Genomic DNA, 72,089 nt, shown 5'->3' on the forward strand with positions numbered 1-72,089 from the left:
GGAGGGGAGAGCAGGCCCGTGTTGAACCAGAATTTTTGTCTGCAATTCTCAGGTAGGTTCTATCCTACTCCCAATCCCCAGTCTACTAAATGGAGTGTAGGTTCTGAGGGTAGAATGCTGGGAAATAGGGCAAAAGCTGACTCTAAAAGGCTTTTTTTTTTTGGGGGGGGGGGGTGCGGTAAGGAGGCTTGATGGGAAGGAGGGAGATAGGAGAGAGGAAAGGAGAGAAGTAAGAGAATCAATGTCAGGCAGAAGGAAGGACTCCCATTTCTAGAGGGCTGCACTGTAACACATGGAACAGGTTGTTCCTGAAATTTTGTAATTTAACTAGCTGCCGGAGGGAAGGGCCTGGAAAAGGAAGGATCCAAGTAATCCAGGAGAGCTGAATAGAATACCGAGCCTGGACAGAATATCAGCCCTGGAGTCAGGAGGACCCGAATGCAAATCCAACCTCAGACACTGAACACTTAGCTGTGTGACCCTCAGCAAATTATTTAACCCCAAACCAAATACCCATACTCCCCCCCCCAAAAAAAGCTCTTTTTTTTTTCTGAGCACCCTCCTCTGTCTGTTTAGTTCTGCTTTTCCTAGAGTCCCCTTAAGGCCATAGTCCTCCAGAAGACCTTCCCAAAACGTCAAGCCCAAGAAATGGGAGCCTAGGAGAGATGGATATAAACAAGCTCAAAAACAGAGGCTGTGACTACTTGAAGAAAATACTAGATTTTACTCTTTAGGGACTGGAAGCATAATTTGGGGGGAAAAATATTAGGTATCAGTTGTATGCAAGGAACGTTGTTCAATCATATGTCCAATTCTTCATGACCCCATTTGAGGTTTTCGTGGCAAAGAAATTGAAGTAGTTTTCCATTTCCCTCTCCAGCTCATTTGACAAAGGAGGAAACTGAGGCAAACAGGGTGAAGGGATTTGCCCAAGGTCATACAACTAGGGTCTGAGACCAGATTTGAACTCATAAAGTTGAGTCTAGTTGTCTATCTTAAACTGCCTTAAACTGCCCTAAATAGATTACACTCTACTAGGGTTTACAAAGATTACATAGGGAACTATGAGTAAAGGAAGAAGTCAAGTTCACACACATTTAAATCCTTAGTATGAATAAGGACATGTGATATCACAAAGAGATATCTTGACTCAACATGAATTGGATTTAGATGAGGCAGAGCTGCCTCACTCTCTCTTCCAATCATCAAAATCCAGTAGTAAGACAAGTCAAGATGGCTGAAAGATAGTGGGTTGATTACTATGACATCTTTGCTGTCTGACCACCTGACCCCACAGAATCTGCTTTAACTTTCTTCATGGCCATTGGAATAAATTGTTCTCTGCCCATTTCACCCAGGAAGTCTTTACATGCCTGAGGTAGACACCCCACTCACTGACAGATTGAATCCTGTTCCATCAGGCTGTTTCAGTCCCTCTGCTGAGGTTTTACCAGAGTGTTGCCATTGTGCGGACTCTTAGAGGTACAGATGAGAATTGAGTGAAAGTGGACACCAAAGGTGAATGAGCAGCCCAGAAAAATGTGCAAGGCACTGGGGATGCAAAGATAGGAACGACATATTCCGTGCCCTCAGGGAGCTTACATTTTGTTGTTTGAGGCAGCCAGGTGGCTCAGTGGATAGAGAGCTGGGCTTGGAGTCAATCAAATCTGGTCTCAGTCATTAACTAGCTTCATGGTGCTGAACAAGTCAACTATTTGCTTTAATCCTTTGGAGAAGGAAATGGCAAATCACTAAATACCCTTGCCAAGAAAACCCCATGGACAGTATGGTCCACTGAGTCATAAAGAACTGAACACAACTAAACAATAATACAACTGTCTTTGGGGACCTTATATTCTAGGGAAAGTAGTAGTGACACTTTTCCAGAGATAAATACAATAAAAGGCATAGATTATTGGGGGCAGCTCTACCACTGAACTACAAATCCATCTCTCTTCCCTGAATCTCAGCTTCCTCCATGTTTCAGTAAGAAACAGATTAGATGAACTACTAGACTTAGAGAAGGTCTTTAAGCTCTTGAACTGAGCTCAAATGAAGTGTCTTAAAAAACAGTATGGTAGGAAGCAACTAGCTGGTGTAGTGGATAGAGCACCAGCCCTGAAGTCAGGAGGATCTGAGTTCAAATGTGATCTCAGACACTTACTATTTCCTAGCTGTGCGACCCTGGGAACCCTGAGCAGTCATCTAACCCCAATTGCCTCAGCACATACACAAACACACACACACACACACACACACACACACACACACACACACACAAAAACCAGCATGGTGGAGTGGAGAGGGCACTACTTCTGGAGTCAGAGGAATAGGCTTTATATCCTTGCTTTGCTACTTATTTCCTGTGTGACCCTCTTAGGCAGTGAAATCCATTTGAGAGCCTCTGTTTCCCTCATCTGAAAACTGAGAATGTTGGACTAGAGCAGGGGTAGGGAATGTTCAGCCATATAAGGCCCTCAAAATCATTTGCTAAGGCAACAGTAGGAAATGATGAGCTGAAAGTTAGGTACAACAATCTCTCACTGCTTGAGTTCATAATTTTGTATGGTCTTTGACTGCTGATATAAATATTCAAATGGCCGTTGGCAGAAAAAAAGTTCCCCAACCCTGGATCAGAGGGTCTTTAAGGTACTTTCCAAGTTGAAATCTGTAAATCTATTATCTCAAGTTCTTCTCAGTTCTGACATTCTCTGTTTTATGGCTAATGAAGAAATGTTTTGTGTCTCATAATGTGGTTAATGGATATTGTTATTTCCAGCCTTCAGGTTGGGGAGGCAAATTAAATTAAAATTAATTTAATTTAATTAAAAAATTTTAAATCGTATGTTCTAAAGATCCTTCTATCTCTAATATTCTGTGTTCTGAGGTTATTCTCAGCTCTGACCGCTTATGTTCCAGGGAACCTTTCCATCCCAGCACTAGCATAATGTCTGGCACACAATAGATGCTTAATGTTTATTGATTGACATTCTGTGTTCATATAGCCCTCCCAAATGTGTTCTAAGGGCCCTCTCAGCTCTGACATTCTATGCTCTAGAATGCTTATGCTCTAAAGCAAAAATGTTAAATAAGCAGTCCTCAGTTTAGCCCACAACATTCTCAAGGACTGCCCAGATCAGATTAAAATGTAATTGGGAAATAATTAACAAAAACAAGTAAAAATATAATAAAATATGGAAATTACATTTTAAAACTAAGCCAATATATGGCCCCCAAGGATACTTACATACAGATTAGTGAACCCCATTGTTATATATTTGACTCCACTGATCTAAGGGCCATCGTGATCTGAAATTCTGAGATCTAAGGTATCCCCATTTCTGACATCTTGGGTTCTAAGGGCCATCCCAACTCTGACATTCTGTGTTCTAAGGGCTCCTCCAGCTCTGACATTTTAGGTTCTAAAGGTTCTCTCAACTGACATTCTAGGTTTTAAGCTCTGGCAACCCCAGCTCTACAAATACCACTGTGGAGCCAAATCATCCCTCTCCTGTCCAGCCAGTCCTGAGGTAGAAATTTTAACTCAGAAAGAAAATAACTTTCCCCCAAACTACACAATCTCAGTGGCCAAACCAAGTTAAAAACTTCTGCCTCCCGGTTAAGGGTTCATTCTCCGTTCTACTGCCCCTATCTCTGACTGACTGAGTTAAATAAACAATCAGAAGGTCAGAAACAGATTAAGCCAGTGGCAGTGCCCTCTCTGGTCTCCAGGGACAACAGCGACTGACTGGTCAAAACGGTGGCCTCCTCTCTTTGATCTCTGGCCTCTGGCCTTCGTCGATGGGACAGTCTAAAGTGCCAGACACTGACCTTTGCCCTCACAACGTAGGCTCTGCCTAAATATGGTAAGGCAGGAGGGAAGAAAGAAAGTGGGAGACAATGAATAGACAATGAGAATAAAAAGGTGAGATCCATGGGCCCCACAGAAATACTGACCTTCTCCGACTGTCCTTTCCCCCATTAACTCTAAGGATTATTAGGATTTAGGGCTGGGAAGGACCTTAGGATTCAATCCTTTTATTCAAGGGGAAAACTGAGGAAAGGGGAAGGAAATGAGAGGAAATTTAGAATTCTGAATGGCAATCCCCTCTTCTTTCCACTATACTAAATCGGCACCTCCACGGCCCAGAGGTGGATGGGAAGTGTTTTGTCCAAAAAATAACACAATTGCAACTCAAACTCAGATCTCATTTTAATTCTGATGTTCTTTTCACTATTGATTGCCCACCCTACTCTCTCAATCTGACCCTACTGCCAAAAGATCTAAACTCCCCATGGAGCCTAGAATTTGAAACCTCAAGCGCCTCTCCAAACTGAACCCATTAGCTATCTAATGTGCTCGCTCTCTCCCAGCTCCCAGAACAGACCTCGACCCTGCCCTGGAGGTGTACAGGCCACGTGGATTCCTGCCTGGGGCATGTTCCTTCAGTCCAGGCCCCGCCTCTCGGTTTGCCCAAGTCCCAGCTCTTCCAGGGAGCCCCAGGCTTTGGACACTCCTCTGTTCTCTATAACAATCTGTATAGTCTATAAGCACTTATCTCTGAAATCTGCCAAACTCGGATTTATTGAAAGTCAGGTGGCAGGAAGACATCTGAGTCTCTCCTCTCACAGGACCGAGGAAATTATCTTTTTAAAGATCCTTTTATCTCCACCTGTTGGCTCGTTTTTCATTGGGGATCTACGAGTCAGGGACAGATATGCTTCAGCTCTGCCTTTTCCCTGCCCGTCTGGAAACCCAGCACACAGTAGGGCTCCACAAGGGATCGGCTCTTTTCCGTTCAATTTAACACAACTTTTATTTTATACCTGCTACCGTGTGCACTGTGTTATTGGACCGAGGCCGGCAGAAACCTGGGATTGGGGCGGGCACAAGCCAAATGTCAGGATCACGCACCTGCCAAAAATGGGGACGTGGTGGGGGTGGGGAGAGGGAGTGACACACAGACCAAACAGCGGTTCTGTGTCGGGTTTGTAAACAACGGAGGCAGACAGTAGTTTGCTGGCTTCAGACACTCATTCCAAAGTTCAAAGAACGATAAGAAAAGGAAGATAGGAGAGATCGGGCCTGCGCCAAACGGGCTGTCAATGTGAGGGTGTGCGCGCGGAGGCACCTAACCTTGTGAATGTATGGGCAGGAGCGGGGAAGCACGAGAGGGGCAGCTCGAAAGGGGCCGGGAGCTTGGGTCTGGAGAGGCGCTGCACAGGTGGGAGGGCGATGTGGCATATTGCGCTTTGTCTGTGGACCGGGACTCAGGAGCTGAGGGGCCCGCCGGTGGGCCCCCGTTATTTCTTTTGGTGTATGTAGGGATGGAGGAGAGGGGATCCCTTGTGGAGGGTAAGGGGATAGAGGTGATTTCGGGGAGGCCGGGTAGGTGGAGGAGGGGTAAGGCAGGCTCCAGGCTCCCGGAAGCTGCGGGAGGAGCCCTGGAAGCCGGAGAGGGCGGGCAAAGAATGGGGGGCCTCCGGGCAAGGCTCTCTGCCAGCATCCCGCCCAGCGATGTGAGTGGAGGCGGCCCCGGGGCCGGGCCGGACGGGGAGGGACTGGGCGGGACGGGGCGGGGCCGAAGCTAGTCTACAGCGAAGCTCTGGCCCCGAGCTCCCGGAGGCTCGAGCGCCACCTCCTACGGACCCCGGGCCGGCTCCCCCTCCCTTTCCCCCGCCCCCCCTTCCTCCTCCAGCACCTGCTCCCGCTGCCTCAGCTTCGCGTGCCTCCCCCGCTCCCAGCCACCGCCCGAGCCTCGCAGGGCTCTCCGAGGGGCCATCCCCTATTACCATTCCAACGCCCCCCCTTCCAAGCTCCATCACACCCTGAACCCCATCTAGGTTCTTTCTTACCCCATCAGCCCGTCGCGACCCTCCACCCCCATCCGGCTCCCACCATCCTACCCAATCCCGACGCCCCCGCCCGCTCCCTGCGCCCCCGCCTTCCCTGACTACCCCCCTCTCAGCTCCTCTGAGCCTCCTCCTCTGTCATCCAGGGCCCTGCCACCTCCAGAGTCCCCTCTAGGTCTCCCTCTTCCTCATTGGGTCCAAGATTCGGTTACCCAGAACCCCCAGCCCCATCGCGAGTTCCTAGCCCTTCCCCCTGCCTTCCAGTAACACCGATTCTCCCTCCCTCCCCTCTCTTTTCTCCAAGCTCCCCCCGTCCTCAGGCCAGGTCCCGCCCTAGCCCCTCCTTCCCTGTCTTGGAACAGAGTCCTGACTGCCGGGGGCGGGAGGGGAGGGGAGGCGCGTGTCCGATGACCCGTCCCGTCGCTGCCTAGGCTAGGGAGCATCCAGGGCAGCCACGTCTGCCTCGGCTGTAGGGACTCGGAAACCACCACCTAAGCCCGGCTGCCTAGGGAGCGTCTGTCCCAACAGCTGTCTGTCTGTCTGTGCCGCAGCTGCAGGTAAGCACTGCCTCCCCACTCCCTCTACCCCCGCCCGCCGGGATTACCAACCCCCATCCTTCGTGACTGTTCCCCACCCACTCAGTCGGACCTGTCCCTCTCCAGCCTCAGCCCCACGTGCCTCCAGTAGGCCCTTGCTGCCTAGCCACAGAGGGTCTCAAAGGGCCCTTAACGGCCTCTCCTCACCACGGCACAAACACACAAACACACACACCCTGTTCGCCCTTCTTGTGGCTCCCGGATGACTCTCATTCCCATCATATAACCCCTCGTCCTGAGCCTCGTACACATTCCCAACACATCCCCATACACACACACACTCCCCTATCACTGCGCCGATATCAAATTCACCCCCACGTAAATTGTTCACACGCTTCCCTCTCAGCCTTGCACACATGTCAGGTATCCCACAGAACTCCAGTATCCTCAGCTTTTACACACACACATACATACACACACACTCCCCGTGTCACTCAGCACTATGTGCTTCTCAAGCACACACACTCCCCGGAAAAATAATTGGCCTGAGTTTGATCCCAGTTCACAAACCTAACCTGAATCTGGCAAAATTCCTGGAGAATTTCCCACTTGTAGAAGGAATCAGGGAGGGGCATGGGACTCGGCTCCCCACCTAGCCTCTGAGGCAGGAGCTTGTTCAATCGGACAGACCTGAAGCCGATGTCTGCCGACCAGGTGGGAGCTGCTGCTACTTTTGGGGGAAGGGGTTTGAGGAGGCCTGGGGAAAGCACCCAGGCTGGACCGGTTCTTGCACCCTTTTTATAGGACTTATGTAAATTTAAAGGGGGGTTGGGGGTGGCTACACTTAGGGTTGCTAGAGCACTGCTCACACCGAGCTCTCCTTTCACCAGGCCTGGGCTTGAGTTCCTGGCAGGAGAAATCTCAGGCAGTGCTGGGCTGTGACTCATCTTACATCTCATTCAGGCCCATAGAAGTGAGTCTAGTCAGTTGATGCCTTCAAGTCCATCCAGAATCCCTCCTCCCACCTCAACCTCTCTATCCCCAGTGACTCAGGCAAGACTTTCCTGGGTACTCCCATTCCTTTACATGATAATTATAACCAGACTGATTTCTCTAAGGATTACAAAGCACTTTCCTCTCAACAACCCTAAGAGACAAGTCATACAAGTATTCCTGTTTTATAGATGATGTAACCAAGGCTCAGAAACTGATATTTCCTGGGTCATACAGCTATCAAGTGAATGTTAGAGCCAGAATTTAACACAGGTCTCCTATAGTTCCAATGAGTTGTCCATCTTCATACCTAAATGAGAAGATGAAACCTGGTACAGCTGCAGGAATCTCCCATCTCAAGCCCTAGCCTTCTTCCTTGATCTCAAAGAGGAGCCTACTTTCTCAGATTTTCCTAAAACACTTTGCCCACATCTCTTCTTCATTCCCATCACACTCTATCTTTATAGAATCATAGATTCACAGCTGGAATGAATTTTAGTTGTCATCTTCATTCTACAGTGAGGAAACTGGCCCAGAAGGACAGTCAGCTTGTCCAAAGTCACAAGAATCAGGATTTTAACCCAGGCCTTCTGACTGTAAAGCCAATACTTCTCCCACTGTACTGAAGTCAGTGAAGTCAGTGAAGTCAGTGAAATAACAAGATTCCAAGAGGTATTTCAGAATGTCATGGAATGCAGTGACTAGCCAAAGCTAGCAAACCTGGAGATATACAACAAAAATTGGTCAACAGCCCAATTAAGAGGAGCTATTCGTTAGAAAAGAGTCAAAAATTGTATCCCCTTCAAATTGCCAGAATAGGTATCTGAACAAAGGAAGCCTCTGGTTCATCAGGATGTAAAAACAAAGATAGTCCAATCCTTAAAGAATAGGTCAGATAAGCCCTTTTGGAATTGTCTGGAATTCTTTTCCTGACTGGGCCCATAATTTATCCAGTGCTTCTGGGGAGCGAGATTCATCCATCACTGAAGTCCTAAATTTTGAAAGAAAATCAGTTTATTATTTTTGGAAGAAGTTGCTGACAGAAAAAAAAAAAACAAAAAAACAAAAAAAACTTGTCGACACGTTTGGTAGTAAGAATCAGAAAAACTGGCTAGACAAGTGATCTGGAAGCTCTCGGCTTCAGTCCTTTTCTCCAAATATAGCCCAGACTGGTAGAGATTTTAGTAATTAAGTCTGTACCATCCACTCACCATTCTAGGAAGGGCTTTGTGGTAAGACAAAGACCAAACTGAAACTATACAGTCCCTGTCCTTTGGGAGTTCCTATTCCACGTGAAATGAATTTTAAAAACTTCTCCCTAATTTAATTTATGAATGACTTGTTGCTGCTAGGCTACCTTTTTCGGTGAGCTACTTTCTTATTTTGGAATTATAACTGGATGGATATTGGAGACTGTACCTCCAATTTCATAGTTCTTTTGGCTGAACCCCACAGAAGACCCTAACCAGGATTGAGCGATGAGATCTTTTGAACTCCAAATCCAGAGCTTTTTTTCTTTGCAGAAAAAATCTTCTAAACAAATAGTTCCCAAATAGGAATTACCTCTATAAACAATCAATCATCTAGCCTTTGCATGAAAACTATTGAAGCAAGTGGTTAGCTAGATAACTGGACTAGAATTCAGGAAATTCTAATTTGGAACCCTGCGTCACTCACGTACTAGCTGTTTGATCCTGGGCAAATGATACTACTTTTCTCAGCCTTGGTTTTCCCCTCAGTGAAATGGGGATAATCATAGGCTCCTCTCAGAATTAATGTGAGGATAATTTGAAATAAGTGCTTTGCAAACCTTAAAGCATTATATCAATGTGACATTTTATTATATAAACATTATTGTTGTTATTATCATTAAACATTATATATTATATTATTAAAGATAGGGAGATGACCCACTCCCTCCCAAGACTACCCATTTTGCTTTGGACAGCTCTGATAGTAAGTTGAAGCCATGCAGAACAAGGCTGATCCATCTTCCATATGACAGCCTTTCAAACATTCTTTGCTGGTGGCCATGGTGCTCTTTATGGACTATTGTCTAAATATCAGATGACTTCAATTCTATTCCAAATTCCAACAACATCCTCTCCTTTCTGAATTCTTTGAATTCTATTCATCTATATATGAGTCATCCTCCTGGGTATGTCATTCTCCCCACCCCAAGCAACTCCATCCCCCATGGAATATAAGCTTTTTGAAGGCAGAGCTACATTATTGTTTTAAATATCTAGCTGGCACTTAATAATTAATGTTGAATGAATGGAGACTGGGTAAAATTGGTGGAGAATAATAATGATAGCTCCTGTTTCTTTATATTTCAAAAAATAATCTTATGAGACCATTAGTATAATTATGTCGCGTTTGTAATTTGGGGGATCTGGGACCAAGAGAGCAAGAATGGTTGGTTATCTTGTTTAGCTGAGCCAAAATTGGAATCCAGGGCTTTTTGCACTATACATGCCCTCTTGGGGAAGGAAGTGATTCCTCATAGTCACATCTAGGTGGGGGTTCTCCAGTAACCCTTAAATCAAAGCCTTGCCCCTCCTGATATCTCCTTTCCTACCCCTTGAGCCAAGGAAGGTCTCCCAGGGTTCAGTGGTTAGAGTAATGCTGGGTCAGCTCTCTGATTCCTCGTGGCTTCCCCTGGGAGCTTAGGGTAAAAGATAAATCACTCTTCCTGGGGAGAGATAGAGGATAAAAGCAGGAAACTTCTGGGTTCTTAGGGCACTAAAAAGAACTAGATGTTGGTTGCCAAGCCACAGCAAACTGGTATTTGAAAGAGGAAAATGGGAGCTCTGCCACCCACCAGGCTGGGAAAAGGCAAATGACCCGATTTTTTAAAAGAAAAAAAAAAAAGAAAGAGAGAGAGAGTCTGCAAATTATATGTCACTGAGCTAGATTTCCATTCCTGGGAAAATTCTAGAATGGATCATTAAAGAGATGGTTAGTAAGCATCTAAAGAAAGGAAACTGTGATTACAGAGCACTGCTTCACCTTTATCAAGAACAAGTCAAGCCTGAGACAAAATGATTTCTCTTCCTAGAGCCAGAAGATCTACCTTCAAATCCTCCCTGAGACAAATACAAGCTATATCACCCTAGGCAAGTCACTCACTTTCACTCTTTCTCAAAGCCTGGGTCTCCTCACCTATATAATGAATAGATTAGACTTAAAGACCTTTAAATTCCTTCTAGTTTTAAATCAGTAATCCTATCATTTCTTAATCACTTAATCTCTAAATGCCCAGACAACTTTTAAGATTTTAAATTACAGACTAATTGCCAGTTCTGATTTGCTTAAGGGGCGTAGGAAAGGAGAAAAGTCTATACCCGGGCTTCTTCTGTACCAGAGATCTGTTATTAGTGACTTGTATAAAAGAAATCAAATCTTTTCATCAAATCTTCCGATGGCATAAAACCAGGGAGGGATAACTAACACACCAGAAGACAACTTTAGGATTCATCAAGATTATGAGAAGTGAGATTATTCAGCAATATTAATAAAATGACATTCGAGATGGCTAATTGCAAAATCTTACTCGTGATATCAAAAAAGGGAACTTCATAAGTACAAGATGAGGGAGGAATGGCTGTTTAGACAGCAGCTTTCGTGGGAAATACCTGGCAGTTTTAGTGAACCACAAACTCAATATGTGGGAAGTGTGTGATGTGGCAAGTAGAGCACTGGTTCTGGTGTCAGGAAGACCCAAGTTCAAATTACTAGCAGATCAAGTCTCTCAGCCTCTGTCTACTTCAGTTTCTTCAGCTTTAAAATGAGAATAATAGCAGCACTGTGAGGATCAAATTAGATTATATTTGCAAAGTACTTACATAAATAAATGCTAGCCATTGGCTCTAGTTATTATATGATCTCAGACTTCATTAAGATAGGCACACTTCCAAAAATCTGGATGTTCTGGTCTTTTTTCTGCTCAGATCATAACTCATCTGGAGTTGGTTTGGGGGGCCAGGATGGTAAAGGGCCATGTCATAGGATGATGGATGAAAAGAGATTAGGAATATTTAGCCCAGAGAAGACAAAGCTCAAGATATTTAAAATGTAAAATGTAAAAAAGGGATCCATCTTGTTCTATTTAGTCCCAGGGGGCAGAACTAGGAATAACAGTGATGTATTTAGGTATATATAGTTTTAATATCAGGAAAACTTGACTAATCATGAGATCTTTGTAAGTGGAATCAACTCAGACTTTCCCCTGTAGGTTCCCCTAACATTTGACACATCCTAGATGATTATTTGTAGTGTGATCATTGGACTAGCTGACATCTGAGGTTTCCTCTACCTTGAAAATTCTGAGATTCCTTGAGACTAGCTGGAGACACATCTGCAATAGCAGAAAAGTTGCAGCTTTGAGGAAGGGAGGAAACCAGCCCCAGTCAGGTGACTAGAACCGAATAAAACTGGGTCTAAAACACCTATGAATGCTGTCTTTCTTGAATTGGTGCCTCTCTCCCCACAATGCTCATCTATAAAAATGACCTGACAATAAGGAGCAGCCTAGTATAAATTGAGGCCATAAATAATCATAATTATAACTGAAGCACTTTTTCTTTTAAGGTTTGCGAATTGTATTCTCCACCGTTATCTCCTTTGATATTTGAAACTATCCTAACAGATAATTGCTAGTTATTCTTCCCTGTTTTATAGATGAAGAAATTGTGGGTGATGGAAGATATAAAGCCCCTATTTAAAAGGCACTATGCTAGTCCTTGGGGATATGGAGACAAAAATGAAATAATTCCTGCCTTCAAGGAGTTTGTAGTCTATTGAGAGAGACAATACATATATATATATATGTACATATATATACATATATACACATATATGCACATACACATGAGCATATATGTATATATATATATGTGTATGTATTTATAGATAAATAGCTTTATACAAAATAGAATCAGGAAAGGTTTCAAATAGAAGGAGAAATTTAAGTCAGCCTTTAAGAAAGCTGGGGAATCTAAGATGTAGTTATGGAGCCAAAGTATATAGTTTAGGAATGGGAGATAGCCACAGAGATGGAGAGATAGAACATCATTCTGCGTATGAAAATCAGTATCTTGGGGCAAAAATCTGAAATCATATCTTCCTGACAGTGAGCTCAGCATTCTCTCCAGGCAAAAATTCAGGGTATGATACAGATCATCCGAAAGGACTTCTGGGAGGAGAGTCTATACAAGGTCACAGCTCTTGGGCTTTAAATTGGGAAGGATTTTAAGGTTCATCAAATCCAATCTCCTCATTTTACAAAGGAGGAAATTGAAGCATAAAGAGGGGTCCATATGTTTGCCATTGGGATGTAACAGAGTCTGGTCTCTTTGCTTCAAAGATAGGTTCTCTGAAGCCAGATCTGGTTCTCTTTTCACAGTAGTCAGGAGAAAACCGAAGGATATAGAGGAGGTTGGAAGATGAAAAATCTGAGCTGACATTAATTAGGCACTGGGAAGAATGTGGTTTCTAGTTGCTTCTGAAACGCAGTGTGGTATGGTAAAAATGGGAGTGGAAATGAAACCTGGAGCCTTGGGTCTAATTCTTTCCCAACCATTTGCTAGCTTATGCTTGGGGAAGTTAAGGCAGTTGACTGTTAGAAGCATCTAGATGTTGGAATGACAGAGCTCTGGCTCTAGAGTCAGGAAGATTTTTCAAATCTGACCTCAGATACTCCTTAACTGTGAGATTCTGTGCATATTTTTCTACTTTCAGTTTCTTTAACTGTGAAATGGGTATATTAATAGCACCTCCCAGGGTTGTGATTGTGAGAATCGAGTGAGATATTTGTAAAGTATTTTGCAAACCTATAAATGCTGGCTATATAAAGTCATTTTTCTTCCCCAGAGCCTTTTTTTTTTTTTTAACCTGTAAAAATGGAAAGAAAAATCGAGGGAAGAAAGCAGTACTAGATTTGAAGCTATGTGAAACTGGACAGTTCACTAAACACAGTGGTTGAACATCAATTTCTCCCATTTGTAAAGTGCTTTCCAGCTCTTAACTCCCATAATACTGTTATAATCTTTGCCTAGCTCCTATATCATGGGAAATGTGAGCTGTTGTTTTGTTGTTTGGCTGTTCCTAACAAGAAAGGCCCAGAGGCATTTTGAGATATACCCTGAGTTGGGGGATGAGGGCCATCCAAGGCTGAGATAAGGGGTGGCCCTGGAGTTTTCCTGTATAGTGAGGACAGATAGAAATGCTAAGCAGCCAGCCTTCCCTTCTTTGCCTATGTGGGCCCCACAGGCCTGTTTCCAAGCTCCAGCCTGATCTCCTGAGCTCCTGATCAGAATACTCTATAGTTTCTAAGCTCCCAAGCTAGGTCCAAGTAGGGAGGCAAAAGAGACGTCAGAGGGGATACTGAGAAACAGAGATCCTGATTCCTAGGTCTTCCTTAGTTCCCTGGGGAAAAACAGCTGAAGAACCCTGATTTGCCAGTGGCCTCTCTCCCCTCTTCCCCTTCTCCCAACTGTGTTCCACCTCCCCTTCCTTCTCCCATCCCTCAGCAAATGCCTGCTGGGGGCCACCTGTTGGGAGAGGAAATGAAAGTTCACATTCGTCTATGAGACATCCACTCAGTCCAGTTCAACAACCCGTGATGTACAAAACGATGCAAGATCATGCTAGACTGGAAAAAATCAAATTAAAAAGACATCAAGTTCTGAGGGAGCTAGTGTGTTATTGGGGTATACAGCACAGGAATAGATGAGCAAGATAATTTGAGAAGGGAGAGAGCACAAATAACCAGGGGCCTCTGCCTTCCCATAGTTTCTGGTGTACCTGATTTGAGCTTTGGAGAATGGTCTTAGAGGCCAAACACTCTGCTGGAGATTACCTGGCTGACCAGCCCCAGAGCAAGGTGGTCCTTGAGCTGACACTCAAGGCATTGAGACACACACCTCCTTCCCCAACACAGACAGCTGTAGGAGTTTTCCAGGACTGACCAATGAAGCACAGGAGCAAACCTCACTTTCTCTGACCTAGAATAATCTGTTATATATTTAAAGGCAGCATTGTGACCCTTCTGAGCCTTCTTTTCTCTAGATTAAACATCCCAAGTTCTTCCAATTGATTTTTGTGTACCTCCATCTCCAGGCCTCCCTCATCAACTGTCACCTTCCTCTGGATACATTGGCCTTTCTTAAATATGTTCTGGTTGCTTTGATCTGCATGAATTTATTCAAGATATCCCACTATAATACACACACACACACACACACATCTTAACCCAAATTATTGATAAGAATGTTGACTCAGAGATAAGGATAGATCTCAAGAAACTCTTATTTGAGACCTCCCTCCTCGGTGACTTCATTTCATTCATCATCACTCTTTGGGGCTCATTCAAGTAGTTCCAAATCTATATAATATGATGGTGTTCTAACCCACATTTCTCTGTTGTCCACAAGATATAAAATTTGCCAAATTCCTTTCTAGAAATCCAGGCATCCTAATAAGAACTTTGATTTATGATTTAAGCAGTGCTATAGGGCAGATAGTATGAATATTATTATCCTTCCTATGAAAAAAACAAACAGATTCTAGGGAAGTCCATAGTATTATCCAGAATAGCAAAATTATATTAAAAAGAAATAGTGGTTGAACATTTCCATTTCCATTTTTCACAAAATTTCAGCGTTTGAATTTGAAAGGCCAGCTATGTAATAATACAGGTTCTTGAAATGGAAATTTTTTGGTTATGTATCGAATCTTATTATGCTTTATATGTAGAAATGTTCTTTTTTTTTTCCTTTTCTCATTTTGTATTTCAGTTTAAAATTAATGAAAAATTTGCATGCAGAGACACAAAGAAAATCCATAGGTTTCTAGGTCAACCTGTTGAGGTCTAGCTTTGGGGTACCTAAATGAAATTAGGGTTAAGGCCTAGTGGCAGGTTTAGGGTACAGATTCGGCGCAAAGGGTCTAGTAGCGGTGCGAGTTCCCAATAAAAGCATTTATTGGCCCAGAGAGCTAGATTGATAAAAGAAGTTTATTATTGGGTACGCAAAGTTAAAGTATAGGCGAAAGTAGAGATAAGGAGGGCACTGGACAGAGGGTCCAGTGGACAGAGGGTCCTCACATGGCAGCAATGTTTGGAATCTCTGTAAAGAGGGGTTCCCAGCATGGCCTTTTTATAATAGGAGACTTAGCTCGAGGGGCTTTCGGGTGTAGCCCCAAAGTTGGCTCAGATCCTGGTGGGGCTGGGAACAGGTCAGATCTTCTATTGGAATTCAAAGGGACCAGGATTTGTGAGTTAAAGGGCAATTTACATTATTAACTAGGAGAGGATGGGAATCTAGAAAGGAATCTTTCCCGCATCAAACCCATACATGAACAACAAATCCTCTGTCTGACATATTTGTCCAGAGCTCATCCAAGCCTTTCCTTGAATTGGAAGAACTCTCTACTTCCCAAAGAAAGCCATTCCACTTTTCCAAACCTAATTATCAGGAGAGTTTTTTCCCAAGCCTTAGTTGACTTTTTGGTGGTTTTCACCCTTTATCTCTAAAATCTGCCCTCGGAAGATATGTAGAATCTAATATCCCATCCTATTTTCAAAGATCTCAATTATCCTCCCTCTCTCCCACCCCCTCCATTTTCTTCAGCTCCTTGTCATGTGGCTTAGACGGAGGCCCTCCTCTCCCCAGTGCCCTCCTTTTGTCACTCTCCAGCCTATAAATGGTTTTCCTAAAATTTAGTGCCCAGCATGGAACACAGTACTTCACTTGTTTCTCCCTATAGTCAGAAATTCTCCTTTTATATTCCCAAACCGTGGGCTAGATCTGACTTTGCTCTTCTAACTCCCTACACAGCTTCAAAAAAGGGACCTTTTTGTCCTGAGCATTTGTTACAGGCCTGAATTCTTTCCTAACACAATCAAGCAGACTAGCCTTTGTTGAGTTCCTACTAAGGGCAAGCACTGGGTTTGCCTCTGGGGATAGGAAGACAAAAAAGGGGGAAATCATCCCAGACTTCCATTACAATGGGAGAGTTGGATTCTGTACTGATTATACAGGTGTGGTTTAGGTGTGGCTACAACTTTCACATTCTCTCCCAAGTTTTGTTGCATTTAAAAATATAAAAATCATTCTTTTTTTATAGGTTAATAGACCCTGCCCACTGGCTTGGGATTACTGATGATTGTTTTAGGAGGGGACTAGTATTCCCATTTAGTTATCATAAACCCCTGGAGAACATAATTACCTGTCTGTAAGGTCTGGATCACTTTTACTTTACTCAGCAGCCCATCCTTGTTGGAGAAGCTGCCTCAGTTTCCTTCCCCAGTCCTCTACACTCTGTAGGTGCAGCAGCAGGTAGAGATGGTTATTCTCTGTGGGACTCCCTCCTCTGGGATGCTAGCTATAGGGATTGCTTCCAGGCTGGTCCTTGGGATCTTTTCATCTAAAGAGGTTTTTTTTTTTTTCTTTTTACTTGAATTCTCAGAAATCCAGAGACGTTCACTGATTCCTCGGAGTTCTATTATTGATTATTCCCAATCCCAGACAATCCTTACCCCAGTCCAGGTTTTCTTGTCTGGCTTCTCTGCCTCCCTCCTCCTGGATATCTTGCATGATCCTAAAATCCAAATGTGATCATCTTTATTTACTTAATTTAACCTAGTTTTCAAGACTGACTCCTAATCCATTGCTCATCTCCTGCAATCCTCCTTCATGAAACTCATTGTTTCATTCCCTCAAGACACAGATTCCCAAAGCTAGATGAGAACTGAGAATTCATGTCATCCATGTGTTAGACCTCTCTTCTGTAACATCCCAATAGAGGGATCCGGCTTTTTTTTTTTTTTTTCCTTTTTTTGGGGAGATTTTTGGCAAGGCAGGAGTAAGTCATTTGCTTAGGATCACACAACTAGTAAGTATCTGAAGCTGAATTTGAACTTGGGTTCTCTTGGTTCCAGGTCTGGCACTCTATCCTCTGTCCAAATCTCCCATAAGGATCTGAAGTTTCTTTCGATCAGAATCTGAACTATTCCTGGAGACTTTCAATTTAGGGAAAACACTTAACTCAGGCTCATTTTTCTCATTAATAAAATGGGGATATTAATCTCAGCCCTTCCCACAATTTAATCCAATCACAATTCATTAGGCACCCACAATGTGCAAGGCACTAAGCCTGGGAATACAATTAATAAAAAGGCAGCCCCTGCTATCAAAAAGCTTACAATCTAATGAAGAGAGACATAAAAGAAAAAAAAAAAAAGGCAGGAAATCAAGTAGGGAATGGAGGGCATCTTGCTCTGTGGAATTAAAACCAAGAACAGCAGAAACAGAGTGGAGTGAGCCCAAAAAATCTAACTTCTGCCCTCTAAAGGAAGGTGCTGGGAGGAATTTGATATTTCATCCTACAGGCAGAGGGCAGAGAAGCCTGAAGAAGGGTGTCAAGGCATGGGTTGGAACCATGTTGATGGGTTTAGAGGAAGGTCAGAGGTTCATTGAATAGAGTATCTGGCCTGGAATTTAGAAAAAAACGGATTTTTAAAATTTCAAATCTGGCTCAGACCCTAAGAAGTTCCCATATGGATGAATATCTCCATTCTACAGCTGAAGATCTGGAGGTCCAGAGTTATTGTAACTTGCCTACAGACACATAAATAATAAGTGTGTGATGCTAGACAAGTGACCTAACCCTGTTTACCTCAGTTTCCTCATCTCTAAAATGAGCTGGAGAAGGAAACAGCAAACTCCTCCAGTATCTTTGCCAAGAAAACGCCCAAATGGGGTCATGAAAAATTAAACATGGCTGAAATAATTAAATCTTAATTCATTTATTTTTCATTTAATGACAATTTTAAAATGTGATGATTTATATCACAGGTACAGTGGATAAAGTGCTAGGTTTGGAGTTCAAATTCAGCCTCAGACACTAGTTGTATGACTCCGGGCAAGTCACTTATACCTATTTCAGTTTCTTTCATCTGTAAAATGAACTGGAGAAAGGGATAGCTAGGTGATACAGCAGGTTGGAGCACTAGTCCTGGAGTCAATAGGACCTGAGTTCAAATTCAGCCTTAGACACTTACTAGCTGTGTGACCTTGGGCAAGACTCCTAACCCAAGCTGCCTCCCCCCACATTAAAAATAAATAAATAAATAAACGTGGAAAAGGAAATGGCAAATCATTCCAGTGCCTTTGCCAAGAAAAGAAGCCCAAATGAGGTCACAAAGAGCTGGACATGCTAATCGACTAAACAACAACAATGATGAGCTGGGGAGAGGGAAGGGGTCAGAGATCTTGTTCCCTAGGCAGAGCCACAGATGCAGGGTGGAGTGAACCAACCTTTCAGTTGCAGTGAGAGGATTATGTCCTGTATATGTTAGATGGGCAAAATCTTTGGATCGCGAAATCATACAATGTGAGTGCTGAGTGAAAAACTTTATGAGGTACCTCTTCCAGTCTATCCATTGTTCTGTTGTTTTTTTGTCAATTGTTTAAATCTTCATTGACCTCGTAAACCATACTGTCTGTGGAGTTTTCTTGGCAAAGATACTAGAATGGTTTGCCATTTCCTTCTCCAGTGGTTTAAAGCAAACAGGTAAAATGGGGGCACATAGGTAGTTAATGTCTGAGGTTGGATTTAAGCTTGAGTTCTCCTGACTTCTAGTTAAAGGCTCTTTTCACTATGCCTCCTGGATGCCTCCAAGGAGGAACCTTCTTGACAGCATTTCTGTTTAAGTCTGTTTTTTTCCTTCTTGAGTGAAATTATTAATTGTGTCTATAATTTGCTGTTTTACCCAATCATTCTTTAAGATGAGATTATTTAGTTTCCAATTACTTTTTAGTCTATTTACACCTAACTTTTTGTTGAATGGAGTTTTTATTGCATTGTGATCTGAAAAGAAAGCATTTACTATTTCTGCCTTCCTGCATTTAATTTTGAGGTCTTTATGTCCTAATATATGATCAATTTTTGTGTAGGTTTGGACAGCATTTCTGACAAATGGCCATCCACTTGAAGACTTCTGGTGTCAGGGAGTTCACTGCCCAGCAAGAAAGCTAATTCCAATGTGGGATGGTTCCATTTGTTAGGATGTTTTCCCTAATTTAGAGCTGAAGTGAACTACAGGTTCCCTCCATTCAGAGAGAAAGATTTCTGGCTCACAGAAAGCACAGATCTAACTCAGAAGGGCCCTGCTAAGAGAGGACATTCTTGAAGTTACCTTAATATGTATGTCCCTCATCCAGTCCTCTATCTTGAGAATTTAGAGAACTTTGGAGCTTTCTACTAACAAGTGCAGAGGCTAGCCAGGACCCAGAGATCACTGCTTGATGTCAGGAAAAACATCTTAACAATTTGAACTGTTCAAAAGCAGAATGGGCTATCTCTGGAGATTGAAAAGGAAGCTGGTATAATATGGAGATCTTCAGTGAGATTCCCTGTGTCCTTTTAGCAGTAGAGAGAATGAGATAATGTTTGTAAAGTGCTTTGCTATATAAATAATTAGAGTTTGCACTGGCATATTAGGTCTCTGCCTTTGTGGCCCAGGACAGGTTTGACTCACTCCAATATTGATATTATAATCTAAAACAAAAAGCCCAAGATTTTGAGTCTGAGGCTTTAGATTCCAATTTTTTTTTTTGGCTGAGGCAATTGAGATCAGGTGATTTGCCCAAGGTCCCACAGCTAGGCAATGTTAAGTGTCTAAGACCAGATTTGAACTCAGGTCCTCCTGACTTCAGGGCTGATGCTCTATCCACTGTGACATCTAGCTGTCCCCTCTAGATTCCAATTTTGACTTTGATGCTCACAATGACATATCACTCTCCCTGTCCAAACCTCAGTTTCTCTATTGGTAAGGTTAGGATTAATTAATATCTTAAGCATGTATTTAGTACCCACTTTAGAAGAATAAAATCCTAGACTAGATACTGGAGACACCAAGATAAAAGAAAAACATTTCCTTCCTTCCTTCAAGGAGCTAACAATCTACTGAATGATGCAGGCAGGGAATTAACAATAGGCCTACAGATAAATAAATTTTTTAAAAAGATAATTTAAGGGAGAAGAGATCATTAGTGACTACAAAAGTCAAAGACATCTTCATGAGGGGTATATAATGCCTGAGCCTTCCAGGAAGAAAAGGATCCTGAGAGGAAGAGATTATAAGTGAATGCATTCTGGGTGTGAGGGGTCACTTGTACAGAGGTGGTCAATGGAATGCTGACTTCGGGGAATAGCAGCAGTTCAGAGTCTTGTTTGCCTGGAATTTAGAGTACAGGAAGACGTATGATATGATTTACAGGTGGAAAGGCAAGCTGGAGTCAGATTATAGATAGACTTCAATATCAGGATGATTATATCTTTTGTAGAGACATAGGAAGCTATGTAGAGTTTCAGAACAGGAGCATGAAATAGCCAAATAAGTTCCTAAGAATAAGTTAAGCCCCCTCCAAATCTATAGTCTTTGGGGCCAATATGGTAACAACCTTCCTGACATAGTTTTGTTCAATTATTTTAGACTCCTTGTGACCCCCACTTGGGAATTTCTTAGCAAAAAAAATACTGAAGTGGTTTGCCATTTCCTTCTCCAGCTCAATTTATAGATGAGGAAACTGAGGCAAACAGGAGGAAATGACTTGTCCAGCTAGCAAGTATTTGAGGTGAGATTTGAACTTGGGGAAATGAGTCTTTCTGGTTCCAGGACCTCTACCATCTAGCTGCCTTCATGAGATAGTCCCAAGAGGAGTCTTGGTTTGTTCTGAGATAAGGCTAGCCAAGAGACAAAAGAGATGAATAGCAGTTGGTCCCCACCCTCACATAGTTTATCGCCAAATGAGGGGGAAGAAAGGATGCACCAGTTATGTCAATACAATGTAGAATATGATAGGCAGTAGAATAAAGTAGCATAAACATTTTGAAATTGGGAGAATTGGATTCAAATCCCAGCCCTTATACTAAGAAAATGACTGATTTTCTTCATTCTGAATCTTAATTTTCCCACCTGTAAAATGAGGAAAGTCCCACCAAGGTTGATGTGATTAAACTTAAAAGTGCTATAGATACACAAGTTGAATGTCATCATTGTTTCAGTCTTTCCTGTGGTAGGCAAGCTAATCAGGTGGTTGAGTCTCATTTCTTAAGTGAATGATTTCTCTCATTCCTGGATAACAGCCTAGGAGAGTTATTATTTATCAGGTTTTGACTGAGATCACCTACTACAAGAAGAGGAATCATAGCACAGTAAAATACTAGCTAGAGTGTTGACACTGGACAAAGCCTCAGTTTGACCTTTGATAAAATAGGACTAATCATCCTAACACTACCTCGTAAGGTTGTTGTGGGGAAGATGCCTTTCAACTTGAAAAATATTCCAGAAACAAGAGCTACAATTATTCCTAGGAGAGGCACAAATCAAAGGTTGAGGGGGAAGGAATGTCCATCTTGAGTGGACCTTGGAAAAGGAAAGGATCTAAAAAAGGGAAGATGGAAGGACACACAGTCTAATTAAGGGAATAGAAGAAGCAAAGGCAAGGTGTCAGTGGCAGATGAAAAGTAATATAAAAAAGAAGGCTAGGGTCTGAGTCAGAGGGACTGGTTTCAAATACTGGCATTGATATTTCTTAAGTTTACATCCTCTGACGATTTGGTGAACTTCGCTGGGCCTCAGCTTCCTCATCTTGTAAAATGAGGATTAGACTAGAACATAGTCCAGTAGGAGATTACTATGAATATTGGATGAGGTAACACATCTGATTATCTTGCAAATAATAAAACCTTAAAAATGCTCTGTAAATGCCAGCAATTATCATAATTATATTATTATAACAGGGATGAGTATTTGGACCTCTGTCCCTGGTGCTAAAATTTAGATGATGCTGACAACACTTGTACTATAGAAATATGAATTTAAAACTGACCCCAGAAGTTCAGTTCTACCAATAAAAATGGGACTGAGGCACCCAAAGCTTATGTGATTTAGTCAGTCACACAGATAGTAATAAGTGGTAGATACAATTAGTTTTAGCCCTTAGTCAACAAAAATAATTAGTTAAAATAGAAAAGTTATCACTTTCCTCCCAATCCTCAGTAGCTTCACCACAAATGAACCTCTCCTTCCAGTATCCTCCAGCAATGGGCCTTTAGAATAATATTCCCTCTTAGAGGCTAATGGCTCAAGATCTCTCCCACCTGCAACTAAATTTATCTTTTAAAATCGTTTGAAGGCTACCTTTCATATTGCTCACCTCCAAGTTCTACAATTCTATTATGACTCTGATCTATATAACCTCTAAAGTCCTTCCCTTCTATGATAGTATTCAAAGAGGGTGGGAGAGGAAAATTATTGTCAGAGAAAATATGAGCTCCTTTAGAACAGACATTGTTTCATTTTTTGTATCTCCAGACCTAGGACACTGTCAGGTTTATAGTGTTCACTTTAAAAAATGTTTGTTGATTGATTAATTCAACAAGAAAGGGCGGTTGAAGAAAAATAACTCTGGGGTTAGAGTATAAGATCTGGGTTAAAACCTCAGTTTTGAAACTGTATGATCTTGAACAAGTCCCTTCCCTCCTTTGGACCTCAGTTTTCTTCATTTCCAAAATTAAGGAGTTGAACTAGATGAACTCCAAAGTCCTGTCCAAGCTCTAAATGCTACCAACAAGTCTATGGTCTAAGAAGAGAGAAGATATGGGCATCTATAGCTACCATTACAACATGGTTCCATGGACAATTACTGACAAAGTGAGCACAGAGGAGAAAAATCATCTCCAGCTTTATAATTATGGAAGGCTTCCAGAAAGAAGTTGAATTAAGAGTTGGGACTTAAAGGATAGACTCCCATGATCTCAGAGATGATCTAATAAAACCCATACCTAAAAGAGAATTCTTTCTGCCAAGTTATTAAATGGTTCTCCCTGGGTTACTCAGCTAGAAAGACCTCCAATGAGGTGGACCAACCGGAGTCAGCCCTTTTTACTGCTGGACAGCTACCTTTGTCAATTAAGTTTCTCCTAACACCAAATCAAAATTTATCTCTGGGCAACTTCCTATCTTATTCTAGAGCCAAACAAAGTAAGTCTCATCCTTTTTTCTATGTTATTGTTTAGTCATTTTCAGTTCTGATTGACTCTCCATGGACTCATTTGGGGTTTTCTTGTCAAAGATACCGGAGTAGTTTGCTATTTCCTTCTCCTACTCATTTTACAGTTGAGGAAACTGAAACAAACAGGTTTGGTGACACGTCTAATGTCTTTTCCATGACAGCTCTATAATTACCTGAAGAAAACTATCGTGACTCATTTATACCAAGTCTTCTCCAAGTTAATTGTTTGTAGTTTTACAGTTTGTCTCCTGCGGCATGTGTTTCAGGTCCTTCATAATCCTGGTTATGTTGTGGCTCATCAGTATCTATAAAATTATCAGAACCCAGAGTCTGACTAGCACAGATTATAGGGATACTGTCATGTCCCTCTTATTAAGAAATTTAATAAAGAAACTATAAATGGGAGAAAGTAAATGATTTGCTCAAAGTCACACTTGGCAAAATGAGGAGGCAGGATTCTGAGTCAATGCTCCTCCTTAGCATTTTTGTCACCTTGCAGCCTTGAAACACCCATCTAAGCCAAGGGGTTACAGGTAAAAAGTTAAGAGACCTTATATTTCCCTACAATCCCACCCATGAGTCATGAAGTACACATAGATGCTCAACCCAAAGCCTAGCAAGACAGTCAATAAAGCAGGGTTCAGCTCATTCCCCTTTATGAGGTAGTCCAGTATGTCAGCAGTTGAAAATCTAATGTACTTACTACCGCTTTAAAGGGAGGTTAGCATGATGGATGATGATGATAACCTGGTAGGTGCTCTGCTTTTCAAGGATTTTATTAAACAGAGATGGTAGAGAAGGCATTCCAAAAAGAGATTAGGGCAGAGTCATAGAAGAGAAGTATGAGTCCTGCTGGGTTGAAACCATTCATGTGGAGCAAAAATGATGAGTGATAAAGATAGAAAGATAAAGTGTTGCCAGATTGGGAGGTAGAGGGAATTGCCCTTTCGAATTGCCTCCTTCTTGAGGAGCTGTCCATGGTAGCTCATAGAAAGATAAGGACTAAAAACTCATTTGCCCAAAGCAAAAAACAATCTACAGTGATTCCATATTGCTTTTATTTCTGTCACAGCCTTCTGCCAATGACTTAAAACCAGGGGCAGGTAGTGGCACAGTAGATAGAGCACCAGCTCTGAAGTCAGGAGAACCTGAGTTCAAATTTGGTTTCAGATACTTAACACTTTCTAGCTGTGTGACCAGGGCTAAGTCACTTAACTCCAACTGCCTCAGGAAAAAAAAAAAAAGAAAAAAGTATAAATCAATTTCCTTCCCAGAAAAGAAAGTGTGTGGCTAAGGTCAGAGAAATCACCATATCATACTGTATTTTTTGTAATCCTAGCACTTAGCACAGTTCCTGACATACAATAGGAACTTCCATAAATAAGCTGATACTCTCCCCATATCTAAATATCATGATCTATCATCTGGGAAAGTTGTACTAGATATCTATGAGGTCTCTTACAGTTCTAAGTCCATAATCCTACAAAGTAGTGGGGCTAGAAGAATGCTTTTCCATTTTCTAGACTATCCAGAAAGGAATTAATTCATTTTATTTAATTAATTATTAATTAATTCCTTTTATTTAAAGAGGGGAACTTCACCCTCTTTAAAGGGTGTAAACAGGGGCTTCAGTGTGAGTACTAATCTGAGAAGGCAGAGGAGATCCTGACTGAGGTTAGAAGGTTGAAGCATAGAAGAATGTCACAAAATAGAGAGAGGGGGGGAAGATGTACAACAGAACAGTTGGAGCTAAAAAAAAAAAAAAAAACTGGGAGTTAGTTGGGAGCTAAAAACTGAGATTCTTCCTGAGGAAGTAGCTGCTTATACTCCAAGAGGTCCTGTCAGGTGTGAGATCATCCAATGGAAGGGTGAGAGGAAAAAGAGATGAGTGGTAGTGTTTGCCAACCCTCTGATGAGAGATACAGAGGTAGCTATTTGTCAGCTGACTTTCCTGGGAATGTAGCTAAGACATGAGAGAATAACTCTCAAGCCTTAATCAAGCAGGATGACTACCACCTATTTCAGATGATTTGTGTGGGCACAAATTCCTTGCCAGAAGGAATTTAGAAAGCATTGCCAAAGATGATGAAGTCTTGAGCAAGAAGCTGTAGCTATCTTAGGCAATGTTTTCATCACTGCTGTCCATTGACAGCAAAGGCTTTGGAAATGAAATGCATATTTATAGCGGATGAAAAACATCATTTCTGAGAATGGCATTCGTCTCGGTTTCCTCATCTGTAAAATGAAAGAGTCGGTCTTGGTGACCTCTTAGGGGCCTTTCAACTCTAGATCTATTATCTTATGACTATGACTTAAAATATGAAACTGATAAGCTCCTGAGAAAGCATGAAATGTACCCAAAGAGGACTAGTAAAAGTAGATTTGTCTGGGGCTTTACAAATCTAATCAAAGAGATTTTCAGCTGAAAACAGGAAGGAAGAAACTATTAGCTACGTCTATATGCCAGGCTAGATATTTTTTAGGGTGGTTATTATAAAGGAAGACTAGCAATTATTTACAGGAGGCAAACTCTTTAAGAAAGTACATAAAGTATGGATAGCAAGGAAGATGGATTAGAGAGTCTAATGCAAGGAAGCAAATTTAATCTCATAGAGAAAAAAAGAGAGATGGAGCTCTGAAAGGTTATGCTTTATTAGGGAGGAAAAAAACTTATTTGGGATGGGTGTCCCTCCACACACAACCTTTAATTTTCCTCCTTCAGGATTTTATGAGGAAGAAAATGAGAGAGAGAGAGAGAGAGTCGGGGGGGGGGGGAGAGAATAAAGCTTAATAAAATCAAAGGAATTTTGAATAGCTAGGTGACTTAAGTTCAATGGGTCTCAGTTTCTCCAACTATTCCAAGAATCTGTTGTGGGATTACTGGAAGATGGATCCTGTGTCCCCCGGTTTCATATAGTACAAATTTGGTCAGGAAATCTTGCTTCAAGTCCTAATTCTGCTACTAGCTAATGGATTTCCAGGAAATACAGATTGCTCCAGGAACTCCAAAGGATCAGAAGAGACTATAATTAAAACAACGTAGCCTGAATCCTTGACAAGCCAGGAAAAGAGAGGGGCTGGCTTTTACATGTTGGATGGGAATGCAGAGCCCAGATTCCTCCTGGCCTTTCTTCCTGGCATATCTGGGAGTCAGTGCAGGATAGAGTAGACAGTTCTGTTAGGCATGGGAGAAGAACCCGAAAAGCAGAAATCCCTGAAAGAAGCTATTGATTTTTAGGTTGGGCTTCCAAGCTTCCTAGATTTTCTCTACTATTTGACTACAAATGATCTGTAGATAGGAGAGTGAAGAGTTGAGCAGTGGAGAGTTGCAGAGGGATGGAGGGAGAAAAGAATGAAAAGAGGATAAATAGAGAAGGGAGATGAAGGTCTTCCTAAACATAACCTGTCTTTAATAGGATAGTGATAGTTCACTGAAGATCAGTTTATAAACCTACAACCAGCCAAGCTTCCCTTATACTTCAGCTGGATTTTAGGACGTTAGATAGAAACCCAGGAAGTCTGAGGGATGAGGAGAGAATGAGTCAGCTGAACCCCTTCATTTCCACCCAAAATCATTCCAGATGAATAAAAGACCTTTTGGTTAAGTAACCCTGCCCCAAGATCACACAGATAGTCAAAGGCAGAGCCAGGATTTTAACCCAGGTCATAAGATAATGGAATTAGAATTGGAAAGGACCTTGGAAACCATTAAGTCTACCCAGCTTATTTTACAAATGAGAAAACTGAGGCATTTGGATTAAATAATTTGTCCAGCATCATTAAATTTATTTGTGTAAAAATGTTTTTTATTTTTATTATATTATTTATAGTGAGATGTAGTATAATACATGCTGTATTATAACATAATATATTATCAAATAAAAATTAACTATTTCTTCCAATATAAGTACCTATGGTCTGCCTGGCATTGGGCTAAGTTGTTAGAACATACACACATACAAAAAAAAAAAAAAAAAAAAAAAGGCATAGGAGAGTTTTTGCTCCCAGGGAACTTACAGTCTCATGAGGAAGATAAGAAGCAAGGACAGAGGTACAAAACAGTTATAGAAATAACAAATAGGAAATAAGGAAGGGAAGGCTCAGAATTATGAGGGATTGAGGAAGGCTTCTAGAAGGTAAGAGTTGAGCTAGAACTTGAAGGAAACCTAGATTCCAGATTTAGGGACAGCAAATAAAAATGCCCAAGAGGCAAGAGTGGAGTATCTTGTGTGAGGGTCAGAGGCCAGTGTCACTGCTTTGAAGGATGTATGGAGATAGAATGGGAATATATATAAGGTATACGAAAATTGGCAAGGGAGAAGGAACTAGTCTATGAAGGGCTTTGATCAATAAGCTATGGATTCTGTATTTGATCCTGGAGACATTAGGGAGCCACTACAATTCATAATCAGCATAGGAATGACTTAATCAGACTGGTGCTTTAGAAAAATTACTGACAGCTGACTAGAATGGGGAGAGACTTGAGGCAGGCAGACCATTGGAAGGCTCTTGCAGGAATGAGGTGATGAGGGTGGGACATTAAAGAGAAGGCCCTCTAAAAGCCTGAAGAATACTGTCAGGGTTTCAAGATAGAGACTTTGATAAACAAAGACTGCTGTTTGAATTTGAAGGAATTATAGGGCATAAATTGGTTGGCTGTCTTTCCACATTCATCATGCTTTTGGAACTGATTCAGAGGACAGAAAAACTAGGAGAGTCATGGGAAATAATAACCTCTAGCTCCCTTATTTTTAAGAAGAATAAGCCTAGGGTCACTGGGGAAGGGACTCCTCAAAAGCCAAAAAGTTATTAGTTGAGTGAGGATTGGCACTCAGGTCTCCTACTCCCTTGACTTCAACACACCATTCTCTCTAGTTCTCCAATCTCTCTGATAGCTTTGTCTATCTTCTATCTATCTGTTCTATCTCTGTCTCCTCTTGTTCCTTCTCCTACCTACTGATCCCATGATTTAGCTATTTTCTAGGGCTCTGTTCTCAGCCTTTTATGCTCTTCCCCCCCTCCCCATGTTCTTATAGTAGGAGGAATACTGCTTGACTCTGGAATCAAAGAATCTGCATTTGAATCCCACTGGTGGTAATTATTACTTATGCTGCCTCACCACTCCAGCCTCAGTTTCCTCATCTATAAAATGAGGGAATTGGGGCAGCTGGGGGATGCAATAGACCTGAGTGCAAATCTGGCCTTAGACACTAACAAGCTTTCTGACCCTGATTGCCTCCAAAAAATGAAATGAAATAAAATGAGGGGCTTGGGCCAGAGAGCCTCTGAGATCCTTTCTAACTCTATCAGGGCTTCTCAGACTACGGCCCACGGGCCAGATGTGGCAGCTGAGGACGTTTATCCCCCTCACCCAGGGCTATGAAGTTTCTTTTTTTAAAGGCCCACAAAACAAAGTTTTTGTTTTTACTATAGTCCAGCCCTCCAACAGTCTGAAGGACAGTGAACTGGCCCCTATTTTAAAAGTTTGAGGACCACTGCTCTAGACCATGACCTTATGATCCACAGTGAGCTCATCACCTCCCACAGCTCCACTTCTTCCCTCTGTGATAATAATGCCTCTTAAATCTGAAGGCCCATGGCATTCTCAGACTCAACGTGTCTAAATCCAGATTCATCATCTACTGAAACCTGTCCTCCCCCTCAACAAAGCTTCTTGTTTCTGTCATTGGTCCCCATTATTCATCATGACTCTTAAGAGTCATTCTCCCTGTTTGTAGTGGCTAGAAGCTGGAAAATGAATGGATGCCCATCAGTTGGAGAATGGTTGAGTAAATTGTGGTATATGAATGTTATGGAATATTATTGTTCTGTAAGAAATGACCAGCAGGATGAATACAGAGAGGACTGGCGAGACTTACATGAACTGATGCTAAGTGAAATGAGCAAAACCAGGAGATCATTATATACCTCAACAATGATACTGTTTGAGGATGTATTCTGATGGAAGTGGATCTCTTCGATAAAAAGAGCTAATTTAGTTTCAATTGATCAAGGATGGACAGAAGCAGCTACACCCAAAGAAAGAACACTGGGAAATGAATATAAACTGCATTTCTGTTTTTCTTCTTGGGTTATTTATATCTTCTGAATCCAATTCTCCCTGTGCAACAAGAGAACTGTTCAGTTCTGCACACATATATTGTATCTAGGATATACTGTAACCTATTCAACATGTAAAGGACTGCTTGCCATCTGGGGGAGGGGTGGAGGAAGGGAGGGGAAAAATCGGAACAAAAGTAAGTGCAAGGGATAATACTATAAAAAAGTACCCTGGCATGGGTTCTGTCAATAAAAAGTTTAAAAAAAAAAAAAGAATCATTCTCAACTCTTTCCCCTCCTACAAATAGTCACCAAGTCCTGGTCAGTCTAGTTCTGTCAATTACCTCCAACCCATCCTTTTCTTTCCTTTACATAGCCCTCCAGCCTACTTGAAGCCTCTCCACAGGATGGTTACACCAACCTTAACACTGATCTCTATTCTCTCCCTCTCCAATCCCTCTATTCCCCAGTGCATAGAGACCCAGCCCCATTCTGAGTCCTGTGCCTAGTATCTTTGCGGGGTTTTGTTGTTGTTTCTTTGGTGAGGCAATTGGGGTTAAGTGATTTGTTCAGGTTCATACAGCTAGTGAGTGTCAAGCATCCAAGGCCAAATTTGTTCTCAGGTTCTCCTGATTCTAAGGCCAGTGCTCTCTTTACTGTTCCATTTATTTACCCCTTACTATCTTTTTTTGACATTTGCCATTCTCTCTTCTCAGTCTTAATTCCTCTGGATAAGCTAAGTAAGGCTGTCATTTTGCTCTCTTTTGCCCCATCCCTGACCTTTTTTAGTCATGACAAGAAGAGAAAGAAATAAGCTTTTTTCCTCTTCCTTCCCTCTTCTCCACCCCCTCTCCAAGATAGCAAGCCATTCGATATAGGTTAAAACATGCACAATTCTTCTAAACATATTTCCATATTCTTCATGTTGTGCAAAAAAAAAATCAGCTCAAAAGGGGGAAAAAAAGCAAACAAATAACAACAACAAAAAGTGAAAATACTATTCTTTGATCCATACTCAGTCCCCATAGTACTCTCTGTGGATGCAGATGGCTCTCTCCATTACAAGTCTATTGGATAAGAAATGACCAGCAGGATGAATACAGAGAGGACTGGCGAGACTTACATGAACTGATGCTGAGTGAAATGAGCAGAACCAGGAGATCATTATATACCTCAACAACGATACTGTATGAGGATGTATTCTGATGGAAGTGGATCTCTTTGACAAAGAGATCTAACTCAATTCCAACTGATCAATGATGGACAGATGCAGCTACACCCAAAGAAAAAACACTGGGAAATGAATGTAAACTGCTTGCATTTTTGTTTTTCTTCCCGGGTTATTTTTACCTTCTGAATCCAATTCTTTTTGTGCAACAAGAGAACTTTTCAGTTCTGCACACGTATATTGTATCCAGGATATACTGTGATATATTCAACATGTGTAGATAGGACTGTTTGCCATCTGGGGGAGGGGAAAAATCGGAACAGAAATGAGTACAAGGGATAATGCTGTAAAAAATTACCCTGGCATGGGTTCTGTCAATAAAAAGTTATTAAAAAAAACAAAAAACAAGTCTATTGGAACTGGCCCAAATCACCTCACCGCTGAAAAGAGCCAAGTCCATCATAGTCCAATCATGTGATTGATGATCACATAATCTTGTGGCTGTGTACCATGTTTTCTTGGTTCTGCTCACTTCACTTAGCATCAGTTCATTTAAGTCTCTCCAGGCCTTCCTGAAATCAGGCTGCTCATCTTTTCTTATAGAACAATAATATTCCATTACCTCCATATAGCATGACTTATTCAGCCATTGATGGACATCCACTCAGTTCCTGGTTCCTTGTGACTACAGAAAGGGCTGCTCCAGATAGAAATAACCCTATTATGTGCCAGACACAGTGCTAAGAGTTTTTTTTTTTTTTTTTTACAATATTATCTTATTGGATATCCACATCAACCCTTGGAGGTAAGTGCCATTATTGTTCCCATTTTACAACTGAAGAAACTGAGGCAATTAAATTAAATGAATTGTCTAAGACTACACTGTTTGTAAGGGTCTAATCCATTGGAACTCTGGTTTTCCTGGCATGGAGCCTAATTCTCTTTATCCATTGCGCCACCTAGCTGCCGCTAGGGAAGATGGCAGGAGATGGTAGGGAGCAAATACCTACCTGAAAGAAGAAATAAATGAATTCCCAGCCTAGAGTGCGCCTGTTCTCTGGGAAGATCTGGAACTGTCCCGTAGAGGTCTTAGTGATTAGTCTTCTGGTATAATGGAATCTTGGATATCCACCCAAGATCCTTGCCTCGACATCCTGGGTTCTAAGGATCATCCCAACTCTGGCATTCCATATCCTATAAATAAGACTAGTTCAAAGCCTTATCCCTCCCCTGGGATTTTGGGACAACTCGAGTGGGCAGAACTGTGGAAGTACAGCCGGGTGTGATCTGGGGTTCAAATCCTGTCTCTGGTGCTTCCTAGTTGTACAACAATGGATAAACCATTCAAGCCTTTGAAACCTCAGCTTCCTCATCTGTGAAATGGAAGTAATAATACCTGTAGCACTTGTCTTCTTGTGTTCATGGTGAGAATCCATTGAGATAATGTTGACTGGTAAATTTCAGTTATTTGAAGAGAGGGGAAAGAGGGCAGAACCAGCCCTGTGACCATTAGCAGGGGGAGCTCCCTAATAGAAAACTGCAGTAATTCAGCAACCTGACCTCAAGAGTCAGAGTCTTGCCTCAGCCACAAACTGGCCAGGTCACCCCATTTGATTCCTCGGCTACAGAATGAGTGCTATCTGTGTGTAACTATATTTTGGTATCCTAAAGAGGGTCAGTCGCTTTTATGTTTTGTAATGGTGGCTTTTTGAGCCTCACCTGGAGTGGGGGTGAGATGCTCCTCTGGCCCAGAAGATTATTTCACTGGTAAACCACCCACTCCCCTTGCCTTATGAGCTTGCCGCTAGAAAAAAAGCTGAGCCTTTTCTATTTCTGCTTCAGGACAGACGGGTGTCATCCTGAAAGTGGTGACATTTGAGGCTATTCCTTTCCATGAGAGGAGCACGATATGGGGCCACTATGTCCTCCTTTTAGAAACCAGAGGCTCTTGAATGCCCAAGGACTTGGGTCAGAATACTTGTTCCAATCAGCCCTGATCTCTCAGTGTCTGACTAAATGGGGAAAGGAATCCTCTCTCTTCCCTCGGTTGGCACTCTCCCCTTCATGTCTGCTTTCCCCACTTTCTCTTCCTCCTCTACCTCCTGTTACCCTCTTCTGCCAATCCTTCTTGACAGTCACTACCCCACACAAGGAAAAGGGCTATGGACCCAGACTATTTACTAGCTAGCAATCAGTGGTAAGCTGTGATGGTATCCTGTTTTTTATTCTATTGTCCAAGTAAAAACCTGGAGCTTCTTCCTCAGTCTCCCTAGCTGATCCTTCCTTAGATCCAGGCTCAATCAATCTCCTTCCCTTCTTCCCTTCCATACTTACTAAGACAATATAATGGCTATCCTAATGACATGCAGAAACTAACTGGATGAGTGGTCCAGTGGTTCCAAGGTCCTCTGGGGCTTGGGTACTAGTGGGATAAGGGGATGAATTCAGTACACTATCAATGATTAGGAGGTAATGACTTCTAGAAAATGCCTGGTCTGTGGACCTGTGTAGCCTACTGGTGGACGGAGAAAACAAATTCAGCTCTAATTCAGTTCCATGAGCATTTATTGTGTGCCTGTGTGTTAGGTACCATGTCAAGTGCTGATGGAGATGAGCAGTTCTTTCCTTCAATGAGCTTATACTCTAAATTGGAAAGTTTCCCAGGGATCCTCCCATTGTTGAGTCCCAATTCCATTTTCTTCCTGCCCTTACACACATCCACATTGACTTTGCACCCATAGCAGGCGGTTACCTTTCGTCTCCTCAGACATTTTAAGCCATAAAGTCATTGAATGTCAAATGGTATTTTGAAGGTTAAAAACCACTTGGTACAAACCATCTGTTTGCTGGTGGGAAAAGTGAATCCCAGAGATATAGATTAGCTGTCTAATGTCACACAGCTAATAAGAAGCATTCTGCGATTTAGGTCTTTTTTTCCCATCAAACCTTCTTCAATGGTTACTTGGTCTAGCCCAGAGCTATAACTAAAGCCTGGTAATCAGTACTTTGCCCTAGGGCACCAAAATTTAGTATTTTGAAAAGTAACTCCTTCTGCAGATGGAAACAATTGAATTTGATACCAAATAGTGCGAGTGTCCTCCCTCTATCCACTGATGAGCTCTTTTCTCCCTCCCTTGGTATTAACACTCCCAGGCTCTGTGATCCATCATAGGGCCGTATAGTTTAAAATGTCTCTTGGTTTTTGTTTTTTTTTTTCTCCTCCTAAGTAAGAATTTGAATTGAAAGTTGAATTGAAGGTGCCTTTTTCTTCTGCTTGCCCTAGATTGGTGCATTGGGTACTTGCAGTCATGTTTACAGTACAGCCACTTTATTTAGGAGAACCCAGTTGGCAATACCCAGGGGTTACCTTACAAAGGAACCCTATTCCAGGAGGTGGTGCCAGCATTTCTAAAGAAGGGGCTAAGCTCTCCATGGCAGCTGCCAACTCATCGTTGGAATTAGTTTTACCAGGCACTGCTTGCTAAACAGATGGGGAAAGAGAGGTAGGGGAAAATTGACACTTGAATCCATTGGACCTGGGTGGAGAAGGGAATCAACAGTAAAGCAGTTGTGGCTTGTTAAGTTACCCTTAAAGAAGACAAAGAGAATTTAGAAGGAGGCCTTCAGGGAGGAGGCAATATTGGAAGAGTTCAAAGAGTTTAGGAGAGAGAGGATTTGTATTCAAATCCTCTTCTACTTACCCCTTTTGTGATCTTAAGTGAGGCAATTGGCCTCTGTGGGCCCCTTCCATCATCTGTCAAAAAGGATAGAGTCCCTAAATAGCTGCTAAGGCTTCTTAACTAATGATCCTTCCAACCTCAGTTTCAAATAGAAAGAGTATTGGATTTAGCATCAGAGGACCTGTGTTTTAGTCAGCTCTTCTTAGTAATTGTGATGCTTTCCATGTAATTCTGCCAGCCTCAGTTTCCTCATCTGTCAAGTGATCAGGAGATTTCTAAGCTCTATTCCTAAATCCTAAGAATTCCTATGGGATAGGTCTTCCCCAGGACAGCCAAAGCTATTAGTGATCCTTACCCAGAGAATTCACCTGGAATCTTCCTGATAGACTGCGTTTCTCTCTTTCCCTCCTTCCTCCAGGAATCCAGGATATCAGAGTGTAAAAGCCCTTCAGAGACTATTCTGATACAATCTGGAGCTTACCATGAGCCCCTTTCTCAATGTATCATCAAGCTGGTGCTCAAAGACCTCCAGAGGAATCCTTTTCTACTTTGGGCTTGGGCCAGTTCTCATCAGGAGGTTCATCCTTAGTCAAGCCTTAAGTCTGTCACTCTTAAGATGTTCATCCCTTCTTAGTTCTCTCTTCTCTTCTACCTAATGCTTCACTTACTCGAAGAGAGGAAGCCTGTTTGCACACACACACACACACACACACGAATCTCCCCTCAAAGGGGGGGGTTTCTTTTCCAGGCTAAAAACATCCCCATTTCACTCCATGTAGTCTCAGATGGAATGAACTGCAAGTCATCCCTCCAGCCATATTGTTCTCAAACTGTGGCCACCTGGGAATGAACATTATGCTCTTAATTGTGATTTGACTGTATCCAAAGACTATGAAAGGTACTATCTGCTTCTTCCTGTAAGTTTCTCTTAATGTACCCTCAGATCCCACGTGGATCACAGATCTAGAATTGGAAAGAGATGGCCCAGAGGCCATCCAATCCAGCTTCCTCATTTGATATTTGAGGAAACTGAGGCCCATGGAGAACTTGGACAATGATTTTTATGGCCACAGTCTCCCCCATCTTGTACTTGATTTTTCAAAAAAATCTAAGTGTAAGACTACATTTCAGGATAGGGATTAAACCTATGATTTCTTAGAGCTTTTTCTCCATTAAGTCACCTTCTATTCAACTCATATTTGAAGGGCTGTCTTGATCCTACAAAAGGTAGTCATTTGCTTAGGGTAACACGGCCAGTATCTATCAGAGGCAGGATTTAAACTATGGTTTTCCTAGCTCTAAAGGGACCTCTATCCACTGCACTATACTGCCTGCCATTTACTTTATACTTAATATTTATCCTTAAATCATCCCCTCTAATTTATCCAGCCTGGGGAGCTACAGCAGTCTCTAGGCTTGGAATAAGTGCTCTCCAAGCCCTTCCCCCAGCACTTCTGTTTATCAGTGGCTATCAGAGGCAAAGGACATGAATGTAAGAGGAAGGCTGCACCATTTCTGTACTTCCTCTTGGTGGTTGGCAGCAGACAGGACCAAGGATAGAGGAAGTGAAGTTGGGGGTGGGGCTATGTGTTTTACATGGTGAGTCTCGCTCAATTTTATCAACTCACAGACCATGAAAGCTGGAAGGATCCTTAAGGACTGTTAAGTCCAATCTTCTCATTTTACAGATGGGGAAACTGAGACCCAGATTGGTAAAGGGACTTATCCAAGTTTACATAGTACTAAGCTAGGACCGAGTTTTCCCTTCTCCACCTTTCTCCTTTGCTCTGAACAGCTCTTTCTTTACCCCTAGTCTCCATGCTATAGTTATTGTAAGAAGGAAAAGCAAAGAAAAAGTGCTAATTCTGTCATTCCCCAAGCTTCTCTGATTTGTACCAATATTTCTCACCCTCATCTTCTACCTTGTGCTCCTCATTGATCCAATCAAACGTTTATTAAGCACTAACCACATGCCAGATGCTGGAGTAAACATCTAACAGTAACAGTAAAAATGAAACAGTTTCTAGCCTCCAGATGTAGTCTTCAGGGTGGGAAGTGCCTATTCCCTATTAAATACATGATATTGAACAAGTAACTTTGTTTCCATATCTCAGTTTTCTTACCTAAAAAATGAAATTAGACCAGATAGCCTCTGAATTCCCTTCCAGCCGTGTAGGCTGTGATCTTAAGCTCTTAATATGTTTATTCTTAGAATACGTACTAAAATATGACATGGAAAAAAAAATGGAAAAGAACACAAAAAGAGTCGCTTTGCTACTACTTTGTTAAAATTCCAATTTTTAAAGCAATCTTCATTAGTTTTTTGGGTCTTGAAATGCTTGTATGTGAGAGAAATGTTTGAATTTACAATAACAAAGGAAAAATGTAATTAAAAATAAAACACATAAAAGATAATTTGAAGGGGAGACATTAATTAGCTCAAGGAGAACTCCAGAAATATTTCATGTAGAAAATGGCTCTTGAGCAGAATTTTGAAAGAAACAAAAGAATTCTGAGAGCCAGAGATGAACTGGGAGGGGCATTTCATACAGAAAAGAATAGCAAGGACATAGGCTGGAAATGAAAAATAGAGGATATTTGTGTGAGAACTAATGACAAGGCCAATTTGTTTGGTCTGTAAGAGAAATATGGCCAGTTAGGTGGCACAATGGGTAAAATGCCAAGTCTAGAGTCAGGAAGAATTAATTGAGTTCAACTTCGACCTCAGACATGTGACCCTAGGCGAGTCACTTCACCTTGTTTGCCTCAGTTTCCTTATCTGTAAAATAAACTAGAGAAGCAAACCATTCCAGTATTTTACCAAGAAAACCCCAAATGGGATCGTGAATGATGATTTAAATGACTAAACAATAATGAATATGCAATAAGGTTGGAAAAGTAGGTAATTCTAATCAGGTTATGAAAGCTTTTCAGTACTGAGAGTTTCTAGCTAATCCTAAAGACTGCTGACTTTTGCTGAAATTTCTTAAGAAGAGCATAGGGAGATGGTGTCACTTTGGCAGTCTCTGGAGCTTGGATTGGAGAGCAGAGACTTCAGGCCCGAAGATTAGGAAAAAAGATGCTACAATAGTCATTCAACCTTTGGTATATATGTGGCATCTTACTCAGGGACAGAGGATAGAGAAGGGTGGAATAAAGGGAGGAAGAAAACAGACAATTAAACACATATTGTGTATACAAGCCACTGTGCTAAGGACTTTGCAAATATGTTCTCATTTGATCTTCACAACAAACTTAGAAAATGGGTGCTGTGTTATTATCCCAATTTTACAGTTTAGGAAACAGGTAGGGAGCAGTAAAATGACTCACCTAGCTAGTAAGAATGGATTTGAAGCCAACTCCTCCTGCTTCAAAATCCAATGCTCTACCCACTATACCAAAGCTTCTTAAACTGTGGGTCATGACCCTATATGGGGTCTCATAACTGAATGTAGGGGTTATGAAATTATGGTTTATTCAGTAAATAATATGTATACCTAGTCTTGGGTCATGTCAAAATTTCTCAGGTGAAAAGCAGTCAGGGTGGAAAAAAGTTTAAGAAATCCTGCACAATACCACTAATTAGAGCTAGGAATTAATTAACAAACATTTGTTAAGTACTTACTCTCTGCCATATATTATGAAAATATCCTATTATGTGCCAGCCCTATGCAAATATTCTCCAACACTGTGCCAGGGAGGGAAAAAAGGTAATAAATGTCCCTGCCCTCAAGAGTGCTCATATTCTAGAAGTAGAGACAAATTGTAAATAACTGTGTTCAAGATACACAGCCAGTGCAAGTGAAAGAGAGAAGGTATTAACGTGGAGGAATTGGGAAAAGTCTCCCTCAGAAAGTTCACTTAAAGCTGAGTCTTGAAGGCAGCCAGAAATTCTAGGATAAAGAAAGAGAGCATTCCAGGTCTGGCTGATAGCCAGTGCCAGAATGGAGTCGGGAGATAAAGTATCTTGTATGAAGAACAGCCAAGTAAACCATTGTGGCTGAATGAGATCATGTAGGGAGGAGGGAAAAGGTTCATGGACAGAGGGGTAAAAAAGCAGAAAAGGGATGAAGACCTGGGCAATATTGTTTCTTGACAGATTCAGAGGTCTTTGGGGAGGGAAGAAGGGTAGACAGTATAGTTAACTAATGTTATCAGAGTGAATGTGCCTGGATTGGAAGAGACCCAATTTTATCCTCTTAACACTTAGGCTTGTCACAGATGGACCGAGTGCTCTAGTAAGATAGTTATGTTCCCTATAATCTTCTCTAATTGTATACAACCAAATAAGGCATTAGCTTAGGCTACGTGGGTTTACTAGCTAGCCCTTCCCCACCTAGACTTTCCCCATGATGATCTCCATATATTGTGGCTTGGCATAAAAAATTAAATAGGAATTTGGGAGTTTTGCAGAAGTCAAGGACAACACTTGAAGGCTAGCAGATGATGCAAAAAAAAAGTTTAGAAAGTCAGAAATACATAAAATATATCTCTAGTACTGCTTAATACCACCATGTTATTTTTTAATACTGTAAACATGTCATGAAAGAAAAATAAAAATACCAGACTTCTTTTCTGGTATGAAAGGAGTTTTTTTTTGTGTGGATTTTTCAGATCATGGAGGGGTACAGTACCCTTAACCCCCAAGATATGGAAGGAATTACTGTATTATGGATTGAGGAAAATGGAAAGGTAGGGAGGGCCCAGGTTGTAAAAGGGCCTAAAAGCCAACCAGAGTGTTTTAATTTGATCCTAGAGCTAATAGGGAGTCACTGGATCTAATTTGAGGGTGTGTGTGTGGGAACACACAGCGATGTTAGAGATGACATGGACAGAACTTCACTTTTAAAAAAATCACTGGCAGCTGAGTTCAAAATGGATAGGAAGGGAAAGAAAAATGAGGCAGAGAACCAATCAGAAAGCTGTTGATCTAGTCAAGAGGTGAGGAGGGCTGGTACTAAGATAGTGACTGAATGAAAATAACTAAAATCACAACCAAATCACCTCTTCAGCAAAGCTCAATATAATCTTTCATGGGGGGAAAGGGCAGATGGAGAAGGGTTGGGTGAGGAGGAAGGGATATTCAGTGAAATAGAGAACTTTCAAACCTTCGTGATGAAAAGACCAGAGCTTAAATTCTGACTTTTCAAATAACCACATTCCAGTGAAGTATTAAAAAATAAACAGGAAAACAAAATCATAAGGGACTTAATAAGGTTAAATTGTTTACAAACTATTTACCTTCCTACTTGATAAGGTGATACTTGTTAACTCCTAACTATTTCAGCATTATTAGGGCAGTTTGAAGTATTCATAGAGGGCATAGATATGGACTGAACCTTTTGTGATGATATCCAAAAAAAAGGGGGGGGGGAACGCTAAGAAAGAGGAAGGGGAAAGAAGAGCTAGAATGGAGTAAATTATATCATATAAAAGAGGTGGGGAAAGAGCTTTGCCAGGGAGGGGAAGATGGGGGGAGAAGGAGGGTAAAGAACTTGAATCTTACTCTTATTAAGAACATGCACACTCAGTTAGGTATAGAAATCTATCTTATCCTACAGAAAAGTAGAAAAGAAGGGGAGAAAGAAGAGAAGAGGTTGATATTGATATTGAAGAGGTTGATAAGGTGAATTGAGGGAAGTGGCCATCAGGATGAGTATGACTTGATGGGAGGATATGGGGGAGCTTCAAAAGAAAGCATTCCTTTCTGAGGATGAGTAGAATGGAAGAAGAGAGACTAGGATGAACCAAGAGAAAATAGGATGAATGGGGAAATATACAATAATCATAACTGCTAAAAATTTTACATTAAGTTTCTCTGATACTAGTCTCATTTCTCAAATATGCAAAAAACTGAGTCAGATTTATAAGCATATGTTATCCCCCAATCAATGAATGGTCAAAGAATTTGAACAGGTAGTTTTCAGTTGAAATAACCAGAACTGTTTATAGTTTATGAAAAATGTTCTAAATCAGTATTAGAGAAATGGAGATTAAAACAACTCTGTGATACTATATCTCACATCTATCAAATTAACTAATGTGATAGAAAAAGGAAATACAAATGTTGGAGAGGATGTGAGAAAATTTAAACACTAATGTATTATTGATGATTTCCATTTTGCTCTCCATTTTGGAGAACAATTAAGAATTAAAGCCAAAGGGCTATAAAACCTTTGACCCAGCAATAGGTCTATATCCCAAAGATTATAAAAGCAATACGTACAAAAATATTTATAGCAATCTTTTTGTGATAGCAAAGAATTGGAGATTGCAGGGATGCTTATCAATTGAGGAACAGCTGTTCTTTATGTTATATGTATTATCATGTTATAGTATTTGATTGTGATGAAATACTATCGTGCCATTAGAAAATGATGAGCAGAATCCTCAGAAAAACCTGGACTTCCATGAATGATGCCGATTGAAGGGAGCAGACCGGAACAGTGTACACAGTAATAGCAATATTGTACAATGATCAACTGTGAATGACTTAGCTATTTTCAGCAATACGGTGACCTGAGACAATTCCAAAAGAATCATGATGAAAAATGCTATCCATCTCCAGAGAGAGAACTGATAGAGTGACTGCGGATCAAAGCATACTAATTTTTTTTATGGGTTTTTTTTTTTTTTTTTTGGCCTGTGTTTCCGTTCACAACATGACTAATATGAAAATATTTTTCGCATGACTGCACATGTATAACCAAATTGTTTGCCTTCTCAAGAAGGGAGAAAGGGAGAGAATTTGGGACCCAAAATTTTGAATTAATCCTAAAAAGTGTTTTACATTCAGTTGGGAAAAATAAAATATTAAATTTCAGAAGTTTGGGAAAAGCAGTTTTTGTTGAATGGTGAGGTCTGAGGCCGGACTATGGAGAGATTTAGAGACACTCAGTGTTGTTGGCTTTGTCTAGGAGTTTGGACTCATTTTTGCCCCGCACCCCCATCTCAGTTCCTCCAGCTTGATGGAAATAGAGGCAAGTGGGAAAGCCTAAGAAAATTGGAGGGTGTGAACTGACGACAAAGCTCCTCCCAAAGTTAATGGTCTGTGAAGCGATCCTGCTGGGTGAGGGCTTTCGAGTCCCAGCCCTACTTCACCGGGGGAAACCCGAATTGCCCCATGTGGCAGAGCTGCAGCTGCCTGCCAGCCCGGCACCTTCAGCTGGGGCCCGGGGCCTTGATTTGTGAATTCCGGTAGCCGCGGCTGGTAGATGAAGTCTGGGGCAGGGCCAGGGGCCAGCTGGGCTGGACTGAGCGGAGCTAGGGGATGGGACTGGGCGGGGCCAGGACGGGCTGAAAAGGGAGGGAGCTCCTCTGGAGCCCAGCCCTCCCTCCTCTGAGCCTCTTTAGAGGAAGGATCTCCAGGGTGAGTCCGGCTGCCCCGTCTCTCCGGATGGTGAGGGTACCTCCACTCTCTGCCGCCGCTGCCTCATCTGGACCCAGGTGATCCTCCCATTCCCGTAGGCAGACACTTATTATGGGCCTACTGTGTGTGAGGAGGGGCAACTATTGCATTCAAACTATTCTGTTTGTAAGGCCGTTAGAGAGGAGATGGGGAAGATTTCTGTGGCCCAGGAGAATTCAGGAAGACTTCCTAGAAGAGGCGGCACCTGAGCTGGACCTTGATGGGAGGGTATGGGGGAGTTTTGGAGGAGGGCATTCCAGAAAGCTCAAAAGCCTTCAAGTGAGGAACCTCTGTGGTGGGGAGACTTGATCTGGCTAAGGCTTAGATGGCCAAGGAGCCTTCAAGCTGGGCAGTGGAAGGTTTGAATGCCAGGCTTGGAAAATAGGATTTTTCCTGAAGTCTTCTCAAAATGCTATGGAGAGTGGTTTAGTTAATCACGGAACTGGAAGAACCATGGATAGTAGTTTTGCCAAAGAAGGACCTGTCTGAGCTGGGCTGTAATAAAATGACTGTCAATCTGTTTAAAAAGAGTTAAAGGGAAGCTAGGGGGCTGGGAAAAAAGGTTAAGCTTGAATGGGATGGGGGGGGGGCGTAGATTGGATGGGAGGTACCTCTTCGGGACTTGGTTCTTGAACTAAACATGAGAGAGAAGGGGCTCCTGGCTTGCTGTGGCCTCTCCTCCCGCTTCCCTGGGCCCATTTATTTACAAATGGAATCAGAGATTTAGAGGTCTAACACATTCATTTTACAGATGAGGAAACTGAGGTAGAGATTAAATGATTTGTCCAAAATCACACAGGTAGTAAGAATTGGAAATCGGCTGCAAAGCCTGGGCCTGGTTGAGCTTGATAGACCTTAAAACTGCTTTCAGGAGTCCAGGAAGGGCCCAGTGTGCTTAGGTCAAGGAAGGCTGTGAGCTGTCGAGGTAGTGAAGGCAAGGGGGGAGCTTGGTTGTGGGCAGACTTCACATTCCATCTCTGGGTGACTTTTTCAGCACACTTCCTCTGGCTACCTTCAGGGAAGCCCCACAGGGCAGAACCTGAGACTATTGCTCCCTTGTTACCACTCACCATCCCCTTACCTCCCCACTCCTTGATCTGAAGGCCTTTGCTCAGAGTTGGCCTGGGCTGGGGAGCATCACTCAAGCCCTAAGCCCCTTCTCCTAGACAGCCGAGCTAATTTTAGCCTGGGCCACCAAGAGGATTATCCCCCATCTGGGAAACTTGGAGGGATCAGCCTTTTATCTTTTCAAAGGACCCTCTGCCTAGCAGAAATTGAGCCTCTTTTGTGAGGGAGAAAGCCAGAGGGAGAAAGACACCGGCCCCTGGACCAACCAATCCCCAGGAGCCGAGCCGGAGCTATGGCTCTAAATGTTTATAATTGTACTCTGTCACTAATGTATGATTTTGAGCCCCCTTCAGGAGAGTGTACCATCTCCCTTCTAAGTTTCTTCCCAGCTCTGATATTCTAGGTTGTAAAGTCTCTTCTCTGGCTCTGATATTCTGTCTTTTAAGGACTCTCCTATATCTGTGGTTTTAGGGTCTCTTTCCCTTTATGGGAGCAGCCCTCCCCAATCCATGTGACCTCCCCAATCAGTGTTCAAATCACAGCTGGACTGAGCTAGGGGCTGGCAGCGGGCTGGACAAAGTCTGGGACACCTGGGTCTCTTGTGCCAAGGAAGATTAGACAGCAACCAGTGTATTAATAAGGCTCACCCACACAGTGCCCCTCTGGTGGCCTTGAGGTGGCAGTGACAGGGAGTCGGATTTGCGCACCCGATTCACTATGCGACTGGACAAATTCCTTCCTCTCTTAGGGCCTCAATTTTGCCATTTGTAAAATAAGAGGATCGGGCTTACCTCAAGGTCCCTGATATCTATGACATTTTCTGTTTCCAAAATCAATGATCCGTGTACATTGACTCTCAGTTAACCAGAGTTTTTGATTAACCCACACTTGTTCTCCCTTGCCAATGCTGTGTCCCCTCCCTCTCAGGATGTTTCCAGTAAAATTCTTGGCTTTTTGCCTCCAGGATGCTGACCAGCCTGTATGAATGGTTTTGGAAGGATGAGTACTGGTTCCCTCCTGGGTACTCATGGGCTGACACGGAAGATTCAGATGGGGTCACCTACCCTCATCCCAGGGACCTGCTGGCATCCATTCCCATAGCATTGGTTCTAATGGTCATCAGATTTGGCTTTGAGAGGTAAGTCAACTGTGGGCTTCCTTCCTTGTTGATCCTGGGATGTGGGCACCTATGAGCAAATGCAAAGAAACAAAAAAATCAAACTTGTTCATATCTGCCAACAACCATCATGGTGTAACAACCAACTTATTCATAAGTCATGTCTCTTCTTGGGCTCGTCATTGGAGGCTGTTTCTCATCTGTCAAATGGGAATATTCTTATACACTTTGCTGATCTCACTGGGCTACTATGGAAAAAGCAATACTGAAGCAGGATTTTTACCCTGATGGTTCCTGTCTTCATCCCAGCCTCTGGCTGGGCCAAAAGAAAGATGATCATCTACTATGATCATCTTTAAAGAGTGGCAGTTTATCACTTTTCAATAAACTCTTCACCTGAGCTAACAGCTCCTCCCCAGGACCAGCAAGCCAGCTTGAAATAGCCATGGTACCCATAGCAAAGGAATCAGTGCATTCCAGCAGGGGACTTCAAAGAAAACTTTCATAAAAAAAGATCCTATTTTCTCATTGACTTCCAATATAGAAATGGACAAAGGTTTGCCATGTAAACAAAGAAGCCCATGAATTTACAACTGATATAAGGAGAGGATAAATACTTTCCAAGAAAAGGTTAATGATTGTCCACAAGGGCTCTGTGTTGTATTCAGATCCTTCTCTGGTGATTCACTGTAGTGTGATAGTGGCCCTTAGTTTTTATAGATTGCCCCACTGGGTAGGGCAAGCTCTGGCTTGCTTCCTGAGCCAGAATGGCCTTTGAGCACAGGCTGCAATGCTGTCCAAAGACCAGGCCACGAGAAAGTTGAAGAAGTTCATCACCAAAGAGTTGGCCCTCAGAGAATAGATTTGTCTTTCAAGTCTTGCCAACCTATTCAGAAAAACCTGATCTTTATACCAGACCCTGCTGTCTATCAGTCACTGCGATGCACATTCCCTGATCCAGCCAAACATTTATTGAATTGAATTATTACAGAAAACTAAGGCACAGAAGGATTCTGAAGAAATCATTTGAGCTATTGCTGGGTGCCTGCTGGGACTGAACTTGGAGTCAGAAAGACTCATCATCCCTCAGATAATTACCAGCTGTTAAATTACTTAAACTCTATATCTCAATGTCCCCATCCATAAAATGAGGGGTCAATAATTACATCTACTTCTTAAGTGGTTATGAAAATCAAGTGAGTTAACATAAATCACATTGTAATCCTTAAAGCCCTATGTTAATGCTAGCTAATATTATTGTTATCACCATTATTATTGATATTTATTTGAGAGGATAGGATAGACTAAATAACTTCGGATTTTTTCCAGCCTATAAGAATTTGAGAGTATACATATTGAAGCAATCCTAGATTGAAGCAAATTAAGAGAATCAGGACATATTTCTATGGCTTTGGTTCATTAAATTAGAGCTGGAAGTAACTTTATAAATTTATAAGTATTTGAAATCACATTTCAACTCAGGTCCTCCTGACTTTGGGTCTGGTACTTGGAAACCGGCTATATTGAAATAGAAGTGTATTTCTTTGTTATCTCAGTTCTCAGACTTAAAATTTTTCCAAGGCCTCCTTGAGGGTCTGTGGAGTCCAGATTAAGGACACTTGAACTAGAGACCATGCTTGTCCAACTCCAAACATTTTTCAGATGAGGAAACTAAATCCTAGAAAAATGAGGTAACTTCCCCTAACATCACACAGCCTGTAAGTAGCCAAGCTGAGATTAAAATCTAATCCTCTCTGGCCCCCAATCCAATAGTCTTTCCCATATACCATGCCTTGTGATTACAAAATGTTTTTTCTCCTAGTAATTCCATAAGATTGCAATATATGAACTATGTGGAATGTTATTGGGCCACAAAAAACAAGTGGGGGGGGGTGGTCTTCCTGCCCAGGAGAGTCCAGTTAAACTTGGCCAACAGCTTCTTCTACTCCCACATCTACCACAGCTTTATTCTTGGAATATCATCCTCGCCTTTTAATTGCCTGTTAAATTCATCTCCAACCCTCACAGACTAACTCCAACGCCTCCTCCTCTTGAAAGTTTACCCTGATTTGACCCTCACTGCTGGTAATAACCTTCCCTTTTGGAAGATTCCTTTACCATGCACTTAACCCCGTGATATCACATATAATATATAGCTGTGTTGGTATCTTACATCTCTATTAGTCTATGGGTTCTAAAGGATGTAATTCTACTCCCAGCACTGAGGTAAAACTTTACATATAGAAGCACTGAATAAATACTTGCTGAAATTGAGAGTTTGCTCTTTGGCTCTGGCTAGTATTTCATGGGGCTTTTCTGATCAGGAACCCGTTTGTAGGGAATGCTCCTTTCACTTTCCCAGCATCCCAGAGTTCTGCTGAGATTTAGATTGATCACCTTACATTTGCCCTTGCTGAGAGCTCCCTTTCCCTTCTTCCCCCTGCACCTCATCTCCTGCAGGGTATGTGAGTTAGCTGGGGCAGGCCCGCTTGGATTTGGCAAAAAGCTCCCAAAGGACCCTAGATGAGGGGGAGGGGTTCTTGGGTATCACATCCTCCTGTCTCTTGTACTAGGACCATCGCGATGCCGTTGAGCAGGGCTTTGGGTGTGCGTGATCGCCTGAGGGTCAAGGCTACCCCTAACCCTATCCTGGAGAACTTTTTCCGGACCCACAATAAGGATCCAAAAGAGGTGAGGAGGTTCCTGGACTGGATGACATTAAGTTGGATGCCTAAATTCCTCCACTTCCCTTCAGGAGTTGATATTGCCCTGTGGGAAATCCCTCTGTGCATCGGTTCATTAGAGGGATTAAGTATGGATTCAGCCTCAGGATGATCTAAGTACCAAGAACTACCATTTCTACACCATAGAGAGGGCCAGGAGCCCAGGAGACTTGAGTTTCTTTTTCTTCCACTGATGGATGACTTTGAACAAGTTAATTCAACTCTTGGGCTTCAGTTTTTCTCATCTGTAAAACGAGGGAGTAGAAAAGGGTTAGATCTGAGGGTCCTTCCAGCTCTGAAAGTCTGTTCTAAAGTTCTTCTCACAGGGGCTTCTTTTAGGGAGATTTCCCCAGCGCATGTCCCTGTCCCAACCTCCACCTCCCTTCTTCCCAGGTATAATGTGGGCAATGCTTTCTTTGGGCGGACTTTCCCTGGCAAGGGAAGAGACAGCTCCATTAACATTAACCCCAAAGACCCAGCCTCTGTCCCTCAAGCCCTCCGATGTAGAGTTCACCAGGGTCTGGGAAGTTCTAGGTTTCTGGGGGCAGAGTGGCAGCTTGGTGAAGTGGACAGTGGCCTGAGTAAACTTGAAGGAGAGGCCATCTTTCCTGAGAGCTTAGGTCTTGCTTTCTCCCCCATCCCCATTTCCTGTCCTTCTGTCTCCAGGCGCAGCTGAGTCACTTGGCCAGCCAGTGCGGCCTGTCCGTGAGGCAGGCCCAGCGCTGGTTTCGGCGCCGGAGAAATCAGGACCGACCGTTACTGAGCAAGAAATTCTGTGAAGCCTGGTGAGCCTAGGGGAGTGCCGTCCATAAAAGGGAGCCTGGCCAAGATCTGGGGTGGGGGACAAGCCTAATTAGGGATCTAGGGTCCTATTTTTTGAGTCTTAAGTCTGACCTGCCCCTGGCAATAGCCCTTTCTATCCATCCCCTCCTTCATCTCTCCCACCCCTGGATTGGGGCTCCCCAAACTTAGTCCATATTCTGTTCTGTATTTTCAGTTGGAGATTTTTATTTTACTTCTCTTCTTTCTTTGGAGGCTTCCTCGTGCTCTACAATGTGAGTATGTCCTTTCCCATCCTCAACACAGATTCCTCTATCCCTTTCTTTCTCATCCCTTCTTCCACCTCTGGACTTTTTGCTGTGCCCATCCTCCTCTTCATTTCCATATTTTTGGTCCCTCCCCTTCACTCTATTCTCATATCCTCTTTCATCCCTCTCCCTTTAACTTCTCATCTTCTCTACCCATCTCTTGCTTCCTTGTTCCTTCCTGTTCTCATATTCTCCATCCCTCTTTTTTCTAGTCATCCCCATTCTTTCTATTTCACCATCCTGTCTATCCACATATTCTTTTTTCCCCCCTGAGGCAATTGGGGTTAAGTGACTTTCCCAGGGTCACACAGCCAGGAAGTGTTAAGTGTCTAAGACCAGATTTGAACCCGGGTCCTCCTGAATTCAGGGCTGGTGCTCTATCCACTGCACCAACTAGCTGTCCCTATCCACATGTTCTTCTTTTCCCTTTATTTTTCATTCCAGTCCCCCCTTCTCTCATCCCTTCCCTTCCCATCCTGTCTCTTCCCAATCTCTCAATTCATTTATAACCCCATAGTCTATATTCTTCTCTTTCCATTCTCTTGTCCTGCCTTCATCCTTTTCTTTGATCCTCCCTTCCATCCCTCTCTGCTCTTTTTATCCTTCTCTCTCTGTCCCCATGTTCTAAACCATGTCCTCTTCCCACCTTAGCCATTATATTGTTGTCCCTTCCCTTCTCATTGTTCACCATTCTCCCATACCTTTCCCCTGAGTCTGAGAGTCAGGTTGTCTCAGCCTGACCACAGCCTCTCTAAGCCTGTAGCTTAAGTGGCCCACGTGATCAGAAAGGATTAGAAACTCTTAAATCAGGGCTCCATACGGAAGATTGAGCCACCTACAATAGGGAACAAGACCATACTGGTTACAGAACGAGGTAGAGGGGACCAGCTAAGTGGTTCAGTGGATAGAACACTAGCCCTGCAGGAAGACCTGAGTTCAAATCTGGCCTCAGACACTTAACACTTCCTGGCTGTGTGATCCCAGGTAAATCACTTAATCCCAATTGCCTCAGCAAAAAAAAAAAAAAAAAAAAAGAAGAAAGAAAGAAAGAGGTAGAGAGATAGGCAGAAGATCAGGTGGTCAATTTAAATTGGGGATGCAAAATACAAGCAGAAAGGATAGTTATTGCCTTCAAAGAATTATATTCTAATGAAAGAAGATATATAAAAGCTAAAAAGCTGACTGGGAAACAAACAAAAGGAGCAGGAAGGGAATTATTGAAGGCCTGGGAAGGCCAGGAGGAGAATAAAAATTGCCCAGCCATCAGCTGTTGCTAGAATCAACAGATGACCCAGAGGCAGGGAACGAGCTTTTGTTAAGGACTTCTTCTGTACCCACCTGAGAACTGGAGATTCAAAGAAAGATAAAATCAGTTCTATCCATTAGGAGCTCCCATTCTCATGGAGGAGGGACTACATGCAAATAACTAGATGTAAGCCTGATTAATCCAGGGTAAATTGGAGGTGTCTCAGATAGAAGAGATTTGGATGAAGAGGGAAAGAATCCTAGACCTGGTGGAGAACCAGTGAAGACATATTGAGTTAGGAAATAGCATGTTTTATTCAAAGAACAGCAAAGAAGCCAGTAGCATTGTCAATGGATCATAGAATATTTGGCAGGAAGTAAAGGTAGAGAAAATGTAGGACTGGAAAGGTAGGAAGGGGTCAGATTTTTGAAAGGCTTTAGAACCAAAAAGAGGATTTTATACTTGATTCAAGAAGTAATAGGGAACCATTGGGATTTATTGAGTAGGTCAAATAACATGCTTTAGGAGGGAGGGGGGAAACGGTGGCAAGAGTCAGACCCTTCTCCCAGATCATGTATTGCCCAACAGGTTAAATCCTGACCTTGTCTCAGCGGGGGAGAATGGAGTAGGGGGAGGCCAAGATAATGGCAGAACACACTGTTAAGTGGGGATGAGATTATTTATGTTGAGTGCTTGGAGTTCCCTGAGGGCGCTTCAGAGTTACAGGTCAAAGCTATTACCTGTAGAGCTGGAAATGCTGAGGGTAATTTCTTGAAACCCATCCCTTGTTCATCTTCCAGGAAACATGGCTGTGGGAGCTCAAGACATGCTGGGACAAATATCCCTTCCAGGTATGTAACCCAAGATGGAGGATGTATGGCAACCATGTCCAGTAAAACAGGCCTTGGATCTAAAGCAGATGCTCATACGGAATCTTAGAATCTCAAAGTTGGAAGGGATTTCAGGAGCCATTTAATCCAATCCATACCTGGATCAGAGTCCTCTCTATCAGGAGAAATCCATTACATCCTCTGGCCTCCCATTCTACTTTGGGACATCTCTGATTGTTAGAACGTTTCTCTCAAGACTTAATCTGCCCTAAATTCTCGAACTTCCACCCATTACTTTTTCAACTTTTTCCCTCTCGAGGCCCAGGGGACCAAGTCTAGTGCCTTCTGCATGTAGTGCCCTTCAAAAACTTAACTACAGTTATGGCTTTCAGTTCAGTAAAGATCTTAGGTCTCTTTCAGATAATTTTGCTATCTAACCATCCCGTCCCTGATTTTTGAACCAGTGTTCAAACTCTACAATTTTTTCTATTAAATTTGGGCAACAAACTTTTAAAATCCTGACCATCATTCCAAATGTTAGCTATCTTTCCCTTCTTTTTGCCATTGGACCGTTTATAAGCATGCAATCTGTGACTTTATCAAAATTAGTGATTTAAAATTTTTTTTTCAATGGCATAGGGCAAAGCACAGACCTTTTGGGTTTCTCATTGGAGCCCCCTGTATAAATTCGTATTGAATTATTCTTTGGACCAACTATTCACCCAGTCATCTTTTATCATCTGGTCTACATTTTGTGTTCTCCCAAAAGAATTAAATGAGAGATTTATTGATAAATGCCTGGCTAGAATCTGAATAAAACCTCTTCTGTAGCATTGCCCAATTTTCTAGTCTTGTCACCCTTCCATTAAAAGAAGTGACGTTCGTGTATCAGGTTCGTGGGGACAGGTTTCTGGTGCTCTTTGAGCCTTCTGCAGAGAAGGGACAAGGTAGCGTTCTTGGACTCATGAAACAGTTCTGTCTTTTCTCACTGTATACCCAATTCACACTATCTAACCACGTCATGTCTTTGACCTGCAGCCTCTGCAGCCTGCCATGTACTGGTGGTACCTCCTTGAACTTGGCTTCTACATCTCTCTGCTGTTGACTCTCCCCTTTGATGTTAAGAGAAAGGTGAGTTAAGGAGACTCCAGGCAGAGGGGAAAGGTCCCATTCCTTGAGTCTGATGGAGGCCCATTATTCATACCTGCCTCCCCTGGGAAAGTACCGAGCTTGACTTTGGCTCTGAAGGCTATGCATGGGGACTTGGCCCGCCAGACCTGGTCAGTGTGCTCTGCCTGAAGCTGGGCAAGGGATTCCTGGAAATCAGGTACCTCCATCTGGACCTCAGGGAAGAATCTGCGCCCTGTCTCCAACTCCCTCCCAATTCCTCCCATGTTGTCTCCTCTCCGTCTCTTGGTCTCCTCTTCCCACCTGTCCTTTTTGGGTCTTATCTGGATCACCCTTAGCGGACCTGGACCTTTTGTTGGTGGGTGTTCCTTAGCATCCGAGTGGGAGGGTCTCACCCTGGTGTAGACCGGAATCCCAGAATCCTGGTGTGACAGCTGCCTTCCTTTCCCCAGGACTTAAAGGAGCAGGTCATCCACCACTTTGTCACTATCATCTTGATTGGATTCTCTTATTCTGCTAATCTCCTGCGCATTGGGACCTTGGTGTTACTGCTTCATGACATATCTGACATTCTCATGGAGGTGAGTGAACAAGGCGTCGGTCTCTTGTCTGATCTTCCAGGCCCTTTGTTAAGCATCCGTATTAACAGATGGAGTTCTGTGATTTAAAGAAGGGAGTGTTAGAGCCAACTCTCGAGAATTCATTACTAAATTTTCATTCATGCATCAGAAATTGACAAACACTACAAATCAGGGCTCAATTAATTGTTCTATTGATTGTCCCAGACCTAGGAAAGTATTGGATTTTTCTATAGCATTATTATTGTTACTGTTTTTTAAAAAGAAGAAAAAAAAGGAAAAATAAGCAAGTGAAAGGAAAAAAATTAATAATGTAGATTATGGGTAGCTAGGTGGTATAGCTGATAGAGCACCAGTCCTGAAGTCAGGAGGACCCAAATTCAAATCTGGTCTCAGACACTTAATACTTCCTGGCTGTGTGACTTTGGGCAAGTCACTTAACCTCAATTGCCTTAGCCAAAAAAAAAAAAAAAAATGTAGATTAAACTTACATATGTTGTGTGTGTATTTTTCTCCCCTACCAAAGAGCTGGTTGTTAAACATTTACCAGCATATCCCCAGTTATGAGAAAATAAGGTCTCTTTCCCTTAGAATTCCACAACCCCAGATAAAGCCTCCAGTCTAAGAAAAAGCAGGAACATTCATTAACCAACTGTGTGACTATGGGCAATTCACCACATTCCCTTCATTCTGTTTTTTCAGTACTAGGGAAGTGTTAGTCCCACTGTACTCTCCCCTGGTCAGAACATATCTGGAGCTTACAATAAATTCTTCCTACTTCATTATAGGAAAAATATTGGTAAATCACATCGCATCCATTGCCAGGATAATAAAAGGATTCTAAAATTGAGTGTTGTTTGAAAGAAATGGGAATCTTTAATCTGGAGAAGAAAAGACTTAAGGGAACTTGATAATGACCTGAAAGTGCTGAAAGTCTATTGTGTGTAAGAAAATTGGATTTGTGTGTGGCAGAACTAGGAGAAGTTGTAGAGATTTAGGTTTAAAGTCAGAGAAAACTTTCTAACAATAAGAGCTGTCCAACAAGTGGAATAGATGGAATGTCTTGGAAAGTGAAGAGTTTCTCCCTCTTGCGAAGTCTTCAGGCCAAAACTGGATAGCCCCAGTTGAGATGTCGGAGGGGTTCTGATCAGAGATAGATGAGATTCGATGGTCACTGATGTCCCTTCAAATTCTATCAAATATTATGATACTGTAGGAAAAAGATGTGAAGTCAGAAAACCTGGACTGTAGTAGCAGGGCAAGGAAGAGGAGGTGAAGATCAAATGAGATAATGGATGTAAAATACTTTGCAAACCTTTAAAGTACTGTATAATTGTAGAGATAACTGGGAATGTATTAATGGACAAATGTATTAATGGGAAAGTATGGATGTCCCAGTGGAAGGTTCCCAAGGAAAGGTTTGTGTTTGAGGAAATAGAACTTCCCACAGAAAGCTACAAAATCATCCCCAACTCTCCCACCCTGATGGCAATCCATTAATTAGGCTTCCTGCTCAACTTTCCTATACTCATAGCCTAGCTTTCTATTTTTCTCTTTTGTACTTATCAATATGAAAAAATTCTGTATTGATATCTTTTGTTGTCATCTGCTTGACAATACAGGATATGTATTGTTCCGTGCTCCCACCCGTTCATCACCACCCAGAAGGGAAGGAGGTCCATTTTTTCATCTCTTTTCTTTATTATCATAGTGTTTAGTTCTGGTTTTTTATTCTTTCCATTTAATATTGTGGAAGTCACAGTGTATGGTTTTTTCCCTAATTCTGCTTGTCAATTTATATAAACTTTTGTTTCTCTGAATTTTTCATATTCATCATTAATTATGGCACCATAATAGGCCTTTATGTACTGCAATTTGTTTAGCCAGTCCCCAGTCAGTGAGAATATATTTTGTTTCCACTTTGCTCCTACAAAAAAAAAAGTATTTTGATGTTTATGAGATTTTCCTCCTATCTCTACTATCTCTGAGATAGTTGCATAGTAGTAGGATCATAGATTTCAAGCTGAAAAGAACCTAGTTAAACATTATTTTACAAATGAGGAAACTAAGGCACACAGAGATTAATATATTCAAAATCATATAGGTAGTAGAGATAAGAAACAAGATAGTAGTGAAGATGAATCCAAGTCATCTGACTGCAAAGTCATTGCTTTTTCCACCTTTCAATATATCTTCTCTGGGTCAATGAGTAGATATTTTATTAATTTCTAAAAAATAACTATAATTTTTTTCCAGCTTACTGTTTCACCAAAAGTGTGCCTGTTTTTCTGAAGCCCTTCCAGCACTTAGTGTTTACTAATTTTTTTTGTCATCTTTGATAATTTTACAGATGTGAAGTTAAACCTTTGAAATTTTTATTTGAATCTTTCTTTCTTTCTTTCTTTCTTTGTTAATGGAGGAAGAGATTCATCCAGTGTGTACATACACACATGCACAGAGTTTGGGAAGGAAAATATTATCAGCAAACCCTACTGGGTTCACTCAAATTTGTGGTACACAACCTTAACTAAGTCCTCACTGCTATAAGACAAAATTCTAACATACCTCCCTTATCAACTCACCATCCCACTCACCACATTGCTATTGAATTTTTCTTCACTAATTTAGGATCATTGTTCATAGTTATTAATAGTTTGTAATTCCTCTCAGAACAATTTGTTCACAGTCCACTTATTCAATAAAGAATAGCTTTTTCTCTTAAATATTTATATTAATTCCTTATACATCTTAGATATTAAAGATAGGTAGGAAAGACTTTTTTCCCAATAAAATACTTCTCTTCTTATCCTACTTGCATTGGTTTTTGTTAGTGTAAAAGTTTTGTACAAATTTATTTATCTTTTGTGATTACTTCTGCCTCTTTTTTTGCTTAAGAATTTCTGAACCATAGCTATGAAGGGTACTTGATATGGTTGTCTTCTCATTTTTTATAGAATGAACTTTACTCAAGGTACATATCCGTATTGAACTTAATTGTAGTAAAAGGTATAAAAGACTGACCCAAACCTAATTCCTGCCTTACTGCTTTTCAGTTTTCTGAGTCATTGCTGTCAAATCAGAATTCTTCCATAAGTAATTTGGATTTTTCCAGTCAGTGACTAGGTTATTGTTTGGTTGTTTTTGATTCTTGACTAATTTATTTCACTGATCTTTTTCCGGGTTTTTTTTTTTTTTTAAGCCAGTACCAAATAGTTTTTGTGATTACTCTTTCTTGTATAATTTGAGGTGTGGAAATGTTTTGCTCCCTTCATTTCCATCTTTCTCCAATATTTTCCTTGAGACTCTAGATTTTGTTTTTCCAAAATAAATTTGTTTTTATTATAGTTAGTTCCGTAAAGTAATAGTGCTAACTAAATCTCCTGTAGATTGAGTTTGTATCAAATGAGATTTTTGTTAAATGCTTAGCATGGTGTTTGGTACATAGTGGACACTTAAATGCTTGCTCCCTTGTCGTTTTTATTAGATTTAATTTTTTTTAAAAAGCCCTCCAAAGTGCTTAGCACTGTGCCTTGCACATAGTAGATATTTCTCCCATCCATGTGACCATCACTAAAATTCAACTCCTCACCGTCTCTAGCTTTGATTATGGACTAGTAGCGTCCTGATGGGTGGTTGTGGTGGTGGTTATTATTGTTCAGTCTTTTCACTCATGACCAATTTTTCATGATCCCATTTGGGATTTTTCTTGGCAGAGATACTACAGTGACTCGCCATTTCCTTCTCCAGCTCATTTTAGAGATGAGGTTAGGTGTCTTGCCCTGAGTCACACAGTAGTGTTTGAGACCAGATTTGAACTCAGAAAGATGAGAAAGATTCCACATCTGACTGACCCTGTCTCTGCTGTAACACCTACCCAGCCGCCCTGATTGATCTCCCTGGGAGCCTTCAAATCTCTCTCCACTCCAATTCATTTTTCCATCCTATATAATATTCCTAAAATGATCCATTTCACTTACCTACTGAAAAAGCTTCAGGGTTTTCCTGGAGCCCTCAGATTAAATAAAGACTCTTCGTTTCGGCTCCTGTGTTTGGCATTTAAAGCCCTTTCTTCCCAGCCTGTCTCAGGCCTACCTCTCTGAGTTGATCACATGTTCTTTCCTTTCACATACTCTCCAGTCCAGCCAAACAGGCATTTTCACTATTCCTCACATGTGGTAATTTATCTTTCATCTCTTTGTTTTTTACACAGATCATCTCCTGTGCTCTTATTTCTCTCTTATTTCCACATCTTAACATTCAGGGAACTCAATATTCTATCTCAAAGTTTACCCCCCACATAAGGTCTTTATTAATTCCTCCCAACTGTTATTTAAATATAATTTATGTATTTATGTGTACCAGTTATCTTCCCCTAGAGCAAGTAAGCTCTTAGAAGTCTGGAACTATTTTTTTTTTTCTTTGTATTCCCTAGAACAAAACATATAGTAGGCACTTAATAAATGCTTAAGGATTAATTGAACAGAAGGTAAGGCTGGAAGAAGGGAGAACAGGACAGGGTAGGTATTAACTCAGGGAAACCAGCAGAGGTTTCATTAAAGTAGCTTAGAAGACCTGCAGAAGACAGTTTGCTGGATGCAGTTCCAACAAACTAGATGACACTCAGGGGTCCCTCAAAATCTTCACCAGCATGCAGTAATTCTGTCAATTTTACAAGCACAAGTTGGGGAAGGTGTGGTTAGGTTCTGAAAATACCCAGGGGATTTTGGTGGATGGCAAGCCCGGAATGAATCAGCAGTGGGATACGCTGGCCCCAGAAAGGGGAGCATCTGGAAAATCCCAGTGCCCAGAACGAGAGAGTTAAGTCACTCTGGGCTCTGCCTGGCTCAAACTCGTGTTCAAGATGATGTAGATGATGGGAAGAGACACTTGTGGAAGGGAGAGTGACAAGAATGAAGCCGGAAAGAATTGGAGAGTTTTTAGCCAAGGAGGACCGGGATGTCAAATGGTCTGTGGCAAACGTGATCGAGTGAAGGAATTAGAAGACTTAATAAAAGGTGGTCACTTGTTCAGGATGGCCTAAGAATGGAACAACAAGGGAGAGGCAGATGTTGGCTGGGGATAAAGAAAAACTTCCCAAGGATCTGTCGAGCTATCTGAAAGTAGAATGGGCTGTCCCCAAGGAAGCAGTAAGTTTGCATCATCTGAAATCTTCATGTGGATTCTGGGTGATCACTTGTCGAGCTCTAAAGGGGATCCCTGTTCCAGTATGGGTGGAACTAGGTGCCCTCTCAGGTCCCTCCCAGATCTTGAGATTAGTTGATTCTAAAATTCTTTCTTTCTCTTTTTCTTCTCTTCCTTTCCCTCCCAGGCCTGTAAAATGTTTAATTATGCACAGCGGAGGCATATCTGTGACACACTCTTCATCATCTTTGCCCTGGTGTTCATCGTTACCCGGCTCATTATCTTCCCAACCAAGTGAGCCTGGTCTCAAGAGATGGGGTGGGGTGGGCATAGGGGGACTTAGTGTGATCCACGGGAGAGACCTGGGGTCCCAAGCCCTCCTCACTGAAGACCTTGTGCTGCCTAGAGCTGTCCCTCCAAAGACAAGTAATGACCTGCCTGGTGATGGGCCCTGGCCAGGCCAGATGGAGCTAGGGGTCTTTCAGGATGCTATTCTTGGGGTTCCTGTTCCACCTCCTCCCATTTCTGGGGGACTGAAGAATCTCTGGTGACCAAGACTTGTCTAGATACCAAGCCCTCCCCATGAGTGGGGCAGATTTCTGGGAGCCCAGCCCCACAGTGACCCAAGTTCCTCTTTCTCCTGCAGAATTCTCTACACTACCTACTATGATTCCATGATCAAATTCCAGCCCTTCTTTGGATACTATTTCTTCAATGCCCTCCTCATGGTCCTTCAGGTTCTCCATGTCTTCTGGTCCGGCCTCATCCTCCGTATGGTCTACAAGTTTGTTTTAGCTGGCAGGGTATGTACAGATCTGGGGCTGGGCCCTGGCCCCTGATGCTCTTAAGGCCCAGTGAGCCCATCCTAGGCCCATTTCAGACAGAGCAGGGGCAAGTGAACAGGAAGCCTGGTCCTTGGGGTGCAGGGGAGTCTGGGTGGTGGAAAGGTGGGGACCCAGGCCTGGCATCCCAGTGCCGATAGGCACCCAAGGGGTTCAAGCAGGGAGTCTGATCCCAAGCCCGTGACAATCTCCATTTCCCAACTCTCCCTCCATCTCTGCTATCATCTCTTTCCTCATATATGTGTTTCCCCCATTTCTTTGCTTTTCTCCTGATTCTTTTCTCCTTCTCTGCCTTTGCTTTCTGCCTGTGTCTCATTTATTCCCCAACTTTACTCTCCCCTTCTTTCTTATTGTTTTATTCCCCTTGTCTTCACTCTCCCCTTTTTACTATTTTATTCCCCTTGTCTCTGCTCTCCCTTTCTTTCTTACTGGTTTATTCCCCTTGTCTCTGCTTGCCCTTTCTTTCTTACTGTTTTATTCCCCTTATCTCCACTCTCCCCTTCTTTCTTTGTTTTATTCTCCTTGTCTTCACTCTCCCTTTCTTTCTTACTGTTCTATTCCCCTTGTCTCCACTCTCCCCTTCTTTCTTACTCTGTTCTATTTCCCTTGTCTCCACTCTCCTCTTCTTTCTTACTCTGTTCTATTCCCCTTATCTCGACTCTCCCCTTCTTACTGTTTTATTCCCCTTGTCTCCACTCTCCCCTTCTTTCTTACTGTTTTATTCCCCTTGTCTCCACTCTCCCCTTCTTTCTTACTCTGTTCTATTCCCCTTATCTCGACTCTCCCCTTCTTACTGTTTTATTCCCCTTGTCTTCACTCTCCCTTTCTTTCTTACTGTTTTATTCCCCTTGTCTCCATTCTCCCCTTCTTTCTTACTCTGTTCTATTCCCCTTATCTCGACTCTCCCCTTCTTACTGCTTTATTCCCCTTGTCTTCACTCTCCCTTTCTTTCTTACTGTTTTATTCCCCTTGTCTCCACTCTCCCCTTCTTTCTTACTCTGTTCTATTCCCCTTATCTCGACTCTCCCCTTCTTACTGCTTTATTCCCCTTATCTCGACTCTCCCCTTCTTACTGCTTTATTCCCCTTGTCTCCACTCTCCTCTTCTTTCTTACTCTGCTTTATTCCCCTTCTTCCACTCTCCCCCTCTTTCTTACTCTGTTCTCCTCTCCCCATCTCTGTCTCTTTTCATTTCTCTCATCCCTTTGCTCTCGGTGCCTCTCCTCTTGGCCTCTGGTTTTCAGATGCAGAATGACATAAGGAGTGACTTGGAAGAACAGAATACAAGTGATGAACAGTCCGAGGCACCCCGACAGAAGAATGGGAGGCTTCAGTCCAATGACAAAACAGACACTTGTACCCTTCCCCGGGCCAGGGTCGCTCGTGGGGCTGGGCCCAGCCAGCTGGCCAATGGCCACGTCCCAGCAACATAGCCTGGTCCGGCTCAGGGCTACCAGATGGTCTGGCTCAGGGATGAAACCTGGATGACTGGTCTGCAGACTGTCTGAGGATTCGGTTGTCGTGGGAAATTTCCCAGAATCTGATGGAGCACGGACTCCATAGGCCTGGACTAGGACCCTTTACTTATTTCTCCATCTCATTTCTGTCCCCACCTCTGCTGGACCTGAGGGAGGAGGAAGAAAGATAGAATCTCTGTTGAAGATTTGGGAGTGGGCTTAATGATCTTTCTCCTGAACAGCCTTTATCCTGAGCCAGTATCCCTGGACTGGCTGCTAAGGCCTTAGAAAGCCAGGGTGATTGGGGATAGGCTCTGTTTCTGCTGTGCAGGTACCCCTGAGGAGAGAGCTGAGGGACCCTAAGAGCCTCCTATCCCCCTACCCCAGGGTTACATCCCCATGAGGTTAAGAAGGAGCAGGCTTCTTCCTGAGCCAATATGGGGGATACATGGGCTTGTAAGCCTGGGTCTGGATTGAGCTGACCAGCCTCAGACCCTTCTCCCTGTCCCAGCCTGAAGCCTCACCTCTGCAAACCCTAGGATTCAGGGTAGCCCATTCAGGATTGGGATGGGGTGCATTCTGGGTTTCCCCAGACCCAGAGAGGGAACAATAAAACTTGAATGGAGTAGTTTTCACTGTCTCTGGGATGCCGGCCTCTTTCATTCACTGCTCATTCTTCTGGACCCTTCCTCAGTTGTAGTACTAGTCAGAGTCCTAAAACGTCACAACTGGAAGGGACCTCAGAGGGTCTCTTATTTGAAGCCCTATTTCAGCAGCAACATCCCGGTCTGCATATGATTATTCAGCTTTTGCTTGGATACCTGCCATGATGGGGAGCTCACTGCCTCTGGAAATAGTCCATTCTTTTTATAGAACAGTTGTTATTGCTAAGAATTTATATGTTCATTCCTCTATCAAGTCCAAATCTCTCTCACCCTTCTGAGACAACCTTTCACTGCCACCTGCCCCAAATCTCACCCCTCCCTCAACTGGATGGCAGTGGGAGTCCGGGAAAAGCCTGGAGGACTTCAGTTTGGAACGAGTTGATCCCAAGACAAGTCAGACAATGATGTCTAGGACTCCTTGCTTGGGAGCAGAAGCCCCCCACTTTAACTCCCCAGTCCAGATGCTTAGACATCCTAAATTTAGAATTATGTAGAGAGACAACATGGCAAAATCTCCCCACATCAGTGATTCCTCTAGCTCTCAGCTCTGTGACCTGAAGTGGGAGCAATGGTGGGTAGGAAGTGAGTGTCTGACAATAGGAGGAGTGAGTGGAAAAGGAATTCTGAGTGAGGATCTCTGCAGAGATATCCCCCCTGGGAGTCCAAGCCCCCTGGTAAAACTCCATCAGACCCTAAGCATTTGGCGCTGAAAAGGGACCTGAGATTTCATCTAGTCCAACCCCCTCATTTTACAGATGAGGAAAATGAAAGAGGGAGAGAGGGAGAGAGGGAACTCGTCTCCCGTTACACACTGGTGAACAGCCAAGCCAGTATTCAGATTCCATCTAGAATACCCCACCTTAATCCCCTCATCTCCTTCTGTCTCGTGGCTGGGGCTACCGGCTGCCTCCACTCTCCTACCTGTTCTCTGCTAAACAGGAGGGAAGGACTTTCCAGAGGGGGTCTCCTCAAGACACAGAAGGGAAAGAGTTTGGCTCCCAATCCTCACATCTTTCACTCAATAACCAACAGGGAGAGACTGATGTAGGGGTGCTACCGGAACATGTTTGTGTGAACAAAAGAAACCCGGTTCAGCTATTTATTGGGTCAAGCAGACCGGCCTAATCTAGTCCTTCCAGAGTGAGGAAAGCCTGGGAGTGCTTTCTCCCATGAAGCAAACAGGCCAGAGGGACAGTTTAAAGCTAAGAGTCCTAGAGAGGAGCGGGAGGCAATCAGGCTCCAGATATCATCTTAAAAGGGTCCTGCCCCCAGCCACACTTGCCTCCTTCTGCTTCCCTCTACTGCTTTGGGCAAGCTGCCCCTGCCTCCCCTGCCAGGACTGACAGCCCCCTTTCATCTCCCCTCTATAACACCACCAGAGACTAAACACCTCCAGCTGCTTCCTCTTTCATATATTTGTAATTCCTATAGAAAGGGGCTGTCCAGAGTGGCAGCATGATAAAGCTTCTTGAAATTCAAAATAAGTGTTGGAACCTCTTTTGTTAAAATAATTGCTACTCCACAAGTCGAAGGCAAGGAAAGAGGAAGGGATGAAGCTCCAGGTACTTGCCAGAAGAGCATCCTTGGGAGGCCGTGTCCCCACAAAGCTGCACACCTGCAGCTTCTCCTTCTTTCTCCACCATCGGCCCAATCTACGCTGGACATATCTTTAGCCTCTTAGTTCCTCCTCCTATCTGCTCCATCCCAAAGATAATCCCCAAAACAAGGCAGAGTCAAAATTTAAAGAGCGAGCAGGAGATACGTCTTTTCTCCCCTGTTAAAATGTGAGCTCTTTGAGAGCAGGGACTATCTTGCCTTTCTTCATATTCGCAGCTTTTAGTGTTAGTGCCTGCCACATAGTAGTCACGTATTAAATGTTTGTTGATTGAATATCAGGGAACGTCCTATAAAGGAGTCCCTATGAATGGGATCTCTATCCCCAAAGCTGGAACCCAAATCTAGAGTTGAGGGAGAGAAGCTACTACTGCAAGAGCTTGCTGGTTAATCTTCCTGCCCCAAATCTCCCACTACCTTAAATCCCGTTTATCTTCCACTCAGTTGTCATCTTCCTAAAGGGCTGGCCAAGTCACTGTCCTATCAGTAAACTCAGTGGCTCCCTATTACCCCCAGGATCAATAAAATCCTCCATTTAGTTTTTTAAACTCTTCCTAACTTCACCTGTTCCTACTCTTTCCGTTCTCTCTGCAACATTAGCTTTCTTGCTCTCACCCAGAATGCTCCATCTCCTTTTGAGTGACTGTCCCCCGTTCCTAGAATGCTCTTCCCCTTTACTTGTGCTTCTTGGCTGCCCTAGTCCTTTCCCTCTGAGATAACTGCCCCCCATTTTTGTGTACGTTTTGTATTACATAGCTGTTTGCATGTCATCTGTCCCTGTGACCTTTCAGAGCAGGGATTGTTTTTTGCCTTTCTTTGTATCCCCAGTTCTTAGCACAGTGCCTAGTACACAGTAAGCACTTAATAAATGCATGTTGGGGGAAGCTACATGGTGCAGCAGATAGAGCACTGGCCCTGGAGCCAGAGGACCAGAGTTCAAATCCAGCATCAGACACAACACTTCCTAGTAATGTGACCTTGAGCAAGTCACTTAATACCAATTGTCTCATCAAAAAAAAAAAAAGAAAGAAAGAAAGAAAGAAAGAAAAGAAAAAAACAAATGCATGATGATGGTGGTTGTGGGTGTTTCCCAGCTTGGGTTCCATGAGAACCAGGAGAATCTCACTATATAGTTAGTTAATAATCTTTAAATTAGAGAATGCCTCCATTGAGACAGAATCACTCTGGCTCATCTTATTGCCAGTAAAATGAAGAGTAAAATATAGTCTGAGGACCTCATTGATACAATCCCATAGCTCTGTCCAATCCCATGGCCTATGAGGTTCAGGATTGGGTTGCCCTAAATGACCCACCCCCTCCTGGTTCCTTCCAGCTCTGAGATTCTATGATTTTAGAACTGTTGCTTGTTACAGGTCTTTAAAACCTGCTCCCAAAGTAGTATCTTCTAAGAGCCCCACCCTCCAGGGGAGAGACCCTCCCTAATTCCCCAGGGGTCCTCAGAAAGCAGCTGGGTTAAGCCAATGAGATGAATGACCAGTACACTCTCGGGGGATGAATCTTGTGTGACTTTGGAATATGGAACACAGAATGATAGAACTGAAAGGGACCACCTAATCCAGCCACCTCCTTTACACAGAAGCAGTTCCAGAAAGGGGGAGGGTCTTTGCCATGTCCCTGTGGCCAATCTAGTGAAGCCGAAGTCAGAAGATAGACTAGGATTCCTTCCTTCCGTTCCAGAGTTTTATCAGGCCCAGCTACTGCTGCTTCTTCCTCCTATCAACCCTCACCTGGTCTTTCCCATGGGAAAGAGCCCACAGCCCCGTGGTTGCTCTGAGCCCAGCCCTGGCTCCTCCCTTTCCTCAAATCAGTTCCAGGACCTTAAGGACCTGCTCAGGACTTGCCTGCCCAGTGAGTCCAGGGGCCCAATGGGGGACCCAGAGCCCCATCTCCATCTCTCCTCAGACTGTAGGTGGGCTCAGACAGAGAGCCCAAGCAAGTCTGACCCGGATCCCCCAGCATCATCTCGGGGCCTGTGGGTACCCTCGTGGCCCTGGTTCTAAGTTCTTGTATTCTTGATATTCCCTCATTCTGGGCTGGCCTTTGTTCCAGGGGAGACGAGAATCAGATCCATGCCGGGAACGTGATTTGATAAACACTCTACACTTAGATATAAATACTGTTTGTTAACTACCTGAAACACCTGCAGCTTTGTCATGTGCTTTCCTTCCAGCTGCCCCATGAGGGCAGTGGTGCACTAATGCTGATCCCTGATTCCAGCCTCATTTCTTAGCACTGGCCCGTGAGTATTCTTTGTTCCAGGAAGGCCCAACTGCTTAACTGTCCCCGGAACATCATGTTCCATCTCCTACCTCCATGGTCTGGCACAAGCTGTTCCCTGCCCAGAACGCACCACTCCCTCGGCCTCTCAGATTTCTCTTCCTTCAGGCCTCGGTCCAGGCTCAGCCCCTCCTTCCTATGTGACCATCCACCATTGTTGGGGCCCTCTCTCCTCCCAGTGCCCGTTTTACCTCATCCGTCTCTCAGCTGTTGGCAAAGCGGTTAGAGCTCTGGGGTCAGGAAAACAAGTTCAAATCCAGCCTCAGACATTTACCAGTTGCCTCAGTTTACTCACCTGTAAGAAAGGATAACGCCATTCACCTTGCAAGATTGTTGTGAGAATCTCTACAAGTAGTTAGCACACAGCCCTGAAGTCGGGAGGACCTGAGTTCAAATGTGATCTCAGATACTTAACTCTTCCCAGCTGTGTGACCCTGGGCAAGTCACTTAACCCCAACTGCTTCAAGGGGAAAAAAAAGTAGCACAGTGCTTGGCACATAATAAGCATTATGTAAATGCTTTATATATATGAACTATAATATATATTATATATTATAATTTATATATAAATATTACATTATTATAATTTATGTATAAATTATATAAATGCTTTCCCTTCCTCCTTCCTAATCTCCCACCAACCACCACCAAAGAATTTTTTGAGGGCTAATTTTTGTCTTTGTAAGCCTAGCATTTAAGGGATACTGTAATGAATTGAGAATTTATTTGTTTTTTGAGGCAATCAGGGTTAAGTGACTTGCTCAGGGAATAATACATAGCTGAGGTAGAATTGGAACTCAGGTCCTCCTGATTCCAGGACCGGTGTTCTATCCCCTATGCTACCTAGCTGCCCCTGTTGAATTGAGTTTTACAGAGAAGGAAATTCATTTGTATTCCCCCAGTGAAGCAGCAGGAGGGGGGCAAACTCAGTTCTCAGGAGCCCACCACAGTTGTCTCCTGCACAGAGGGCTGAATTAAGGAAGAAAATATCTCAGGCAAAGCTCAATACTCACCCTTTACTCCTAGTAGACCAACTAGACTCAAGAAAGCCTGTCGCCCAACCACACACTGGCAGTGGATTTTGGTTCTGCTCTGATCTGGTCCCTCCCATCTCCTGGCCAGAACATCAGCCAGACAGTCAAAAAATGTTTATTATCACCTACTCTGTGCCAGGTACTGTGCCAAGTGCCAGGGATACTAGAAAAACATCAGTGATAGACAACCAAAACCAGAACTGGAGTGAGGGACATTTTCCCAAGCCTCTCTAACCTAGGCTGAGTGCATCTTGGATCCAGCAGTTAGGTACTAAGAGAAAGAAACCTTCACATTCTCAGGAGCAAATTATTATAATGTCACATGTCACAGACTAGGAAAAAAAAAAAGCTATTTTCTTGTCTCTCCCTCTCAGTTCTTACCCAAAGGAATAAACTGTCTTTTAAAAAAAAACAAAAAACACTGAGAGCCATCTCCAGTTGTTCTGATCTATATCTTGCCCTTGGAACCAGATGGCTCTGGAGGAGAGAGTGAGGTTGGTGACTTTGCACAGCTCTCATTTCATTTCATTTCAATTCACTTGCATGTTATTTTTTGTTTGTTTGTTTTAATTTTAACAGTGACTTTAAGCCAAACTGTGAGCACTGAAAAAGGTACAGGAGGAAGACGATAAGACTTACCAAACTTCACCTGGAAAGGGTCACCAAATGCCATTGCTAGGAATATCTAGAATGATAGTTAAGAGCTGTATTCAATCTTTAGCTATAAATTGAGAACATAATATTATGTTTAGATAAAAATGGGGGGGAAATGAGCTTTGGATTTGAAGGAATCATGAAATTCAAAAATGAATGATATAATCAGGAGAAATCAAAAGGAATTAAGGAAGAGAGAGAGAGACAGAGATTTAGGCTTTTGAAGAGAAATTGGAGATAGAATTATAATAGCATTTATATAGCTCTTTAAGATTTATAACACATATATTTACATTTTACAGGTGTTAACTTATTTGACTTTTCCCACAATCCTGTGAGTGAGATGCTGTTGTCCTCATTTTACGGATGAGGAATCTAATACTGAGCAAAGAGACAAATGACTTGCTAGAAATTGTCCACAGTAGAATTTAAGGTTAGATATTTCTAACTCAAAGTCCACTGCTCTATCCATTTATTGCACCACCTAGCTAATTTTAGTTTTATACATAGACGTCATAATTCACAGGTACAAGTGAATGGGATTGCCAAGAAAAAGAGAGTAGCAATAAGTAAAAATAATTCTGAGGGCAGAATATGAGGAAATAAATACCGCCTTAAATTCTGGGAAAGAAGAATAAGCAACAACTGAGATATAGAAATAGGCCTGAAAAGTAGGACAACAATCAGGAAATTGCAATATCCTGGAAGAAAGAGAACAGAATGTACAAAGAAGGAACAATTCAAAAGCATTCATTTCTTCACGGAAATCAGGAGGATGAGGAGTACAGAAAGTCAATTGGTTTTGTCAATTCAGTCACTGGTAACTTTTGAGAGAATAGTTTTACTACAGTGATGGGAACAGAAGATAGATTGAAAGGGATTGAAAAAGTGGGTAATGAAAAAGTGAAGGAAGCAATTAAAAAATATCTCTTTTTAAGAAGATTGATTAAGTTTGAAATGAATGTGATAAATTTATCACATAATAATGTGTAATAAACATATTATATGTTTATATATATGCACATAGATGTATACACATATAAATGTGTGTGTGTGTATGTGTAAATTAGAGGAGCAAGAAAGGCTATATCTTCCACAACTATGACTGAATGATTCCTAAAGTAGTTCAGGTGGAGTCAAGAAGACCTAAATTCAACTCAAACCTCAGATCTAAATTCAAATCAAACCTCAGACACTTATTAGCTAGCTTGTATGCCCTCGAGGTAAATAATAAATTGCTGCTTGCCTCAGTTTTCTTACCTGTAGATGACAATAATAGTAACACCTATTTCCTAGAGTAAAATGGGATATTTGTAAACTGCTTTATAAATTTTAAAATGCTAGTTATTTATTATTGCTGTTCTTGATAATCATTATTTATTTTTATTATTATTGTTAATGATGTTTATTGCCCATATATATAATTTTAGCTACACAAGATAAAAAAAGGTCAGGGTTTTTATGCATAAAATCAATGTATCTCAGATAAGGAAATAAATTCTCAATTGGGAAGAAATCTGCAACAAATATTTTTATTTCTTAATAGTATTTTATTTTATGGAAATATGTTTAAAAGGATTATACATGTTTAACTTATATCAGATTGCTTGCTCTCTTGGGGAATGGGGAGGAAGGGGAGAGAAAGAAAAGAATTTGGAATATAGTCTCACCTGAAAAAAAGTTTTCCTCCTAAAAAATTAGTATTTTATTTTTCCAAATACATGTAAAGATAATTTTCAACATTCATTTTTCTAGATTTTGTGTTCCAAATTTTTTCTCCCTCCTTCCCTTATCTCCACATTCCCCAAGATAGCAAACAAATTGATATAGGTTATATATGTACAATCCTTTTAAACACATTTCTTTATTTTTGCACATGTGGGTCCTTTCCTCTCTTTTATGACCTCTTTGGGATATATAAACCCCACTAGTGACACTACTGGATCAAAGGGTATGCATAGTTTTGTAGTCCTTTAGGCATAGTGTATAAATATTTCTAATAAATTGGAACTAATAAGAATATATGACCAAGAATTGTCCATCAATGAACAAACATTAAAAAAATGAGTAACAGGTTTTAAAGAATTTTCAAACAGCAGTATGAAAAACTGTTCCAAATCACTAATAACAAGACAAATGCAAATCAAAAGAAAGAACTCCAATAGGCCAAATAACAAAAGATAAAAATAGTCCATGCTAGAAGGCCGCTGGAAAGACAGATACATTTATACAGTATTAGTAGAGGTATGAAATGATCAAACTATTCTATAGTTTTGAGAAATCAGTTCTTTAGTTTACATGAGAAATCAATTAAGTTCTTCATACTCTTTGATTCTGATATTCCACGATTGCACATAGACCTTAAGAAATTCATTTTTTAAAATTTTTCTTAAAAACTAGATATTTATGTATTATAAATTATAATACATATATAATTCAAATACATATAACAACATACAAGTACATATAAATACATAATAAAATATAATACATAATAAATAAAATGTATTATAAATTATGAAAAATATATTATAAAATGATTATAGTACTTTTGCAGAGGCAAAAAATTAAGTCTTTATAACAAAACAAACAACATGTATAATAAAAATAAAAACTATTTGGGGGTAGCTGAGTGGTTTGGTAGACAGAAGACTAGCTCTGAAGTCTAGAGCATCTTAGTTCAAATTTGGTCTTAGATATTTACTAGCTGTTTGATCCTGGGAAAGTCACTTAACCATAATTGCCTTTAAAAAAATTTTTTTTAACTTCTCGATTTGTCAGAGCTAATATCATTTAACACTGGAAAGAGTCTTAGAAATTATCTAGTTAAATTCCCTCATTTTAGGTTGAGAAAATTCAGGGTCAGAAAAAGGGGAAAAAGTCAAATAGCAAATGCCAAACCTAGGGTTCACACCTGCACTTAACTGAATGGAGGATGGATTGAAGTGGGGAAGAGACCTGGGGCAAGTCTAGCTCAGAGGTGATACTAACCAGAGTGGTGGCTCTATGAAAAGAGAAATGTGAGAGGTGAGAGAATAAGATTTGACAATAGGTTGAATAAGTTGAATGAGTCTGAGTAAGGAGAGCATAGGATTGAGGTGACCTGGATGACTCAGGAGCATGTTGATACAGAATAAGAAAAGTTGGGAAACTGGAAAGGTTTGAAGAAAAAGATGAGTTGTTTTGGACACATTGTGAGGTGCCTATGAGACATCTGGGGTGAGGTGTCTGAAAGCTACTGGTAATATAGGGCTAGAGTGCAGGAGAGAGATTAAGGCTTGATGTATAAATCTGGCAATCATCTATCTTCCTAAAGAAAATAATTGAAATTTTTGGAGCTCATGATAGCAGCTAGCAAAATAATATGGAGAAAAAAGAGAAGATAATCCAAATCCTTGAGAGATTTCAATGGTTAAAAGATGTGACATGCTGATTCTTTTTATACAGCAAAATAATGGTTTGGTCATGTATACTTATTTTGTGTTTAATTTATACTTTAATATATTTAACATCTACTGATCAACCTGCCATTGGAACAAAAGGTTTGGCAATTGTCAATGCTGTAAAATTACCCATACATATAACTTGTAAATAAAAAGCTATTTAAAAAAAAAAAAAAAAAAAAAAAGGTGTGACATGGATAAAGATCCACTAAAGGAGAAATAAAAGGAGTAATCAACTGAATATGAGAAAAACCAGGAAAGAACAGCATTTATGAAAACCAGGGAGGAAGGAGTATCCAGGATTTGGCAAATACAAAAAGCAACAGTCCCTGTTATTAAGGAGCTAACATTCTAATAGGTTATAGGGGAGGGGTAGCCAGAGAAGTGTGGCTTGATCTTGAAAGTGACTGGGACTGGAAAGTTACTCTCATCCAATCTTCTTATTGCATAGTTCTTTTTTTTTTTTTTAAATAATAACTTTATATTGACAGAGCCCATGCCAGGGTAATTTTTTTACAGCATTATCCCTTGCACTCGCTTCTGTTCCGATTTTTCCCCTCCCTCCCTCCACCCCCTCCCCTAGATGGCAAGCAGTCCTCTATATGTTAGATATGTTATTGCATAGTTCTGATTGGGTCATTCCATTCCTCCAAAATCGTCGATAATTTTTCATTGACTTCCAAATGAAAACCAAATTGTAGCTTGGTGTTCAAGGCTAGTTCTTTTACAACTTTTACCTTTTATCTTTTTATCTTTCCAGTCTGATTTCTTACTCTTCAAAAACCCTGACCTCCAACCAACTATTCCATTGACCAGTCCTCAAATATATCTTGTACTTTTCTTAGCTCTGTTTTAGCTAACATCTATTTTCTGCTGGAAATACCCAGCAGCCTCTAGCTCCCAGTGCCATTATCTCTATCTTTTGATATTTTAGCCATCTTACAATGCACAGATTAATTCTCACCTCGTTTGAGAAGTTTTTCTGGATTGTATCTATTGAAAGTAATGTTTCCTAAATACCTTTGGTGCTTAATATTATAATAGTAATTTAACACTTGGTATATAAAATTACAGAACATCATCGATAAAAGGGATAAAGTCCCTTTTAGTTCATTTAGTCCCATTTAGTTCAACAACAACATCCCATTTTCTATCACCTATTTCTGGAAAAATACTCTCTCTGTCTTCCTCTCACCCCACCAAATATACTCATATTCTGAACCTCCCCTTCACATTCTGCATCAGTCCCCAAATCCTATTTTTCTCCTTCCTCCAGTACAGATGGAAACCCTAAGCAACTCACTCCTGGGAAGGGGATAATGGCTGGAAGGAGATGTTCTGTAATGGAAAAAATGGGAAAAAAGCCAAGAGAAAGATTTTTAAGAGATTTGTTGTTAAGATCAGATCTGAGAATCTTAGCTGGAAAGGAACTGATCTCCCTCTGGAATTTAGAAAAAGAAAAATCAAGAAAGGGAAAGAGGAGAAATAGTAACATACATTGCAACAACAAAATCTGAAATCTGTTTCTAGGGGGTGGTGACAGTCTCACTGTTCTCTGCCCTGGTCAGACCACACCCAGAATATTTTGTTCCATTCTTTCTAGATCCACAGGGAAGGAGGCTAGTATAAATAGGGGTCTAAAAATTAAGTCATAGGTTTGGGTGAAGAAACTTGGGATTAGTTAGCTTGAAGAAAATTAGATAGTGATAAAATAATAATAATAACTAATATGTAAATGAGACTTTAAAGTTTGCAAAGTGCTTTACAATTATCATTTCATTTTATCCTCATGACAAGTCTGAGAGGTAACTGCTAATATTATTGTCCATTTTACAGATTTGGAAACTGAGGCAGAAAAAAGAAAAGTAACTTGCCCAGTCACACTGCTAAATATCTGAGGTCATATTTGAACTCAGTTCTTTTTGACCGAAGGGTCAATGATGTATTTACTTTTTTTTTTTTTTTTTTTTTTTTGCTGAGACAATTGGGGTTAAGTGACTTGCCCAGGGTCACACAGCTAGGAAGTGTTAAGTGTCTGAGGTCAAATTTCAACTCAGGACCTCCTGATTTCAGAGCTGGTGCTCTATCCACTGCGCCACTTAGCTGTCCTTGTATCTACTTCTTAAGTAGAGATTTTCATTCCAGTCTTCAAATCTTGGTGGAGAAGGGAAGAGATGAGAAGTATCTATCATGGAAGTGAGAGTACCCCAAGACAAAAGTAAGCTCAATTGTTGGTAAAAAAAAAAAAAAAAAAAAGTCTCGAGGATAGATTTCAGTTTGAGCTAAGTTTCTATCAACTGAATCTCTCTGAGAATGGCTATTAACCCCAGAGGACTGAGTCCAGTGGGAGGAACCTGATCCTTTGCTAGGTACTATTTTATTCATTGTTCTTGTATCCCTCACACACAGCCGACCAGGAACCATATTAATTATGTTAATATTTATTGAGTGAACTGATCTAGAAACCAACAAAGGTCAGCAAAGTACAACGTTCTCTCATTTTATCCCCATGACCACCCTGGGTGGGGTAAGTATAACAGATTGTCATGGTCTCCATTTTTCAGATGAGGAAACTGCGAATAAGACAAAAGAAGTGATTTGGCTACCATCATCCACTTGGGGACTGTCCCTCTTGCCTGGATCTGACTTTAAATACCTCCTCCTTCTAAGTCAGGTTTTTTGGACACCATCCCATCCTGCGTTGACAGCCTGGGTTTTGAGGACTCCCAGTGTCCAGAAAGGACATGGCAGGTTCATAACTTTGTGCTCACCTGGCACTCGGGCCAATGGGTTTTCCCCCCTGCTTCTCTTCCATGTACCAGAAGTAACTCCCATTACGTTGAGGCTGTCAATTTTCCTGTTGCCCCAGTAGGGCAGAAATTAAGTAGATGCAAAAGTGGTCACCGAAGACAATGGTAGGAAGTCATGGGAGAGAGATTACCAGAGGTGGAATTGTCCCTGGAGGTTGTGTTGACCAGGGCTTCTTAAACTTAAGTTGTGGGCCCCTCTGGCAAGCGTATGTATGGAACTCTTCTCAGAAATGATGTTTTAAAATTTATGAAATACATGAGATGACAATTTTATGCTGCTGGCATAAGCTTTGTGAGCTGGAAATACAGCTAGAAAAATATAAGAACCCTTGATTTAGACCAATCTGTTCATTTTACAGCTGAGGAAACAAGTCACATAAACTTCTCCTCCCGGTCTCTGTAAAACAATGGATGTTTTAAGGTTCACAAAGCACTGCATATGTCCTGTCTTATCTAACCTTCATAACAAACAGTAGGTGATTGCTATAATAAGAAGAACCATGCAAATGTGAACAGGCTTCCTCTGGAGGGAAGCCTTCAGGCAGTAGCTGGATGCCTCTTCCAGATCCT

The 72,089-nt window shown here is 41.9% G+C and overlaps 1 protein-coding gene across 2 annotated transcripts; it reads left to right on the forward strand.

The window, feature by feature from the left end:
• Positions 1-5,570: 5,570 nt before the first annotated feature.
• On the forward strand, positions 5,571-59,641 carry LOC127545294 (ceramide synthase 4-like). 2 transcript variants are annotated; one of them, XM_051972467.1, is made up of 11 exons: positions 5,571-6,410; positions 43,816-43,989; positions 46,542-46,659; positions 47,358-47,476; positions 47,689-47,746; positions 49,826-49,876; positions 50,894-50,986; positions 51,436-51,564; positions 56,891-56,997; positions 57,350-57,506; positions 58,789-59,641. In XM_051972467.1, the coding sequence occupies exons 2-11, from the start codon at positions 43,817-43,819 to the stop codon at positions 58,975-58,977; spliced, it is 1,194 nt and encodes a 397-aa protein (XP_051828427.1). In that variant the 5' UTR covers positions 5,571-6,410; position 43,816; the 3' UTR covers positions 58,978-59,641. The 2 variants fall into 2 exon arrangements, with proteins under 2 accessions (XP_051828427.1, XP_051828426.1); XM_051972466.1 differs by lacking the exon at positions 5,571-6,410 and adding an exon at positions 41,736-41,821.
• Positions 59,642-72,089: the final 12,448 nt, after the last annotated feature.

The sequence above is a fragment of the Antechinus flavipes genome, chromosome 1, assembly GCF_016432865.1.
Source record: "Antechinus flavipes isolate AdamAnt ecotype Samford, QLD, Australia chromosome 1, AdamAnt_v2, whole genome shotgun sequence".
Lineage (NCBI taxonomy): Eukaryota > Metazoa > Chordata > Mammalia > Dasyuromorphia > Dasyuridae > Antechinus > Antechinus flavipes.

Coding starts and splice junctions, on each gene's coding strand:
- LOC127545294 (XM_051972466.1), top strand. CDS start 41,772: ATGGTGAGGGTACCTCCACTCTCTGCCGCCGCTGCCTCATCTGGACCC. Junction 46,660..47,357: donor ACAATAAGGATCCAAAAGAG/GTGAGGAGGTTC, acceptor TTCTGTCTCCAG/GCGCAGCTGAGTCACTTGGC. Junction 57,507..58,788: donor AGTTTGTTTTAGCTGGCAGG/GTATGTACAGAT, acceptor TCTGGTTTTCAG/ATGCAGAATGACATAAGGAG.